At 43.9% G+C, this 69,711-nt stretch overlaps 15 protein-coding genes across 15 annotated transcripts in view; 8 read left to right on the forward strand and 7 right to left on the reverse strand.

Annotated features, from left to right (window-relative positions):
• Positions 1-9,723: 9,723 nt before the first annotated feature.
• Positions 9,724-11,385, forward strand: LRP88_14948 (uncharacterized protein; the record flags this gene model as incomplete). The annotated part of the gene is made up of 1 exon (XM_083251282.1): positions 9,724-11,385. One exon carries the CDS (start codon positions 9,724-9,726, stop codon positions 11,383-11,385), a length of 1,662 nt encoding a protein of 553 aa, XP_083092925.1.
• Positions 11,386-13,308: 1,923 nt separating this feature from the next.
• On the forward strand, positions 13,309-13,940 carry LRP88_14949 (uncharacterized protein; the record flags this gene model as incomplete). The annotated part of the gene is made up of 2 exons (XM_083251283.1): positions 13,309-13,471; positions 13,546-13,940. 2 exons carry the CDS (start codon positions 13,309-13,311, stop codon positions 13,938-13,940), a joined length of 558 nt encoding a protein of 185 aa, XP_083092926.1.
• A 795-nt stretch (positions 13,941-14,735) lies between these two features.
• On the reverse strand, positions 14,736-16,421 carry LRP88_14950 (transcription factor domain-containing protein; the record flags this gene model as incomplete). The annotated part of the gene is made up of 2 exons (XM_083251284.1): positions 14,736-16,222; positions 16,286-16,421. 2 exons carry the CDS (start codon positions 16,419-16,421, stop codon positions 14,736-14,738), a joined length of 1,623 nt encoding a protein of 540 aa, XP_083092927.1.
• A 2,426-nt stretch (positions 16,422-18,847) lies between these two features.
• On the forward strand, positions 18,848-20,361 carry LRP88_14951 (uncharacterized protein; the record flags this gene model as incomplete). The annotated part of the gene is made up of 4 exons (XM_083251285.1): positions 18,848-19,053; positions 19,121-19,287; positions 19,387-19,871; positions 19,915-20,361. The coding sequence occupies 4 exons, from the start codon at positions 18,848-18,850 to the stop codon at positions 20,359-20,361; spliced, it is 1,305 nt and encodes a 434-aa protein (XP_083092928.1).
• A 1,621-nt stretch (positions 20,362-21,982) lies between these two features.
• On the forward strand, positions 21,983-24,018 carry LRP88_14952 (fungal specific transcription factor domain-containing protein; the record flags this gene model as incomplete). The annotated part of the gene is made up of 2 exons (XM_083251286.1): positions 21,983-22,480; positions 22,576-24,018. The coding sequence occupies 2 exons, from the start codon at positions 21,983-21,985 to the stop codon at positions 24,016-24,018; spliced, it is 1,941 nt and encodes a 646-aa protein (XP_083092929.1).
• A 599-nt stretch (positions 24,019-24,617) lies between these two features.
• On the reverse strand, positions 24,618-26,186 carry LRP88_14953 (uncharacterized protein; the record flags this gene model as incomplete). The annotated part of the gene is made up of 3 exons (XM_083251287.1): positions 24,618-24,843; positions 24,916-26,003; positions 26,139-26,186. The coding sequence occupies 3 exons, from the start codon at positions 26,184-26,186 to the stop codon at positions 24,618-24,620; spliced, it is 1,362 nt and encodes a 453-aa protein (XP_083092930.1).
• A 2,222-nt stretch (positions 26,187-28,408) lies between these two features.
• LRP88_14954 (uncharacterized protein) lies at positions 28,409-28,627 on the reverse strand (the record flags this gene model as incomplete). The annotated part of the gene is made up of 1 exon (XM_083251288.1): positions 28,409-28,627. One exon carries the CDS (start codon positions 28,625-28,627, stop codon positions 28,409-28,411), a length of 219 nt encoding a protein of 72 aa, XP_083092931.1.
• A 414-nt stretch (positions 28,628-29,041) lies between these two features.
• On the reverse strand, positions 29,042-29,632 carry LRP88_14955 (uncharacterized protein; the record flags this gene model as incomplete). The annotated part of the gene is made up of 1 exon (XM_083251289.1): positions 29,042-29,632. The coding sequence occupies one exon, from the start codon at positions 29,630-29,632 to the stop codon at positions 29,042-29,044; it is 591 nt and encodes a 196-aa protein (XP_083092932.1).
• A 1,092-nt stretch (positions 29,633-30,724) lies between these two features.
• Positions 30,725-31,798, forward strand: LRP88_14956 (SDR family oxidoreductase; the record flags this gene model as incomplete). Its single annotated transcript, XM_083251290.1, has 1 exon — positions 30,725-31,798. The coding sequence occupies one exon, from the start codon at positions 30,725-30,727 to the stop codon at positions 31,796-31,798; it is 1,074 nt and encodes a 357-aa protein (XP_083092933.1).
• Positions 31,799-32,368: 570 nt separating this feature from the next.
• On the reverse strand, positions 32,369-33,112 carry LRP88_14957 (uncharacterized protein; the record flags this gene model as incomplete). The annotated part of the gene is made up of 1 exon (XM_083251291.1): positions 32,369-33,112. The coding sequence occupies one exon, from the start codon at positions 33,110-33,112 to the stop codon at positions 32,369-32,371; it is 744 nt and encodes a 247-aa protein (XP_083092934.1).
• A 722-nt stretch (positions 33,113-33,834) lies between these two features.
• On the forward strand, positions 33,835-35,820 carry LRP88_14958 (flavin-containing monooxygenase; the record flags this gene model as incomplete). The annotated part of the gene is made up of 4 exons (XM_083251292.1): positions 33,835-34,815; positions 34,896-35,354; positions 35,409-35,634; positions 35,696-35,820. The coding sequence occupies 4 exons, from the start codon at positions 33,835-33,837 to the stop codon at positions 35,818-35,820; spliced, it is 1,791 nt and encodes a 596-aa protein (XP_083092935.1).
• An 11,134-nt stretch (positions 35,821-46,954) lies between these two features.
• LRP88_14959 (6-phosphogluconate dehydrogenase) lies at positions 46,955-48,461 on the reverse strand (the record flags this gene model as incomplete). The annotated part of the gene is made up of 2 exons (XM_083251293.1): positions 46,955-47,749; positions 47,805-48,461. 2 exons carry the CDS (start codon positions 48,459-48,461, stop codon positions 46,955-46,957), a joined length of 1,452 nt encoding a protein of 483 aa, XP_083092936.1.
• A 902-nt stretch (positions 48,462-49,363) lies between these two features.
• LRP88_14960 (major facilitator superfamily domain-containing protein) lies at positions 49,364-51,146 on the forward strand (the record flags this gene model as incomplete). Its single annotated transcript, XM_083251294.1, has 4 exons — positions 49,364-50,048; positions 50,105-50,556; positions 50,620-50,738; positions 50,798-51,146. The coding sequence occupies 4 exons, from the start codon at positions 49,364-49,366 to the stop codon at positions 51,144-51,146; spliced, it is 1,605 nt and encodes a 534-aa protein (XP_083092937.1).
• A 1,116-nt stretch (positions 51,147-52,262) lies between these two features.
• On the forward strand, positions 52,263-54,354 carry LRP88_14961 (transcription factor domain-containing protein; the record flags this gene model as incomplete). Its single annotated transcript, XM_083251295.1, has 3 exons — positions 52,263-53,381; positions 53,447-53,916; positions 54,018-54,354. The coding sequence occupies 3 exons, from the start codon at positions 52,263-52,265 to the stop codon at positions 54,352-54,354; spliced, it is 1,926 nt and encodes a 641-aa protein (XP_083092938.1).
• Positions 54,355-69,465: 15,111 nt separating this feature from the next.
• LRP88_14962 (uncharacterized protein) overlaps positions 69,466-69,711 on the reverse strand; it is a gene marked incomplete at both ends in the record, with an annotated part of 1,473 nt that continues 1,227 nt past the window's right edge. Inside the window, one exon of the mRNA XM_083251296.1 lies at positions 69,466-69,515. Coding sequence (XP_083092939.1) covers positions 69,466-69,515 — 50 coding nt within the window. The remainder of the gene's footprint in view (positions 69,516-69,711) is intronic.

The raw sequence follows: 69,711 nt of genomic DNA on the forward strand, positions 1-69,711 counted from the left end.
AATAGGCATAATTTAGAGCAGAATAGTTATTATAGGCATAGAAAGGCGTAGAAAGCTAAAATCGGTATAGCCTAGAAACCGAGAATAGATTATAGTCATCTAGGCGATTAATGCGGATAGCTAAGCGATCCCGCTATTTATTATTAGTGCGGGCTAATATCACCTCGCTAACTAGTACTAAGAAAGTAACCTCCCGGGCGATTAGGCTATTGCGATAACCTAAAATGGCTAGACTAATAACGAGACCGGTCTTAAGTGGCTTAAGCACTTTGATCGGTGCATAGCTAAGCGATTAAATAGTCGCTATCGTCTTTTAATCCTTAATAGCCATAAAAGTTACTATTTTATTGAATTTAAGAGATATTATAAGGAGAATAAGATTATTAGGCTTTATATATTACCTTATTTATCTTATCTACTTTAGCTACTTAATATTAGGTACTTTAGCATACTTAAGAATACTTATAGTTAAGAAATAGAGCTTTTAATTAGATACTCTATAACTTATATTTTAAAGACTAAGTTCTTTTTAGCCTTCTATGCTATATTTTAGGCTATTATAATAGAAAAAAATATTAAGTTAGCCTTTAGAGGAGCTAGGCTTATTCCTCTTAACCTAGAAAGTATAGTCTTAAAGCTTAATATATAGCTATAGACTTTAATGCCGCCTAAGGAGGTAACTAAATTATTAACCCCTTAGGTCTTAAAGACCTTAAAGACTATGCTTAAGGCTTAATCTTAGTTAGATTACTTTAAGAGATAAATAAAAAGGTATAAAAGTAGCTCCCTAGAGTTAATTCTAGAAGCTATATAGTCTTCTTCTAAGGGAATAAAAATAGTTATATATAAGGTTGCCTTACTTAAGGCTAGGGTTAAAGAACTTAAATAGGTAAATAAGATACTAAGCTAGCGCTAGAGGGCAAAAAGGACCTAACTATAAAAAAGAGAGGTAATAATAATAAAGGAAGGAAGGCAAGTAATTAATTAAATAGATATTAATATATAGGTAATAGCTAAATCATTGAGGAGTAATAATTAAGGGAGGTTAACGCGACTAAGAGTTTGGTATTATAGTATTTATAATAAGCCTAGTTATAATATAAGAATATATTAAGTAGTAATTAAGATATCTAGGGAAGAATATAATAAGTAATTTTAATTAATAAAATAATTTATAGTATTTTTATTATAATTTCTATCTTAAAGGTATAAAAAAAGTATAATATATACTTATATATAATATATACTTATTATATATATTATATATTATATAGGTTTATTTCTTTAATCTCTTTAATAAGCTTTAATAAGCTATTATTAAAGTATTAGTACTTATTAAAGATAATATCTTATATTATAAATACTTTATCTCTTAATAGATTTTAGATCTTATATAAATTACTTAATATATAACTAATAAGAAACCCTAGCTAAGCCCTTAGTATAAGCTTTCTCTTTCGCTAGCGGCCTAATTATATATTACTAGTTATAGCATATACCTTATATCTATAGGATTATAGGTATAAGAGGTTAGGCTAAGCGAGAGGCAAGCACTTACCGAGGCAAAAGCATAAATAAAATAGCTTATATAATAACTTCTACCCCCTAGAGGCAGCTAGTATTTAATTATAAAGGTATATTATATAGGTTATTATTTTAGGCTATAGGATTTCTAAAAAGTTAGCTTTAATTCTTATATATTAAGCTTTAGTCTTAATAACTCTTATTATATGCTTTATACCCTTATTCTAGGCCTAAGTATTTAAGGCTAAAGGCTTAATAATAATCCCGCGGGTACTTAGTAATTAAGTAATATCTAAGTGCCTTAATAGCTTATTATTAGTCTTAATCCTTTTTACTTAGATCTTATACTAGGTTAATAGTATTATTAAGAAGTTATTTAATATTAGCGATAATATATTAGATATTTACTTTATAAGGTAAAAGTCCTAGGTATAGCTTATTACCTAGTATATAATTATTATTATAGAAGAGAACCTTATATAACCTAGCTTAAAGTTATAGAAGTTAATAGCTAGCTAATTACCTAGTGAGGCAAGTATAAAAGACTCCCTTAGCGCTTTTTATATTTATCTTTTTATCTTACCTTAAGTATATAAACTATACTTATATATTAAGATATACTTAGCGAAGGTTAGGTAAGCTCCTCGCGCGGCATTTAATAGCTATAAAATAATATTAGGGCCTAGATAACTAAGGTATTAATACTAATAATCTATATTTCCTTAAATAAATTATCTCTTTATATATATAATATATTTATTTCTTTATAAAGGAATAAGTACTAGGTTATTTTTTAATAGCTTTATAGTTATAGTTATTACTATATCCTCGGCGAGCTATTAGTGCTTAAGGACTTACTAGTTATATATCTCCTTAAGGTAATATAAGAAGCTATGATTTAATTATCTTAGGTAGTTATTCCCGGGGCTTATATCTTACTATAGGCCGCGCTTTCTTAGCCTTATAAAAGAGACTAAGTTACTTATAAACTTCTTATAATATACTATGTTATATAGCTATAACTTCTTTAGCGAGCTATTAGCTCTTTTTATAGTAATATTAACTAATTTATAGCTATTAATAGCTATAGGGATAGTCCCTACCTAAAGGAAATCCCCTAGCGCGGCGGCGGTTAGCTAAGTAAAGCGCGAGAGATTATTAAAGATATATATTATAGCTCTTAAGTTAAGAATAGCTAAGTTCTTTAGCGCATATATTAACTATTATAAGGAGTAAAAGGTAGCTTAAGCCTTTCCTTAATATCTACCTAATAGTTAGTCTAAAGACTTTAATCTCTTTACTTTTTTAATCTAATCTATAAGTAACTTATTAATAAGCACTTAGCTCTTTATAAGCTTAGTAATCTTACTATTAGCCTTCTACTAGTTAGGCCTTATCTCTTTAATTATATAATAATAAGCTAAGAGTAAATAGAAGCTATAATAGGCCTTATACTTATTAGACCTCTCTTTTCCTTTGCTTTATTTATGCTTAATAAGGCAACTATTACTTTAGCTATCTCTTAGCGTGCCCTCGCGGACTAATAGGCTATGCGGGTTTTATCTCTTTTGCGCTCCTTAATAGCCTCTTTTATGCCTTCCTCTTTCGCAGAAGTTATTTCTTTCTTAGTTATTATTTATATCTTTAATACTCTTAGTTATATTAATTAGCGAGTCTTTAGCGGTTATTAAGCTAAAAGCTCTTAGCTTAGTCTTTCTATAAGGTATTATATAATTATTTATAATACTATTTAAGAAGAATTATATATCTTATAATATTTTTATTAATATAAGGGTATTTTTTCTTATTTCTTCTAGGTATAAAAAGTAATAAAAATAAATCTAGGTCTTATAATAGCTTTAGCTAAGGGCCTATATATATTTAATAAACTATAGGCTTACTTCCTTTAGGTCCTTAAATCCTACTTTAAGGAGCTTATAATATACTTAATCCTACTTATTTAGCTAGTCTTTTATTTTTTTTTTATTAATAGTCTCTTTTAATAAGAGATTATAAGGGTTTTAATATATTCTTAGTAAGCTTATATCTTATAATTAAGTAGGTTAATACCTAGGTATAGCTTTAATAAGGCATACTACTTATTAATCTCCTTATCTATAATATAATATTAGCAAAGGTACTCTAAGCTTATAGTCTTATATATCTATTCTTATAGATTATTAATCTTCTTTATAAAGAGCTTATAATCCTTCCTTTTAGATATATATTCCGCGTTTAACGCGGTCTAAAGAGGCATATTATTAATATATAGCTCCGTGATATCTATTACGCGCATACTCGCCGAGCGGTTATTATTAGCGTTTCTCTTATAGAATCGCTTTATTTATGGCCTCGATAGGGCGACTATAGCTTTATTAAGGCTTAGGCCAAGTCTCTGTGATGCCTTAGGGTTGATATAGTCCTAAAGCTGGGCGCGTTTTGCCTTTGATTTAAACTGATTAGCCCAGAGGGTCTAGTCTTCGGTGGTGCATAGGCAAATCCTCGCGGAGGATTTAGCGTTTAAAGACATCTTAAGTAATTAATTAATTAATTAATTAGTTAATTGCGCAAGTGGCTAGTATTCTAACTATTAATTATTAAATATAATAATGTGTTTAATTATTGTTCTTCTTATGTTCCTCGGCGAAGCCTCGCTAAGGGGAAGGAGCGATATCTGCGCCTTCCTAATTGAGCCTAGTGTCATCACGTGACACCCTTCAAGGCATGTGGCAGGCTGTCACATTTGACAGTAGTAGCTATATAGGGTAAGTACCTTAGAAACTTTAATAGGAGTATATTAGCCTATAAGGGCGATATATCGCCGCTTTAATAGCGAAGGTATGCTAGTAAAAAGAAAAGCCAAGAAGAGATAAGACTCTAGGTAAGGGCATTAAGCGCCTCGGTATAAGAAAAGCCCAAGAGAGTAGCTATATGCGCCCCTGAGACCTCGCTGAGAGTAGCTAAAAGGAAGAAAGCTAGCCTAATTAGCACTTACTAGAGGAACCTCTATCCTCTCTTATTTAATAGTTAGCTAGTATAATACCCTTATAGGGATAAGTTTAAAGAAGTAGAAAAGAGTTATCTATAGGGCTATAAGGTAGCTAGCTCCTAAGAGAAGGTCCCTTAAGTATTCGCCGCAGGGCATTAAATCCTCGGATGCTATTAAGTATATACCTATAAACTTAATAAGTATAGAAGGTTAACTAAGTTTAAGGTATAATTAGTTATTTGCGGCGATTAATAAGCAAGGGATCGCCGAGAGACTTATATAGTAATACTTATAGGAATATTATTTAAGATACTTATAGCTATAGCGGTATGCTTTAACCTCGAGCTACTCTAATATAATGCTATAAATGCGTTTATATATGCTAAGATTAATAAAGTTATCTATATATAGATGCCGCCGGGTTACTAAGAGTACGGCTAGGTCCTATAATTAAGGAAGGCATTATATAGCCTTAGAAGATCGCTTTTATTATAGTAATACTACCTAGAGACTAGATTGTAAGTAATTAGCTTCTAAAGAGTCGCCGGTAAGAACTATTACTAGCAGAAGAGAAGTATTATATTCTTCTTCTATATTAATAACTATATATTAGTATTTTACTAAGAGCTCTATAAAGCTATAATAATAGCTATCTAAGCACTATAATAATAATATTACCTTAAAGGCAGCTAGGACCTTTAATAATTCCTAGGCATTAAAGTTATAAGGGATCGCAGCTAATATAAGATCTAGCTCTCGCAAGTAGTCTACTATGAGAAGGCAGCACGAGGAATTAAGAGGTCGAGCTAAGAGCTTAGTAAAGGGCTACTAACCCTAATAATAAAGGAAGAGCTTCTCCCATATAATAGCACGGCATTAATATATAAAGTTTATAACTACTAGGTGAAGGTTAATAAGATTCTCTACGCCGCGGTAATAACTTAGCTAGATATCGCCTTTATAGTAAGCCAGCTAGCTAGATTTAATTAGAATCTAGGTCCCTTATATCAGAAGGCTATAAACCGCATACTTAGATACCTTAATAGCTTAAAGCACCTTTGCCTAGAGTTTAGCGTAGTCCCCGGTGGATTAGATAATACCCTTGAAGTTGCCTCTAATGCGAGCTTCGCTGATAACTTGCTAGACCGCCGGAGCTCCTAAGCGTTCGCAATAAAGCTATTTAAAGGGATAATCGCGTAGAGAGCCAATAAGTAGATAATAGTAATTATATTAATAATAGAAGTAGAGCTCCTAGCCCTCTTAAGCGCGGCAAAGGAAGCTATATTTGCGAGCTAACTTATCTCTTCTCTTTAAATCTCCCTTCCCGACGAGCCTATATCCGCCGTAAGCTATATGAGTGCCCGCCGAAGTATTCTAATAATTTAAATCTAATGCGATAATACTTAGACCGTACGACTTATAACCATAGAGCTCGTGTAGCTATAGACGAAGCTCCGGCATGTAGATATGTATAATTACTAGCTTTAATAAGCCATCGCTAAAGGAAAGGTCTTAATTGACTATACTCTATCTATAGAGATGATGGCCGATGGATTAATAAAGAGCCTGGCCAATGAGCCCTTTAGGATCTTTAGGAGGTAATTAAATATGGTGAATAAGAAGGAGTTGCTTAAGAAGAGTCGTCGCTGAGAGCTCGCCGAAGACGAGCAGCGACTAGAGAAGCTACTAATAAAGGAGGATCTATGGGACCAATTGAATCATATATCAGAGAGCTAGTTGGAGGCATCATAGGGTTAGGTCAGCCTATTGGGTAGACCTAAGGGGGTGTGTTAAATGTGATAGCCTACAATATGCCTTGAAGGGTGTTATGTGATGACACTAGGCTTAATTGGGAAGTCGCAGAAATGCGCCTTCCCCTTTGCGAGGCTTCGCCGAGAAACATACAGAGAATAATAAGATAATACATCATTACATTTGACAATAATACTTTCTAGGTCTAAAGGAATAAGCCTGGCTCCTCTAAAACCTCCCTTGATATTACTTATTATTATAATAGCTTAGTAGGCGGCGTAAAAAGCTAGGAAGAACTTAGTCTTTAAAATATAAGTAATAAAGCATCTTATTAAATACTTAACCTCTTAACTATATGCCTTTTTTAGCGGCTTAAAGCACCTAATATTAAGAGGCTAAAGTAAATAAGATAAATAAGGTAGTATATAAAGCGTAATAATCTTATTTTTCTTATAATATTTCTTAAAGTTAATTAAATAATAACTTTTATACCTATTAAGGATTAAAAGATAATACTAATTATTTAATTAGATACTTATATGCTAATTAAAATACTTTAGCTACTTAAGACTCATCTTATTATTAATCTAGCTATTATAATTTATAGTAATAGCCTAATCGCTTAAGAGGTTACTTTCTTAGTACTAATTAGCGAGGTAATATTAGCCTATAACTATAATAAATAGCTAGATCGCCTAGCCTTCTGTATTAATCGCCTAAATAACTATAACCTATTCTTAGTTTCTAGGCTAAATTAATTTTAGTCTTTTATATCTATCTATGCCTATAATAACTATTCCGCTTATGATTATACCTATTATAAAGCTAATCTTATTAAAGTTATAAATATCAGCGAGGGTAATATTATACTTTATAATTATATTTATTATAAGCGCGAACTAAGCGCGAATAATAATTAAGTCTTTATATTTAGCCCTCTAATAATTATACTTATAAAAGAAATATATCTTAAGCTTTATATATTACTTAATAAAGTTTAAAGCTTAGTTCTTATTAATAAGTAATATATTATAGTTAATAAGTAATTAATTAGCTATTTTTTTAATACTATATAGTTATAAGAGAAACCCTTACAAATCTAAGTTAAGGATAAATTAAATAATAATCTATTCCTCTAGATTAGATAGCTTGCGTGATTTAGGGATAATATCGCGTTAAGACTATATGCCTTTCTGCCGGCGACCTAGCTTCTTAGGATAGACTTAATAGATTAATGCGGCGCATTAGATGCATAATTTTAGGTTATTTTAAAGGGCATAAAGTATAAGAAGAATATTTGCCTCACTATTTAATTAGGATATCTTTAGTGGTTAATGTCAAATGTGACAGCCTGCAACATGCCTTGAAGGGTGTCATGTGATGACACTAGGCTCAATTGGGAAGTCGCAGAAATGCGCCTTCCCCTTTGCGAGGCTTCGCCGAGAAACACACAGAGAACAACAAGATAATACATCGTTACATTTGACAGTTAAGAATCAATTAATTAATTAAAAAGAAGAGAGGTTGAGGAATTTTTGGGACACTCGCTTGTATGGGATACTCGCTTGTGGAGCACGTTAACAATTAATTCAACAATTTTGCGCTGACCTTTTGCTTTGTGGTGCTACATAGCGTATGCGTTGTCCTTGACTTTGCGTTGCAGGGCCATTTGAGGCTATCGCCGGATGGGCTGTTACGTCCCGCGTTCGGCTTGGTTGTGTTTTGCCAAGGTTGGCGCTCAGGTTGGGGGTGCCATGGCCCGGCCGAAGTAAAGTGGGCAAAGTCCCCATTCAGAATCCTGGGAACAGTGTCATGCGTCGTACCCTTGCTGGTGGCGGTGAAATGGTGCTTTGCCAGCACCGGGACAGCACTTTCTCATGACCTAGCCTTGTTCGAGACCCTTGATTGGGTTCAGCGCTGTGCACAGGGTAGTATATTCCTACCTTGTCCTAACCAGGCAATCCAGGGCCTCAAACCGTCTCCTAGAACGTCCGGAAAGGGGAGACGTCGGAATTCACTGAGTCTGAGTCTCAATTAGACGCTCAAAGACCATTAGAATCAGTAGCTGGATTCGAAGTTGAAGCATTTGTGTGCAACTCTCGACTTGTCAAGACGGCCTTGACGTATTTCAGTCTGGGGCCGTGATGGGTTGTTGGGAGGTTTTCGAACAATAGCGAAGTCGGTTATTACCCAGTTCCAGGCCTGAAAAAGTCTGCAGCAACCTCAGTGCAGGGGAGGCCATCAGTCAATGTGCAGTGTAACTGGTCGGACTGTTAACCCGATCCCCCTTGTGTTTCAACTGATGGGTTCAATACGTCTCGCCGGACTGTCGGCCTGTTACCTCTGGGGAGTCTTCGAACCAGAAATGCGTGACGTGTAACCCTGAAGCCCGATCCGGTGTATAGTATTTCGGTATTTCTTCGTGGTTGTGTACTGGCTTGAAGCCAACCGACCTTGCTGCCCTAGAGTGTCCTTTCCACAGCTCCTTGAACGGCTGGTAGATACACATAGTTCGTGTGAGAAGTATCCAGAATGGCTCCATACCCGTTGCGAAGACTGTTGGTATGTAGTTTTCAAGGAGCTGCAGGACTTCAAAGGACTCTGTTGGGCGTTGCAGACCTGATGTCTCGTTAGTCGTGTGGCTTTCAGTTCCTTAATATCAAGCTACTGACCGTGTTCCCTCCATTCTAGAAATATTAAGCTATTTAGAGATTTTTAAGATTTTCAAGATTTTTTTTTTAAAAAAGGGGAATATTAAGAACCGCAATTAATCAGCTTAGAGGCGGCATTGCTATCAGCAGGTCTGATTAGTTAGCAAGCTATAAGTATTAGGGGTGAGTTTATTTACTAGCTCTATAGAGTCGCGTCACTTACAAACAGTGGCCTTTATTCTTATAAAATATAGCATAGCACTAGCTTACAGGGTGCTTAGGAATCCCAAGCTCCGAAGGTCGGTCCTTAACGGCATTGGGGCCGGAACCACGGATGCCGTGTTTGACCGGGCCCGCTTGACCTTGCAGACGGACCGAGATGGAGCGGGTTGGCGGGGTTGCTTTCATCTGCTGGGAGGGTGCTGGCGGGGCCGAGCTTGGACGGCGGAGATAGATAACTCCCGAAGATATGTTGTCTGGAGAGAGGGGTATTACACGTTTCTAGGAGAAACGCCGTAGTAAGCCCGGCATATCCATCTTCTGCCTACCCTAGCGGCAAGGCCCCCCTGTCCTGGTCGCTACTACTCCGTACCCCTTCGCGTATAAGACGTAGAATGACCAAGACTCGGTTCAAGTCTGAGGAACTATCACGCAGGGACAAAGACAACTGTTGACGTCTCTGTAAATCCCGGCTTGAGTGTTCACCAAGCATATCCCGTTTTATTTTTATATCCAAACCCGAAAATATACGTTCCCCTTGTTCTCTCGCTTTTATTATTTCCCAAAGCTCTCACTCAGCTACGCGACATGGTCCTGTCCAGAAAGCTGTACACGGCCCTCCTGGCTGGCACCGCGGCCGCGACAGATGACGGCCCCTGTTCTATGGGCCGCTTTGCCAAGGTCTTGCCCGAGGGCGCGACGGTCACATCGGCCACATATGTTGCCGCCGGCGGCTCGTACGGAGAGGGGACCGCCAACCTCCCGTACCCTATCGGCCCCGCAAACCTCCCGGCCACATGCGCGCTCATCGTTAACGTCACCAGCTCGGCTACCTCGTTCTACCGCTTCGGTCTCTTCCTGCCGATAACGACATGGAATGAACGGTACCTCGCGGTAGGCAACGGCGGCGCCGCCGGTGGCATCAACTGGCTGGACATGGGCACCGGCCTCCAGTACGGCTTCGCCGTGGCTGGATCCGATATGGGCCACAACTCGACGTCACAAGACATCAGCTGGGCCCTGAATGAGCCCGAGCGGAAGCTCGACTTCGGTTTCCGCGCGACGCACGGCACAACGGTGCTCGCCAAACAGCTCACCGAGGCCTTCTACGCCTCGCCGATCAAGTACTCGTACTACTCTGGCTGCTCGACCGGCGGCCGCCAGGGCCTTAAGGAGGTCCAGGTCTATCCGGACGACTTCGACGGTGTCATGGTTGGCGCCGCCGCCTGGTGGACGTCGCACCTCCAGACGTGGGCGACCCAGCTTGGTGCTCTCAACCTACCCAAGAACGCGTCTCACAGCATCGGCCCCGCCATGGCCGAGGTCATCGCCGCTGAGGTCATCGCGCAGTGCGACGGCGTTGACGGCTTTGTCGATGGCATCGTCAGCGCCCCCGACCTGTGCAATTTTGACGCCGACGCCCTCCTCTGCCAGGAAGGCGCCAACGCCACCCGCTGCCTGACAGCCAGCCAGGTCCAGACGGTGAAAAAGATCCACGGGGACTACATCATCAACGGCCGCTTCGCCTTCCCCGGCCTCGAGCTAGGATCCGAGCACCAGTGGATTGCCCTATTTGCCGCCTTGGAGCCACCGGCGCTCGGGCTTCAGTACATTAGGAACGTGCTGCTTGACGACCCGAACTGGAACTGGAGGGAGTACGTGGACCCCCTCGTTGCGCTGGCGGACTGCAGCGACCCGGGCGACTGGACGGCCAACGATTATGCCTCTATGGCCGCCTACAAGGCCCGCGGCGGTAAGCTGCTGATGTACCACGGCACAGCCGACGCCGGCATCCCTACCGGCAGCTCGACCTACTTCTACAAGGCCGTGGCCGACGCTCTCGGCGAGACAGGCGAGAGCATGGCTGACTGGTTCCGTTACTTCGTCGTGCCCGGAATGCTGCACTGCTCCGGCACCCTCGTCGATGCGCCCTGGTACTTCGCTGGCGGTGGCCAGGCCGGCGAAGTCGGTACCGACGTCCACTCCGTTCCTGGCTTCTCTGACCCGGCCCACGACGCCCTGATGGCCCTCATGGACTGGGTCGAGAAAGACGAGCCCGTAAAGAGCATTATCGCCACTACCTGGGTCAACATGACCGACCCCGACTCCGGCGTGCTCCGCCAACGGCCCATCTGCCCCTTCCCCTCCCGCCCAGTCTATAACGGCGCCGGCGACCCAGACCTAGCCGACAGCTGGGCCTGCGCGGAGCTGTGCCCACAGCTGTTTCGTCCGTTTTTGTATGGCAATTGATAGCATCCTCTGATTCGGCAATCTCTTTTTTAGTGCAGACAGAATTCTGCCAAAGCTCCCAGAGCACCAGGAGCTTGGCTCTCCTTTAACCTCGACAGCTGGGGCGTCGCGATTAAGCTCTCCATTAGCAACTTATCCACCACCAGTCTCTGAACTGTCGACAATTAGGACCTTTGTCATCCTCCAGCTTGGGTCACGTCCTGGCTCAGTGAGCAATTCAAGATGTCGAACCTGAAGCCCCAGTCCTAACGGCCAATTACTTTTTTCGAAAACCACAGCAGCAGAGCCGATAAGGCAGCAATAGCTAGGCCAGTACCTTAAATCAGCGCTAGATGCAGCCAGTAGGATATCCTTGGAGCGGGGAGAAAGGTGCCATCGAACGGAAGACGCAACCCATAGTCGGAGACGAAGGAGTCAATAGGAACTGCTTAATTGCGACGAAGGCGGACGACCTGGACCTTGTCGGACGACGCCATCATGAGAAATCTAATGGACGAAGACGTGAAAGAAAAGAGTCAGTTTGGTTAGCGCATCCCGATTTCAGGGACGACGCGCCTCCAATAATAGGGCCCTCAACCATATTTCAACTCTAGTTTGCGTAGACTTTAACAGCATTTAGCCAGTTAAGCCGTAAAGCTCGTAGCCAACAGGCAAGCTCCACAGTGGTGCCATTAATATGAATCTTCTTACCCCAAGCTCCACGTCCGGTCATGTTTGGCTTCTCTTTAATTTCCCTTGACTAAATGATGATTCTTGCTCCATAAATCGAAATGACGTTCAAGCAGCTTGTTCGCTTTGAAGCGCACGGCACGGCCCAGTATGGCGAGCTCCTGGAGACCCACGATGGCAGCCACAAGACTGAAAGGCTCTCTAGAAACCCATGGGGTGGGCTCAGCTCGACGGGCGAGACCATTACGGCCTCGGAGGTGAGGACTGCTGGAAACACAGCACAAGTTGGCTTCTCCTTTGCTGACCCCAGCTGGCAGCTTCTGTGTCCCCTTGAGTCTTGTCCAATCTTGATTTGCGTGGGGTTGAACGACAAGAAACATGCAGCAGAGGCCAGTGTGAGTGATGAATCCCCTTTAGCTCCCATCAAGCGCCGAGAAGTCTATTTTTTTTTTTATTTTTTTTTTTTTATTTTATTTTTCAAATCCATGACTAACAAAGTCTCGGCTCAAGGTTCCCATATATCCTACCATATTCACTAAGCCCAGCGTCGCGCTGGCTGGTCCTCACTAGGAGGTCTGCGTATATCCCGACGCCTAGCCCTAGCTAGATTACGAGGGCGAGCTATGCGTCGTTATCAGCCGGGACGCTAAGAACATATCTAAGAGAGACGCGCTATAGTACGTGATAGGCTATTGTCTCTCACGAGAATTCACAGCCTGGCAGCAATACGCCCATCTCGACTGTTCCGGCTGAAGCAACACAAGGGCGACAGCGGCTAGTGGCACCTAACGTGGGTACAGCTCTGGTGCCAGGTCGCGTTATATGCGAGCGCCCTCCGAGCCTCTAGGGTGGTGACCGGGGACCGTATCGCAGGTTGGTACCATCTGAGCTGCTTTTCTATGGGGAACCTGGTGTTTTACTAATGCGATGATTCTCAGATGTTTTCAGCCGTCGTCAGCAACTCGGTCGAAGCCGTCATCATACTTCTCGCGGCGGGAAGCATTTGCGCCATCTTCTCCTCTATGGCGCCAGACATAAGCGCAGAAGGCATTATTAACAGATACTCGCAGATCCGGCCCAAGATCCTCCTCATCGACACCGAGGTCCTATACGCTTCATAAAGCAACGGGTTCTAAAAGAAAAGATGATGGCCTCGGTGGCCAGGCTAAGGGAGAGTGTCCCGGAGTTAAGCGAGGTTGTCATCGTCACAGGCGCGCCGTGGTCCGACGAGTCATCTCGACGCCCTTCTTCAGCATGCCCACCAGCTTCTACGGGGAGGAGGGCCAGGAGAAGTACCACAAGGCATACTTTGATAAGTTCCGGGGTGTCTCGTGCCACGGCCACTTTATCAGGAGGAACCCGCTCACGGGAGGATACACGATCCTCGGACGCAGCGACGGAGTTCTCAACCCTGGAGGTGTGCCCCCCCCCTACTCGGTCGTACCTGATCCTCGCACTTTCTCGCCCCTGGCCACTGACAATTTTGAGTAGGCATTCGCTTCGGAACCGCGGAGATCTACGGCGTAGTGGACAAGTTTCCGGACGTCGAGGACTGCATAGCAGTTGGTCAGCGCCGTCAAGGAGAGGCAGACGAGCAGGTGCTCCTCTTCTTGAAGACCAAGAAGGCTACCGGCTTCGCCAGCGTCGAAGAGGAGATCCGAGACGCGATCAGGGAGCAGCTGAGCCCCCGGCACATTCCCGCACACGCCTTCGAGGTCAGGGACATTCCGCACACGCTCAACGGCAAGAAGATGGAGACGGTTGTCAGGGACATCGTCTGCAAGTCCAAGGTCGGTAACCTCAGCTCGGTAGCTAACCCTGAATGCCTGCGTGACTATGAGAGGTTCGCGGATCTTTCGGCGACTACGGCGGTTTCCAGGCTATGAAGTACTTGACACGGGACGGGCAAAAGTGGGTGACTTGGAGGATGGATAGGCGCCTGTGGTGATGGCAGAAGTTGGTGGGGACCAGAGCAGAAGGAAATCGCCCGGGAATTGGTAAAGAACGCATAACCTCTCTCACGATACGGGTTCATCAAAAATCTGCGCAAGACAGGGACCATCGGGAGACGGTAGCTGAGATTTCAGTATATGTAGGTATGAAACTGATGTGCCGCCACCTCTCCATACTACACTATCTCGTGATCCCTGATCATCACACGTGGCCGTGAGATCACAGATAACCTCCTATTTGCTTTCATCGCAAACGGGTTCCCAGACTCTGGGCGTCAGAGTTGCAGATAGTTAAAATGCTGGTTGTCGTCGCACAGATAGTCGAGCTGAAGTCGCGAACTCCAGTCGTCTTGGATATCCAGGTCAAACTCTGCTCCTCCATCGAGCAAAACCGCATCCAGATCATCCGTAAACACTACTGGATGCTCTGGATCACTGGGGTGCTCGGAGAACTCCAAAAGCTCGGGAGGTCGTTTGGATGGCGGTTCATCAGTGGTTCCATCAGTTCCACCGGTCGCGTCCTCCTGGCTCGCTGGCAGCAGGGCTACAGAAGAACCCGGCCTGCGACGTCGAGGTGTGGTCTGGGCCGGAAATAAGACGGCGAAACGCTTGGCCAAGGCCATCTCCTCGGAGGAGAATGTGTGGGGGCCGCGATCCAACAGGCGCGTCACATCTGTATCCAAGTTATGAACATGAGTTGTTTTCAGCGGGGGAGGGGAGGGGCTGCAGCTAACCAGTCAACACGGAGCCGAGTTTCCAGACTGAGCTGTACTGCGAGAGCATGAGGAGCGTCATGTCTGTGTTAGCGTGGAGGGAATTGCCGGCTCGCAGGGTCGAGTCCGTAACGCCCATATGAGGCACCAGCAAGATGCACGCCAGGAACGGGTGACTCAGGACGATCGTTTCGGGATGCCAGTGGTGAATGATGCGAGAAAACTCCCGCGTGCACATCAGAGAGCCATTTCTCTGTGTCTCGTCGAGGGCCGACAGGCGGACACGGGCTGCAGTCAGCATCAGATGCATGCCCATGATCCAGTTGTGCTTGGTGCAATTCTCTCGGTCGAAGAGATCCGCATGGGTCTCTAGGCTGAAGCGCTGAGACACGGCCAGGTGGAAGCATGTGAGCGCGTCCACGAGCTCGTCCCGTTCACTCTGGCAAGTCCGCCCGCTGGAAGCCATCTCGTAAGCCATATACATAAGATAGTTTGCCAGGAGAAACCAGGCCCGCTCGTCCTGGTTCGGAGACTCGAGCAGGCTCTTCCAAGCTTCGCGGGGTCTCGGGCTCAGCAGCGCAGACCCGACAGGCTCCTGGGCAAACCAGGCCGCATTGTTGACGGGGAGGAGCACCGCCATCCTGTGGTGGTTTATGGCACTCGGGCGCCCTGTGAGGGTCGAGCCAAAGCTATCGAGCTCCCAGATGACCCAGAACAGCCTGCGTCGCTCCTCCATCGCCGTCCACTCGGCCGGGTCCTGCGGCGCCTCGTCCATGTTGCACAGGTCCAGATCGTAAGCCATGCGTACACAGATGCCCGTGAGGATCCAGGTGCTGTGGCCGGGGCCCGAGGTGCAGAGGTATACAGCCAGCAGGACGCAGCCCTGAAGGCATTTCAGAGTCGGCGGCTCCTCGGCCGCTCGCAGCCTGCGGTACAAGAGTGTGGCCTCGTCTGCGAACTGTTTGCCCCGGTCAGGCGCCGGGATACCCCGGAAGTGTACATTCGACGAGTGGCGCGCGGCGAGGGCAAGGATCCCGTAAATCAGGAGCGCGTCCTCGTCGGAATAGGTGGCGGGGCTGAGAAAGCTTGAGTTGCTGCCCAGGTAGCGCGCAAAGAAGTTGGGACGATGGAGCAGCGGGAGCCAAGGTTGGATTTTGTCAAAGTACAGGTAAATTAGCTCGATGGCGATGTGCTCCGGGACGGTGAGCCAGGGGGCCTCTTGGATCGAGCACGGAGAGCAGCCTGGGTCGTCCAGCTGATCGTCGGAAACGCGAGTCGGTGCTCTTGCGGGAAACCCGCTATAGTCGTCGGCAGGCAGTGGATCTGACCCGCTTGAGGTTGACCCGTGCGAGGCTGGGGCATCCAGGAGTACATGGTCGTGATGGCTGTCGGGCTCGCTCCTGTCCAGAGACCTCGGGGAGGGGTCAGACTGCGGCGATAGATCAAAGTCCTGGCCGCCGTCCTGCAGCCTTGACGCGAGCAGGTCGACAAGGCGCTCTAGGTCTCGGGATCAGTATCCACGGAACTGTCCTGGGCTGAGCACCTTGACGGGGGCAATTGACCTACCAAGCTGGTGTGGATCAATACTCTGCTTCCTGCCATCCTTCTTGTGGGATCGCTTGAATTCGGGAGTCTTCCTCTTGGTGGGAAAGATGCATGAACTGCCAGTTCTCTGGCAAAGTCCACATATCGGCTGGCGCATGTCGCCTGGATGATTACTCGATCAGTAAGCGGATACCAAAAGACCAAGCTGCGTCTCGGGTCTGTCTCGTACACTTTGTCTTCTTTCTGCCGTGTGGTCAGAAGTCGAGAGTCAGCGCAATCTACGCAATGCATTACAGCCTACCACCCAGCAAAAGAAGCCTGTGATGTCGCAATCCCTGGCTGAAGGGGTGCGCAGATGCAGTACAGGACATACCGTCGGCACTCAAGGCAGGCACGGTGACCCTTCCATGGGACGTCTGATCGACCGCGCTCATATTGCCCGGCCTCATGCCGCTCAAGCATGGCTTCCAGGCCGCCGGATCCAAAATCCATCAGATGCGGCGGGGAAACACCAAGTCGCGTCCAGGCCCAAACGCCAAATCGCGGGTGGAGCAAGGAGGTTCCTTGAGAATTGGGAATACTGACTTGAAGCAATTGAGACGAGACGTTAGAAGAGCGTCGATGTAGCCAGGAAGACTCAAGACGGAGACAGAGAAAGATGGTTGTCGCTCAGTTTGGAAGAGTTTGACGTGGGGTACGGGGTAGTCACCTCGGGGTCGGAGTAGACCCTGGGGATGCTGAAATGCGGGGTTGATGACGCTGTGCCCTTCTGGGGTTGGCTCGTCATTGCTGCTTCTAGAACTAGATCTTGGATTGATATTAAGGTCTCTGTGCTGAGGATGTATGAGGTCCCCCTCGGCAGTCCATTGGTGGTTATTGGTACGGAGTATCAGTACTTCAGCTTGTATTCTTGCTCCAGGTCTAACGTGACGCACTGAGGCCGAGATTAGCGGCATCTACTGACAGTCCTCTGGTGGCGACGTCATTGGGCTCGAATCCATATGTATCACAACCATCATCACCAGTTCTACAAGGTGCCTGGAACCATTCCCCCACCGCCTGGTCAAGAATACGCGTACGCGGAGGGGGCAGAGAGGGTTAAATTCTGAATGTCAAGGGGCAGACGCGGTGAGTTCAAAAAGAACCTGGTAGCCGTGACCCAGCGTGGTTGTGAAACCACCGGAGCAAGCAAAATCTGGGGGGATCCACGTACAGTCTATCAGTCCTAATGGCCACCAGTACGGGGAGAGGAACTCGGCTTGGGGTGGGGTGGGGACTTGGGGGTGGGGACTTGGGTTAGGGACGGTCAAACACGGCGTTCCGATGCCCCGGGGGGCCAGCCATGGACAGCGCCGCCACCCTTGGGGAACTGAGGGTGGTCACGTGCCTTCAATGGCCGGCCGGGTGATCTCCGGATAGCCGGTAGACTAGGCCCAATTAGGAAGGCCACATCGTGGCCCAAAAGGGAAAGAGGGGATTCCCTCAAGAACAACACCACAAGGAATACAAAATAGGTTAAAGGGTCAGCCTACTTTGCAACACATACCTTTCACGCGCTCGCCTAAGGCTCCTAATTCGCTTTATATCTAGGGACCCAACGTGCGGCTTGGTTTCATTACCGGAAAGCCTGAAGAGTCGGCGACTTAATAGTTGCTGATGCGGAAAGGAATAAGCAATTAGATATTGAAAGACTGAAATGTTCCTACCGGGGTTCTAAGGCTAGAAGCTCAACAGTCTGACCAAACTACGCCGCTCTATAGCATAAATTCCACTTTCTAGTCGCATATTTTAGAAACATTCAGGCTCAGTATGCCTGAGAACCGCAAAACAAAACGTCAAATAGGGGAGCCGTAGTGAGGGAGCTGGTTCCTTTATTTAACAGAAGACTTGACGGAATAGCCAAAGGCGAAGGCGATGACATGAAGAACCTCCCCTGCTGCCAGGATCCCAATCACTCGCTTTTATTTTCCATGGCCTTGTAAGCAAGAGAGACTGTCATAATTACAGACACTACGGCTACCTACGCAGTAGAGGTGTGTAAATCGACCAACCCTAGATGCAGCTGCAAGCCCCATCCTGCCGGCTTCGACTCGACCCAGTTCCCTTTGTAAGATAGCCATCTCCATTTAAGCCGGACACGGAAAAAGGCGGCAAAAGCAGAGTGCCGGTGCCGTGGTTTTGACGGTACGGCTTCCGCATAATGGCGGCCCTCTTGTTGGGGGGGGGGGGAAACTCGTCGCTGTTTCCCATCGGCCATGAGCCGTCCCGGCATAAGAGGCCCTCTGTTTTCACGGTGATGGCAGAGAGCATGTCATGTCGAGCACTACTCTTCCCGATCTAGCTCCAGAATCTAGCTCGTATAACCTAGACCCATAACTCAGAGTACAGCAGCACCAGATCCGAAGTTACCCAACAATGAAGGTTGTCATCATCGGAGCCGGACTCGGCGGCCTGATCTGTGCCATTGCCTGCCGACGCGAGAACCTCGACGTCGTCGTCGTCGAGCGCACGCCGGCCCTCGCTCCGGTAAGCAAGCACACACTACAAGGAATGCAAGCTTCGAAGCAAAAGTTCAGTAGCTAAATGTTTGGCAAAAAAAAGGTTGGCGCAGGCATCCAGATCCCACCCAACGCTGGAAGGGTCGCCCGCCAGCTGGGTCTTTTGCCTCGACTCACCCAGAAGAGTGTTGTTCTCGATTCCATCGACTATGTCCGCTACTCCAATGGCAAGCTTCTCTACAGACTTGGAGGAGGTGGCCAAATGGTGAAGGATTTCGGCGAAAGCTGGATGTAAGACTAAAAGACAACTTGTCGTCGCGCCCCTACTCAACGGATGCTGATAACTCGTGCACGGCAGGGTCATCTCTCGGCCCGGTTACCACGACACATTATGGAACGCTGCCAAAGATGCTGGTGTCGAGTTACGCCTTGGCTGCGAGGTGGAAGCCGTTGACCCTGACCGTTCGACGGTTCAGCTGGTAGGCGGGGAAAGTATCGGGGCGGACGTGATTGTTGGTGCGGACGGTACGCCTACATCCCCCAAACTATGCGACATGTTGCTCTCGCCTTCGGCTTCTTTGCAGTCCAATTTGTGCCTCGTGACCTAGCTGACTTGGGTTGTAGGCCTGTGGTCTCTTTCACGCAACTACCTGCTCGGCAATGACTCTCAGCCAGTCGAAACTGGCGACTTGGCATACCGAGCCACCGTATCCTCGGAGCAGCTGAGGGGTCTCCATGATGCTGCAATCGACGAGTTGATTGAGAGAAGAACCGCCACATGCTGGATGGGTCCAGGGAGACACTGTGTCCTGTATCCGTTGGACAGCGGAGAAAAGTTTAATCTTGTGCTGATCCGGCCTGACAACCTCGAGACGCGCGTCCGACAAGCACCTGGAGATTTAGACGAGATGAAGGCGAGCTTTCAAGGCTGGGATGAGAGGTTCGTTTCTTTCGTGGTCCAGTGGAGGCCAGGTCTAACCAAGTACGCAAACAGGATAACCCGAATCATCTCTTGCATCCCGTCGGTATTGAAATGGAAACTGTGCCATCATGATGAGCTCGAGTCGTGGACAAAGGTAGGACTTTGGACAAAACATCGCTGCATCATCGTGAGCCATTCCATCTTGGGCTTGCTGACACCCCAAAAAACAGAACACTGTCGCGCTGCTAGGAGATGCGTGCCACCCGACCCTGCCGTACCAAGCACAGGGCGCCGCTATGGCTGCCGAAGACGGGGCTGTGCTGGGAAAGCTGCTCGGCCTCCTGAGCAGATCCAAGCTCTACGCCGCCGGCCGAAACACCGGCTTAGTCCCAGAGATCTTGAAGCTCTATGAGACGCTGCGCAAGGTTCGCACCACACTCAACGTGCAGGGAGCCACATCGAATCAAGACGCGTTTCACCTGCCGGATGGGCCACTCCAGGAAGCTCGGGACGCTTGGCTGTTGTCCTCGGGGCAAGGTCCGGCCGCCTCGGGGTTTACGTTTGCAAACTGGGATTACATGTGGGCCATGCTGGCATTCGATCCGGTTGCCGAGAGTGTTGAAGCCTTTGGGGCATGGGAGAGTGCGCATGCACAGGATGCAGCTGTGAAACTGTAGTCGGCAATGCCATGGACATGGATTCATTCGCGGAACACACCTGGATTAGTGACCGAGGTTTTGTTTTGGAAGACTCCAAGAAGAGAAGTTTTACCTGTGTGGGCGACGTGGCGGCCTAGTAGCTCTACTGGTAGTTAAAATAGCTCTCTGATGAGACATAAGGGGTGCAGGCGATATTAAGAGGACCATGTGATAATGTGATAATGTGATAATGTGTCAAGCATGGTATCCGGATCAGGTGGCAGCAGATTGCAGGGAACATCTTAACCACATAACTCTCAGCAGCCTCGTACGCCACGGCAATAAATATGAATATTATATGGTGCGCTCAAGCGGTAGGCCAGTCTAGTTAGACCACGTCCCCTTGGCAGTTAGATTCCATCTACTGTTCTATCAGCTGAATCTTAGCTCATCTAAGGATCAATAACGGCTTGAAATCCCTCAGCTCAGCAGCTATTCGCCGGGCGAAAGGCGAGGACCGACTGGGTTCCCAAGTTGAACCTCTGGCATTATGCTCTAGAAGGATAATCTTTCCCATGGCAAAGACTCCCTGCACTGCTTCAACTTGAATATGTCGATAGTCACGCCGGTATGCCCGGTACCGTAACCATCACGTGCCGGTAGAGATGGGATACTGGAGTTAGTAGGAGCGTTAGTGGGGACGGTAAACCGTCTTTCCCCGCCCTGATCCGTGACTCTATCGTCACAAACGGGTCCTTTTTTTTCTCGGCTTGGCATCTCGGTCTTCCACCCCCTACCGTCTGCTTGTCTATTCCTTGGTATGGGCAATGGTGGGATATGGAGCGTGGTCTCCTTATCAACCACCACGCGCAGTTAGCCCACCAAGGACCCTCGAGTCGTTGAAGAGGATGGCCGACCAGGCCGCCGTGCCTACGTCCACGCCCGAGGCCGGTGAAACAAAATGTCTTTGTTCAAGAATCGCACAATCCCGGGCCCCCAGGGGATTGTTTTGCTTCAGGGCCATATCCAGGATTCGTCACCATAATGGATCGTGTCGGGGCCCCTACGACCAGAAGAAAGATCGCGGCGTCTCGCGACGGTCATCCGCCTCGGTCGCCTGGCCCCAGCCCCCAGCAAACCCTGAGGCCTTCCAAGTCCAGACGCAGGGCGCCCCGGGCATGTCTGTCCTGCTGCCGCCGCAAGGTCCGGTGTGATGTTGCCGAGAGGTGGCCCTGTGGCAACTGCAGATGGTCGGGCTGCGATTGCACAGTCACTGCCAGAGACGGCCTCAGCAGGCATGCTGAACATCCCTCGTGCATAAGCATTCAAGGGCTTTCGGGTGCTTCCACCGGGGCCTTCTTTATCAACGGGTTGCTAGTCATTGTTTACCAGATCTTCTTAGCAGGTACTTTCGGATCGAGCCGCCAGGGCGATCCCACGTTGAAGCATCCCGCGCTCGACCTGGGCGGCGATGCTGGGCCAAAGAATACAAGGAAGAGGAGGATCCACCGGGTTTCCGCCCCGATCGGTTTGCCTTTGGCAAGTTTCGCTACGCCAATGCAGAGGGCCAAGCGCAGTCACTTCCCGTTCCCGCCTACGCCCAGCCAAGTCCGGGTTGTCCTTGTGTGTACCATGGAGATGCCATCATGGATAGCTGGAGATGCTGACGCCGAGTCTCTTAGCACAAGCCGCACCCTGTTTACCTGAAACATACTACACCGCTTCATCTCTCCAGAGCTTGTCAGCGTATGCATACATGCTCGCTGGACCAGCCACGCCGTCTCCGGCGAGCGACAAACCCGGAGACGCGTCCCCCGTGCTTCCCCTAGACAGGTTTGTCAAGCCAGTACTGGAACGAGTGCAGACCGACGACATGGCGTATTTGAGATCCAAAGATGCTCTGACGTTGCCGGGCGTTGAATGCCAGATTGCCCTCTTTCGATCATACCTCGAGTATGTGCATCCTCTCATGCCGATTCTCGACATCGACCACTGTCTGCAGGTCATGATAACAAATGGGCAGCACGGCCAGCTCAGCTTGATTCTCTACCAGGCCATCATGTTTGCTGGGGCTGCGTACGTCCACATGGACTACCTGACGGGAGCGGGCTTTGACTCACGCAGCCATGCCCGTAAAGTGTTGTTCCAACAGGCACGAGTTAGTTTTTTTTTCTTTTTTCTTTTTTAATTTCCTTCTTTTTCTTTCTTTACTCTATATATGTACGCCCTCCGTTTCTTGTACAAGCTTCTAAGACCAAGCTACAGCTGCTCTACGACTTTGATTGCGAATCTGAGCGTCTCGTCCTGGTCCAGTCGCTCTTGCTTCTCACTTTATGGCATGACTCGCCCGAGGAGGAGCGCCGAGACGCCCGGCTCTGGATGGATGCGGCAGCCTCGCAAGCCATTGCCGCCGGCCTTCACCTGGACTCAGACGGTGACACCCTCCAAGTCTCGAAGAGGCAGCGCAGGCTGCGCCGAAGAGTCTGGTGGTCGTGCTACGTAACTGACCGGATCTTGTCGCTAGGGACAAGACGACCGCCAAGAATCAGGAGCGACGACTTCCAAGTCTCCATGTTGGAGGAGAGCGACTTCGGCATGGAGCCACTGCCACAAGGGTGCAGGAAGCCCGCTGAAGCACTGTGCCGCTACGTCACGGATGAGGGCGAAAGGAAAACTCTGGGCACATTGTTTGTCGAACTGATTCGTCTGTGCCAACGCCTGGATTCCTTCATCGTCGCCCGACGACGCTCGGTCAGCCCTGAGAACAACAGCATCTTCTTGGACCCCGATATGCATGGGTCAACCGAGGCCGAGATGGTGATGACCAGCCACCCTCCGTATGCAGCTCTGAAGCAGAGTCTTGGAGCTTGGGAAAGCACCCTACCGGAGCAATGCTCGTACCCGGCCACCTCTGCCCTGGACTCGAGTCTAGCAGTCACGGTGCATCACACCACCCTCCACATGCTCTTCCAAGCCTTGATGCTGTCCGTTCATCGGTCCACTCTGGCCCGGACTCGGTACTCTCTCGGCTCCCCCGCCCTCGAAGAGGCAGCCAGGTTCGGGCTACTCGAAACCGCGTGGCAGATATCCCGCATGGCTAGCGAGATCCACGACGCCGGGCTGGATGGGTTCCTCCCGACCACGGTGCTGCTGGCGCTGACACCGGCTGCGGCTGTCCTCCTGCAAGAGATGGGGAATGGCGCTGCAGACGATGACTGCATCATTAAGGATGGTTTCCTCCGCTGCCTCAAGTCCACAGACTCCATGCAAGACATGTACGAGCCTGCGAAGATGGCGAGGGAGGCCATCGCCCAGGCTGTTTCTCGGCCTTTGGACAGCAATGGCTTGCTCGAAACACAATTCGCATGTACAAGGTGCGGAGAAACAGGCTGCTCGACAGATGAGAGCATCGTGAATTACCCGTGCGAGCACTACGACAATGGATCGAGTGCCAATACCTGCTCGACCGCTGTGGGTTCTGTAGACGCTACGCCATTTGGGATAACCTCTCCAGATATCTTGACATTGGACAAGCTTCTAATAAGCGAAGGACTGCTGGGTACCTCCATTACTGACCGGTCGTACGAAGGCCATCAGTTCTTGATGGAAGGACTGGGTGCCTTGAACGACTTGCTGGCATCAGGTGAATCAGGTGAATGCGGAAGACTACTTTCAACGTTTCTAGACATTAATTAAACGGGACGGCGCCCTAGCATGCCTTTTTCTTCGTTTTCTTCTTAGTGCCCCGGGAATCCTTGCAAGAAGGGACAAGTAACTTGCGCCCCATACTTGACCTTCTTTTGACGCTGTCCGGCCACAATGCTCATGCAGACAGACATGCCCCCTTGTCCTGCATGGCAAAGCTTGCTCGCTTTAGGCGGCAGACTCACTCGTTGAGGCAATGCTATAGTTTTGATTCTCGGGCAAAAGGCTCAACATCATCGCACCAACACAGAGCCACGCGTGACCGAGTTGATTGTACAATGTGCCATTGGGCAGGATGCCTCATACCGTGTGGCAATTATTGTGGTTATTTCGCACTGGCATGATCTATCCTTTGGAGGAAGCAGGGGTGAGAAGAAAACGATGATTCACGCGCGACTAGACTTGCCGGCTAGCATACAGTCTATTGGATTATTTGCCAGGGTAGACGCGATCCGTTAGCTCTTGGCTTCGTGTATCTCAATTGTGCATTATCGACTGTCGAAACAACGCCTCTGGCCTTTTCTCTGGTCATGAGGTCGAAATGCCCACCTTTCCGTGCCGTAGGGGGGGAAAAAGACTCAAGGGTATCCCTACATCATGTACCGGAAGGAAGGATGATCGTGCCCAAGCTTGGCCTGTTCCGCCTCGCTCAAGTTGGCCAGCCTGTAGTCTCTCTTCCCAGCTGCCCTTGCCTTGTTCTCCCAGACACAGTAGAGAATGCCGAGAAGGGCTAAGCAGACGACTGCAATCTGACCACCAAAGTTGATCATGTGCCCGACATGATACGCTGGGGCGTCGCGGGCGAGGTAAGTCCAGCTAAGATGAGAGCAAGTCAGTTCGCGCAAGCCCAGGACACCACAAGCAATCCACCGCAGGGAGAAAACTCACGTAGCCACCAAGCCGCCAAAGGTCCCTAGAGTAACGACGTAGGCGCTGGTGACGGCTCGCACCGAGGGCCCGGCCGCGTTGTTGATGCCCCAGCTCAGGAACGCAGGCCCCCCCGGCCCAGCGCCGCACATGACGAGGAAGACACCCATGTATCTGACGTACGGCTGCGACTGCCAACGCAGGACCGCCAGGCCGATCGCCGCGACGGTGGATAGCGCCATGATGAAGGGCCCGCGCTTGCGGGCTCTGTCGCTGAGGTGCGCCATCAAGACGGTGACCATGGACGACGCGAGGTTCGGGGGCACCGTCATCAGCTGGGCCTTTGTGGCGCTCCACTGGAGGTCGGCCAGGATGGTGGGAAGGAACATGGCGAGCCCCTGGATAGTGACGTTGATGAAGAAGCTGCCCAGGCCGCAGGTGTAGTTGTGTACGGACATCATGGCCCGCCTTACGTCCTGCCGGGTCACCCGATTCTCAGGCTTCTCCTGCTCCTCCAGGGCCAGCCTCTGAACCGCGATCTGCCTCTCCCTGGCGGTCAGGAAGCTCGCCTCGGCCGGGGAGTTGGGCAGCCAGATGGGGGCTGCGAGACCGATGAACACGGTGAGGAGGCCCTCGAAAAAGAAGATGTTGCGCCAGGTGTGAATCTTCACGGAGGCGGCGCCCCATTCGGGGATCCGCGACAGGGCCGCGGCGAGCAGGCCCCCAAAGGCTCCGGCGAGCCCCGCGGCCGCGATGAAGAATCCGACCCGCAGCATCAGCTCGTTCCGCTTGTAGAAGCAGCTGAACAGGAAGGCCAGCCCCGGCATAGTACCGCCCTCGAAGACGCCGAGGACAGACCTCGCGACGAGCAGGCCCGCGAAGGAGTCGACAAAGGCGGTGCACAGCGAGACCAGCCCAAAGGCCCAGACGAGGAAGGGTAGGTAGAATCGCGGGCCGAACCGCTTCAACAGGATGTTGCTGGGCACCTCGAAGAGGAGGTAGGTGATGTAGAAAACTGAGAGGGCCCAGTTGAACTTTAGGCCATCAAGCTTGAGGTCCTGCCCCAGACCCTGGATGCGCGCGTTGCCAATGTTGGCTCGGTCAAGGAACTGTGGTTCGAGAGCCAAAATCCGTCAGCACTTCTGGGACATGATTCCGAAGAGGCTCTTAGTTAGGCTATTCCTCATCCCTTGTCCAATGTAGGCCTTGGAAGCCCTTCCACTGCACGAGATCGCTGCACTCACGCAAAGTAGGTATAGCAGGGTGGCTAGGGGCACAATGCGCCAGTCCATCTTGCGCCGGACGGCGGCCTCTTCGGCCTCTGTCCACTCGATTGAAGGCTCGTTGATGTTGGAGATATGGGAGACGACGGGCTCGCCGCCTGCCTCGAGCACCTGGTCTGTCGCGATTCACATCCAGTTAGCTACGCTTCCGTGAAATCTGACCATTGGTGAGGAGCGGCAGGATACCGATTGGCTTCTCCATGGAGGAGGTCATTTGCCGCGGTGACTGAAGTGCTTCCTAGTAAGAGGATATCCTGAGCAAGACTTTTGAGAATTCAGGATGTGGTACGTGGGATGGGTGAACGGAAGTGTAGGCAGTTCCTGGAGGCGACTATTTTAATCCTGACTTTTCGATGAAAGACTATTTTATCCGCTTGCAGATTCGTCCCTGGAGCAGGGCCATCTGGGCGTCTCCTCCTCACGGCGAGGGCGGTTCAAGTTCACGGCCGCCTTTGACCCCCGGTAATCCGCCCCATCAGTCTTAGTTAGTTGGCTGCAAGACAATGGTCTTGGCCTTGGAAAAGGCGGGGGATTATCTATCGTTAGATCAGACTAGTCATTTTTCGTGCAAGCACATGGCTTACCCCAGCTTTACTGTTGTTCTCGATAATTGAGGTAGGGAGGTTTGGAAATGTGGGAAACAAAGGGCGGAATTCCGTCCTTTGCCGTTGCCACGCAGACACATTCATACCCGCCCTCCGTCTCTATCTGCGCCGTATCAAGAAGCTGAGCTGCCAAGGAGATATCTTGAGGTATCCGGTTTGATCGTTCCTAACTGTAGATAATTTCTAGCGATAGACAACGTGCTGGGAATATTATCGCAACGCTCCTTGCTGTACGAGAATCGTTGATGTATCCCTCGAGGATCCCCCTCCCCCGGGCCATGTTATCCGCCCCGAGCCGATCTAAAGGCCCATTCTCCCAAGGTATTAGCGTGAGAGAAAGGATTCAGTCAGCCGGAGCGAGGGACGTTGATCAGACAACTGTTCCGCCTGTCTTTGGTACCACCCGATCTCTGGGGCGGCGATCCTGGAACCGGCGACCCCCGACAACGACCGTCCACCTCTTCCGCCGGGGAATACGACATGCCCATCAACTTGGATACCAATTGATGGCCAACAGCCGCCCTCTCAGTGCCAAGCCCTCCACCCATCTGGAGAGGGGGGAGGGGGGGTGGGCAGGCAAATCTTTCGCATACTTGGAGATAGAGCGCCTTCTGGATGCTCTGCAGGACAGCTTTTGAATGTCAATAATATATGGAGCATTCTTTGAAACTAGAAATCTCACGGTTATTGCTGACGCTTCTTTTGCTTGTGAGTTTGTGAGCTTGTCGAATAGGGGTTGATATGGCTGCTGCTCGCCTCCTTGACCGATCTCAACCGACCATATGCCTCGAAGGGCTAGGGTGAGAGGGCTATTGCAGGTGTTGTTACCAAGCGCTTGAGGCTTCATCTCATCTGGAGCGGGCGCCTTGCCAGACGTGAATCACCAACTAATTACGTGTGAAACCAGCCGTAACCTCACGCCAAGCTCCACCGTTTTGGGTGGCCAAACGTAGATGGGGCTGCCGACGGTGGACAGGTGTACCCCGGCGATCAAGATTACCGCGAGTCAGTCCAAAATACGATGAATTAAACCGCGAGTAGGAAATACGACCTTAAGACATGACAACAAGTTGCGGTATATGGTGTATTGTTGAATGGACCTTGCGGCACCAACGAGGTGAGCGGCAGGCAGAGGGGCGGCTGGATTCCTACTCTAAGCTTTGCGGGTCATACAGACATGATTCTGGTAACGCGACAGGTAGTATCTAATGATTTAGGGTGTGGTTTGTAGGTACGATGGATAACGTCGCTATCTATAACCGCGAACCGAGATACCTTCATTCTGCGTCTAAGAATACACTCCTCAGCCGGGTGCAGCCTAAGCCCGTAATATTGGGCCGTAGGTTTACCAACGCTGAGCAATAAAACCCCGGCAAGATAGAGTCATGTGAATAAGGCAGCAGTAGGTAATAGGTTAATATCAACAACATGGCATGAAGACATCGTGAAGACTTTACATAATGGTGTATTGTTATAAATAATGCCAACAAAAGAATATAAACTATTTCTATTTTCTTAGCGTATAGCTTTATAGTAACTTGAATCAGGGATCGGAGTAACTTAGCAAGATGCGTAAGGCAACAAGAGCATTCCAAGATTTGATATAGGAGCGACGATAGGAACTCTTCACTCCCAACTCTCCAACTTGCCCTCTTTGGCAGTCTCAACAAATTCTCTCTCCAGCAACTGGCGGATGCGATCGCTCCTGATGGTGAACTTGGCCTCAAAGTCCGGCGGCAAGAGAACCACGCCGTACGTGTAATCCTCCAGCTTTGGAATGTCGGGCTTGCCAGTGGCATCGAGAGCAGGTTCGATGTCAAACGTGTGGATTAGCCGGGACACCATATTCCACAGGTTCCTCTCAGCAAGGTGCATCCCGACACAGATCCTCTTTCCGCTGCCGTATGCGAAATGGTCCCGGGCCGTCACGTTGCTGGAGTTTGCGTATGCCGAGGCGGTCAGGGGGTGATCCAAGAAGCGCTCGGGAATAAATTGCTCTGGATTCGGGTATCGGTTTGCATCGTGATGTACGGCCCTTCATATTTTTTCCCTATCGTTAGAGGTTCTATGCTCTACAAAAAGCGTGCAACTTAGCAAGGGGAGGGGGCAGGTTGCCTACCAAATATTCATCCTGACAACCGTGTTTTTTGGAATCCTATAGCCATTGTACTCGTCGTCCTCCCGGGTGTAATGCGCAAAAGCTGTCAGCCGTCAGTAAAGCCCTGTTATTTTTCGGCGACGGACTAGAGGCAGGCAGCCTTAGGGAGGTTTCTTACTAAAGGGGCTTATGGGCCGCCAGCGATGCTGCTCCTTTATCAAGGCTCGCAGATACGGCAGCTTGTCCTGTTCCTCCCACGAAGGGTATCTGTCCTGGCCGACGACGCGGTCCAGCTCTTCGTGAGCCTTCCGGAGACACTCGGGGTAGAGAAGAAGGGCGTTGACCAGAATCAGGACCGATGCGGCGGTGGTGTCGGTGCCCACGCCTACAATCTCCATGGCGGTGGCCGCACACTGTCTATCCGTCAGTTCCTCCTTCAGCTCCTTGTCTTGATGTAGCTTCTGGATCTCGGAGATGATGGTGTGCCTCTCCGGGTGCTTCTTGGCGATCTCTGTCGTCTCGTGCCACTGGTCCATGTTGAACCTGTCTTCCAGCTCGCGGTATCTCTCCAGCTCCTTGATCCCGGGCTGCAGGAAACGGGGAAGCTTGAGGAGCCACGGCATGTACTCTATGACGAACGCTCCTGGGCGGAAGGCCTCGATGAAGTTGCAGGCGGCCTCCTCGCTGTCCATCATTAGCGGATCTCTGTGGTATGCTCGCCGCCCGTAGGTAATGCTGCGGACGACGCTCATGGAAAATCGATTCATGACCCTCCTGAGGTCGTTCGGGTATTTGGTAATATCCATGCATGTCACAACGGCCTCGGCTTCGCTCCACTGGTTGTAGATGGTGTCGCATTTCGCCGGGGTCAAAAGACTTGCGAAGAGCTTGCGTACACCCTATCATCACCCATCCATCGTTTCAGTAACGTGGTTTTCTCTGCTCTTTTGGGAATTGCCACTCAACTTACCCTCCAACGTTTGCCGTACGGCATCAAAAGGCTACGAGCTCCGCGGCTAACAATGTCCCCTACGACAGAGGGCGGGCGATCCGAATACGTGTTGGACCTGAGCCAGACATTTTTTTAGCATGAGTTGCCCTAGGATGCCCCAATTCGCTTCTCACCGCTTGACAAATAGATCCGAGGCAACCTGGCCGTCATTGATGACGATGTTGCCCTGAAATCCGATCCTTGCATAATAAATCGGTCCATACTCCCTGTAGAGGTACCATCAGACTTTTGTCGACTGGGCCAGAACCGAATCGCCCTGCGCGGGGGGAGAGCGTGTTGAAGCTTACCTTGCCCACTCCGTGAACTTGAGGAATGCAAGAGTTTTGGGTATTTCATCAATCACCCCAGTGAATAGAGAGCCTTTGGGGCCCGGGGGCAGCGGGAGACTGCTGCGAGAGAGTAGCTTTCGATACAACAGAACCACCAACGCCACAAGGGCAACAGCCACGGCTAGGCGAGGAGGCGACGCCGAGAAGAGTTGATTCTGCATTGTGTATGGTTTTGCAGCAGGATTCTCGCTGCGCTGCTTTTCTAGGTAAGGAGCAGGAGCGTTGTTGGTGTGTGTTCTCAATCCAGGATGGTCTTATAACTGCGGCGGGTTGGCTCTGCTCCGCGGACACCTAAATGATGCCCCCCCAAACGCCGCACACTACTTGACCGGGTACGGTAGGACTTACATATAAGTGATAGTAGAGAGGTTGAAGATCCCGGGCCGGACGAGGACGGCTATCGAGATGCCGCCAGGTGCATCGGCGTTGAGCGGCATTGCCGGATTTGCCGACGTAGGTCTCCGGCCTATCGGACCCCACTTTCTTGCGACCGCCCGGATGCTATGCTCATCCACAGACGCCATAAGTTACAGGCCATTGTCACCCGCAACGTCCGTCTCCTCATCACGGCATCGGCCGGCCACCAGTCTGTCTTAAATCCTTTCCCCCAATGTCTCTCCCGTACCCGACAGTCACTCCCGATGAAGGTCAGTCTGCAAAGCCCCCCGCCCATTGGACCAAGATCAGATGCTCAGAACCCTCCTCCGGCAGGTGGTGCCGATTTCATATCGAAGAGACACCATGAGCCGTACCCGTTCATTTCACAGGCCGATCACAGTGGACACTCGGTCTTCATAACGGGAGGTTCACGTGGGATCGGAAGATCGATCGCCATCTCGTTTGCCAAAGCCGGCGCGTCCCATATCGCCATGGGCGACCTGGCTTTGTTTGGCGACCTCGAAGAGGAACTGCAGCGCGCAGCGGCTGGGATCGGAAAGCCCTCGCCTCGAATTCTTTTGCTCTCTCTGGACGTCACTGACGGAACCAACGTTGCCTCTGCGGCCGCCAGGGTGAAGCAAGAGTTTGGCGGCAGGCTGGACATTGTCATCCAGAACGCCGGATATAGTTCCGCCCAGATCCCCGTTCTCGAGTTTGACGAAAAGGACTGGTGGACAAGTTTCCAGGTCAATATCCAAGGCGTCTTCCTGGTCAGCAAGCACTTCATCCCGCTCCTCCTGGAGGACTCGGCCGGCCTCAAGACCATGATAAACATCAACTCGGTCGCCTCCATCGGAGTTCGCCCGTTCTCGAGCAACTACGCAGCATCCAAGTGCGCGGTTCTCAAGTTCACCGAGGCACTGCTCGCCGAGGAGGCCTCCAATGGACTGCTGGCGTATTCTGTGCACCCCGGAGCCGTCATGTCGGAAATGACCAAGATCGCGATGCCCGAGCAGCTCTTCCATCTTTTTGAGGACCCCCCAGCTCTTGCTGGAGAGGCTATTGCCTGGTTAACCGAGGAAAGGAGGGGTTGGTTGCAGGGCCGCTGGCTGAGTTGCAACTGGGACATGGAGGAGCTCGTCGGCAGGAGGAAGGAGATTGAAGATGGCGACAAGCTGAAGATTCGGCTGCGGTGCTGAGTCTATATTTACCAATCTCGATCGTGTTGTCTATAATCAGGGTCCTGGTTCTAGCTACTGAGGGACTTCTTGAATAGCTAAGCCATCTAGCTTAGTTCTGTCAATAAACCTCCCTCCTTCCTGGTGTGGGGTGTAATGACTGAGCAGTTATCTCTGACCAAGTACTCACAAGGTGTATGTGGCTCTTAAGACCAGTACGTGATACTTCAAGTATCCAAATTCGTCCATCCAACTGCGCGCGTGGATGCCATTGTCCCGAGGCTTAAGCTTCTCTTACCTTCTCAACGAATGGCCCCGGCTTCATTCAACACCCTCCACTGGTATCGTAGCTCATTTGCCACCAATGATTCTCGCTTATGGCATGTCTCTCAGACTGCTAGGATAACTGCGAACAGACACTCTTTGCTCGAGGCAATTTATGGTATAGGCAAATTGAGGTGGCTAGGCTTTCAGAAAGGAACTAGTGAATGGGGACGGTCCCCGCCGCTCTTGAATCTCTCATCTAAGGATTGCAATCTGAGCATAGTGACGTAACCCACGAAGTAAACACAGGATAGATGGCCTCCCGTGTCAGGCAATCGTCTCGGTAGCTTTTTCTATCCCATCTATATCCAGTGGCGCCCTATTCAAAAGCCATGAAAACGCTTTGACCTGATCTTGCCGAAACTTCCGACTCTGTGACAGCATGGGCAGGAGTGCCCAGTGAGCATGCGGCACGCCGGGGTATATATCGAGGTTGGTTTTGATCCCGTATTCCTCTCGCAGCACACGTTCATATATCAAACCATGGTCGCGTAAGGGATCCAGGTCCGAGACGGCAATATGCACAGGTGGAATGCCAGCGTGGCCTCTGGGGTGAGCCAGGATGGCAAACTGCTCTCCGTCCTGGTCGTCAGGCAGGTAGCCAGCCATGAACATGTCCACGGCCTCAACGGGCATGACCGGAGCGTCCGCATTTTGAGACCAGGATCGGTATTGATCCTGGTACCTCTCCGGCATTCCTCTTCCACCGCAGAGCATTGGCGCTGCGAGGAACAGGCCCGTCACGGGCGGCTGAAGCCGGGCGTCTCGTGCGAGATGGGTAACGACGGCGGCTAGGTTGGCGCCGGCGGAAGATCCGCCAACAACGAAACCGAGAGCAGGGTTTGCGCCCAGGCTGACGGCATTCGACGACGCCCATTTCAGCGCATCCCATGCATCGTGTGCGGCGTACGGGAAGGGAAATTCAGGCGCCAGGCGGTAGCTGGCAGAGACGCAGACTGCCGAAAAGGCCCTTGTCAGGTTGCGGGCAGTTTGTGACTCCCCCTCAGGCATTCCTGTGCAGAAGCCGCCACCGTGAAACAGGAGAACTAGCGGACTCCCTTCGGTGGCTTGGACGGTGGGCTGGTAGATCCTAGCCCGTAGTTTGGTCGAATCCCGCGTAGGGTATAAGACATCGCTCTCCTTTACTCCCTCCACCGGATGTTCAAGATCTTCTAGAACCCTTGCCTGCCGGGTTCTTGCAGATCTAAGGAATTGGTGCAGGTCGGACCAGTCTGGAGGGGGGTTTGGGTTCGATTGCAGGATCTGGAGGGATTTAGCATGTTTGAATAATCTGCCGTGCGGTCGAGGCCAGTCACACCTGCTCCAGGTCAGGATCCATGTTGCCACTCTGCTCAAAGTCTTCTCTGGATGGCCTCGACGGTGTGGCGAGAGGGTTGGTAGGGCTATGCAGGGCGAAGCTCCCACTTAAGCGGCGGGCCGTGGGGCACCAGCGACGGATCGCGGTATACCGGGCGGAGGCCGGGCGCCGTTGTGGGCCTTACGGAGCCGGCAAAGAACGGACACCTAGCCGATGGGCCGGCGAAAAACGGATATGCGGTGATGCGGGGTATCAATAGCCCTCCCCGGGGATAATCGCCAGACACCAACTTTGACTATCCAGATGACCAGGTCTAGTGTATATAGTCAAAGTTTCGCATCAGTGACTTGCCATGTGGGACAAGGCCATACAGCATCGCCCATCTCCTCGCTGGTTCGTGAGCCACTTCAAAAATATGTCCCGCCTAGCGACCCTCCCTGTATCCCTACCTTCCACGTCTCTTCCAGCCGGGATTGACTTGGAAGAGCTGGGCAGACAATATTCAGCTACTCTGGAGAATTCGATCAACCGAGGCAGCTTTGTGTCCGACGCGGTCTGGCGAGACAACTTTGCACTCACCGGTAGTCTGCGGACTTTCTACGGCGCTGATGCCGTGTCGGTAGCGTGGAATGAGACAACCACGGCACTGGAGGCTCACTCGTTCCGATACGTTCCCGAGTTGACGCGCGAATTCAAACTTCCAGATGGGTCGAGCTGGCTGGACATCTACTTCGAGTTTGAGACCTCTACAGAGCCCCAGCTCCAATGTACCGCAGGGCTATCCATCGTCCACGTCGAGCCCAGCGGCAACTCGACCTCTGGGTCTTGGAGGATCTGGGTGATCAAAACAGTCCTAGACCGGCTCAAGAAGGCGCCAAGTGTCGATATGCTGCAGCCAAGAGAAGTGCGGAACGGGGCCGAGGTTTCGGCGCCGGAGATCAAGTCGGTCGAATGTGTCATCGTCGGCGCTGGCCAGGCGGGGTTGAACACGGCCGGTCGGTGCGAGTCTCTAGGCATCACCTACGTGGTCATCGACCAGAACAAGCGCATCGGGGACAACTGGCGCTTAAGATATAAATCCACCAAGCTGCACACCGTCCGGGAGTACGCACACCTGCCGTTCGACAGGACTTTTGGGGAAGACTATCCCGAGTTCCTCACCAAGGATGACCTCGCCAACGGTTATGCCAAGTGGACCGCCAAGTACGGCATCCAAGTGTGGCTTGAGACGTGCCTGAAATCCGGCACCTGGGATGAGAACAAGGAGAGGTGGACGCTGGACTTGGAGAGGGTCCAGAACGGGGAGAAGTGCAAGCAGGCTATAGACTGCGCCTTTGTCATCATGTGCGTTGGGGCTGGAGGACAAGTACCTGTCCTTCCGCAACTGCCGGGCCGGGTAAGATCTCACCAAGCCGTGATTAATGGATCCCCGCATTTTTGCTAATGACAATCTTCTGACTTGAAAATGCGCCACAGGAGAAGTTTGAGGGAACGATTCTCCATTCGGCAGAATACATTTCACCAGAAGCATGGGCTGGGAAACACGGGGTCGTCGTTGGGTCGGCGAACACGGCCCACGACGTCGCAGAAGACATGGTGGCAGCCGGGCTAGCCTCCACGACGATGGTGCAGAGGAACCCAACGTTTGTTTTGCCGGTGGAATGGTACACGGCCACGCAGGGCAAGATCTACAATGCAGACGTGCCCACAGCGGTGGCGGATAAGTTGTCCTTCATCGGCCCCCACGCTGTCCAGCGCCTGGTTAGCCAGAGCCTCATACACAATCTCGTTCGGCTGAACTGGGATCGCTTTGAAGCACTGGAGAGCGCCGGCTTCAAGGTCGACGCCTTTGGGGATCCTCACTGGCACCTCATTGAGCGCCTGGGTGGGCATTATATGGACGTTGGGGCAAGTACCAAGATCAGCAAAGGCTTCGTGAGTTCACCACTATGGCTTGAGGGCATACGGCGCCGTGCTGATTTTCCACAGATAAAAGTCAAGTCGGATGCCTCGCTGACGCACTACACCCCATCGGGTCTCGGCTTCTCAGATGGCACAAAACTCCCGGCCGACCTGGTCGTGTTTGCCACCGGCTTCGATCTGAACATCCAGGGCCGTATCCGGGAGATATTCGGAGACCGAATCGCAGAGCAGGCAGGGCCATTTTCCTATATGAACGACGAAGGGGAGCTTGAGGGCGCCTGGAAGTTTAACCGTAAGTATTCTCTGATGAGAATGAATGCAAGACAAAAAAAACTAACCCGCCCGGGATTCAGAGCCCGGCCTGGCCTGCAACGGAGGTGCCATTGGCCCCAGCCGCTGGTATTCCAGATTTATCGGGCTACATATGAAGGCAAAGCTGATGGGTACTCCGCTCATTGTGTATAAGGGCAATTCCTAAGCCAGGGTACGATGGTAGGGAGGAGACTCCTTTTCGTGCCTGTGCCCTAATTAGTGATAAGAACTTTAAGCATAAATGGGAACTGGGAGACTTTTAGTGGTATGTTTCGGGCTCGGATTAGCACGTATATATACGTGCGGCCGCGGGTCTTGGTAAAATTTTCTTTACTTTAAAAAATTAGCTTTAAAGAATTTTAAAATAATTAGCTTTATAATATATAAGACCTAACTTATATTATTAAATAGCCTTATTACTTATAAAAATTATTAATTAACTTATTAATAGTTTTTTTTTAATATAATATATAATAAGCATAACATATATATATAGCGAGCCAGACAGCAAGCAAACCAGACAAAAAATCCCTCAACCTACACCTTCTCTATTTAATCCATTAATTCTCAACCACCCAGCATATCATAGTCTAATAAAGAGGCTAGAATCCTTCTTACACTTTAAGCCTATTAAAATACCCCAAAATTAAGTCTTAGAGGTGCCGCAAAGCTCTACCAAGTCAAGCATTCAACACTCTTTAACCGATATAATAGCATCCAAGCCCGAGTTAATACTATTCCTAATTCACGCCGACTATCTGATCTAGAGGAACAGATCCTTATTCACTTTATTCTCGACCTAGATTCACGAGGATTTCCCCCCCGGCTTCGTGGTATAAAGGAAATAGCTAATTAATTACTTGCCGACCGCGACGCACCACTAGTTAGCGCGCATTAGGCTTTAAACTTCGTTAGGCGATACCTAGACCTTAAGACGTATTTCTTTTAGAAATATAACTACTAAAGAGCTAAGTGCGAAGATCTAGCTATTATCTGCAAGTGGTTTATGCTTATGGCGAATATAATCACGAAGTATAGCATCTAATTAGATAATATCTATAATATTAATAAGACTAGCTTTATAATAGGCATAATTTAAAGCGGAATAGTCGTTATAGGCATAGATAGGCATAGAAAGCTAAAATTAGTATAGCCTAGAAACTAGGAATGGATTATAGTTATTTAGGCGATTAATGCGGATAGCTAAGCGATCTTGCTATTTATCATCGGTGCGGGCTAATATCACCTCGCTAACTAATACCGAGATAGCAACCTCCCGGGCAATTAGGCTATTATAATAACCTAAAATAGCTAGACTAATAATGAGATTAGTCTCGAGTGGCTTAAGCACTTTAATCGGTGCATAGCTAAGTAAATAAATAATCGCTATTATCTTTTAATCCTTAATAGCTATAAAAGTTACTACTTAATTAAATTTAAGAGATATTACGAGGAGAATAAAATCATCTAGCTTTATATACCACCTTATTTATCTTATATACTTTAGCCCCTTAACATTAGGTACTTTAGCGTGCTTAAGAACGCTTATAGCTAAGAAATAGAACATCTAATTAAATACTTTATAACCTATATTTCAAAGACCGAGTTCTTCCTGGCCTTCTACGCCGCATTTTAGGCCACTATGACGGAAAAGAATATCAAGTTAGCCTTTAGAAGGGCCGGGCTTATTCCTCTTGACCCGGAAAGTATAGTCTCGAAGCTTAATATATAACTATAGACTCTAACGCCTACCGAGGAGGAGGCTAAACTATTAACCCCTTGGGTCTCAAAGACCTTAAAGACTATACTTAAGGCTTAATCTTAGTTAGATTACCTCGAGAGGCAAGTGAAGAGGCATAAAAGTAGCTCCCTAGAGTTAATTCTAGAAGCTATATGGTCTTCTTCTAAGGGAATAAAGATAGTTATATATAAGGTTGCCTTACTTAAGGCTAGGGTTAAAGAACTTAAATAGGCAAATGAGATACTAAGTCGGCGCCGGAGGGCAAAAAGGACTAGATTATAGAAAAGAGGGGTAATAATAATAGAGGAAGGAAGATAAGTAATTAATTAGATAGATATTTTAACTGTGGAGGAACAATAACATAACACACAGACCACCCACAGCCAATTGAGGCTGCGAGGGCTGCTTAATAAGCAGTTGAAAAAGAGGTAAATTAGAAGGTAAAGATGAAAAGGATGGCTAGCTAAGAGCTGCGGCGGAAGATGCCTCTTTTGATCAAGTGGTCACGTGTTCAAGCACGTGACTAACAGGCTCGCCCGAGCCCCAATTCAATATTAATACGTAGGTAGTGGCCGAATCGTCGAGAAGTAGTAGTTAAGGAAGGTCGGCGCGACTAGGTATTTAGCGTTATAGTATCTGCGGTAAGCTTAGCTATAATATAAGGACCTATTAGGTAGTGATTAAGATATCTAGGGAAGAGTATAGCGAGTAGTTTTAATTAATTAAATAATATATAATATTTTTATAGTAATTTCTATAACGGGCTAAGCCCATAGGGGTCTTAGCTTGCACTCTCGACTAAAACTTATATAAGCACTAAGGCCTATATAAGCTTAATAGCTAAAAGGGGTTTTTTTTTACTTTTTTTTTTTTTATTTTCTTTTTTTTTTCTTAGCTTTAGGATACTTATTAGAGTTATTTAGCTAGTTATTAATATACTTAGCTAGACTATTATATTATCTTAAAGCTTTATCTTTTAATAAAAAGATTAATTAATTAGATTAATTAGTCTAGTCCTTGCTTAGCTTTTTATATAACTAAGCCCGGAAGAGTAAAAAGCTTTTACTTATATAGCGGGTAAGCTATATATATCTCTATAAAGACCTTATATTAATTACAAGTAGTAGAAGGCTCCTACCTATATAGCGGTTAAGCTAAGTATATCCCTGCGAAGACCTTATATAAATTACGAGTAGTAGAAGTTCCCCCCCTGTAACGGGCTGAGCCCGTGGGGGTCTCGGCTTGCACTCTCGACCAAGACCCATATAAGCTCAATAGCTAAAAGGGGCTCTTTTTGCTTCTCCTTTTTTACTTTCTTTTTCTTTCTTCCTTAGCTTTAGGATACTTATTAGAGTTATTTAGCTAGTTATTAATATACTTAGCTAGATTATTATATTATCTTAAAGCTCTATCTTTTAATAAAAAGACTAATTAATTAGGTTAATTAGTTTAGTCCCTACTTAGCTTTCTATATAATTAAGCCTAGAAGAGTAAAAGGCTCCTATCTATATAGCGATTAAGCTATATATATATCTTTATAAAGACCTCATGCTAATTATAAGTAATAAAAGGCTCTTACCTATATAGCGGTCGAGCTAAGTATATCCCTGCGAAGACCTTATATAAATTATAAGTAATAGAAGTTCCCCCCCTAAGACCTTACTACTAGAGCAACTAGTAGAAGATCCCTTAAAGGGATAAGTATTTAATTAATTAACCTTGCCTAATAAGATAAACTAATATAAATAATTAATATAAGTAGCTTTTATAATAAAAGCTTTTAATTAAGATAGGGGCTCCCTTAGCTAAGCCTCCTAGATAATAATATAAATAATAATATAAATATTAGAGGAACTATAAGCCCTATGTATTAAATAAGAAACTAACCGCGAGGAGATAAGAAATTAGATTTACGCTATTTAGTCAGCGATTACAATACTAGCTCTAATACTATAACTATTAGAGCCCTTAAATATAGCTAAACCTAAACCTTAATAAAGCTCCTCGCTAGAATAACTATTAATAAAGAGGAAATTAATCCTCTTAAACCCTTTATAATTTAATAAAACTTAATAAAAGTTTTAAGCCTAGTAACTTAAAATATAAAGTAAATTATATATTAATAACCTTACCCTTAATAAATTATTAGATTAATTTACTTATATCTACTCTAGATTAGCTAAAATGCTATAAGTAATAGTAATAGCCTTTTTTAAAAAAGGAGGCTTAAATTAGTAATTTAAGCTAAGTAAATTTATAATATACTTAGCTAGCTATTATAAGAACTTAAATATTAAGTAGTAAGCTCTTAGCTAGCTAGAAATAATAAAATAAAGAGATAAAAAGAGCTTTATATTTTTTCTCTCTAAGTTTAAGAAAAAGCTTATAAATAATAAAGAAGCTAGCTAGGTAGACTTAGTATAAATTAATACCCTTAAGCATATAATTAACTAAGAGCTCTATTCCTACCTTATAAGCTAGCTTAGTTTGCCAAAGATATATCCCTTCTTTATTAACGCGCTATAGAGCCTTAGGGCTAACTTAAAAGAGCTCTGCTTCTATAACTAGAAGCTAGGCAACTAGTAGGAGCAGCGACGAGGCCTAAGCCCTAACTAGGAATAACCTAGATAGAGGTCACCGCCGTCAAAGGAGGCATCTAATTAAATAGATTAAGAACCTATAAAGGTTAAGAGATATAAATTAAAGCTCTTAGATAGGTAGAAATGCTACTAATGCGGCGAGGTTAGCTATATTATTGCTTATTGCACTTAATACCAAAGAAGCTAGTAAGACTTAGAAGAGGTAAGAAAGCCTAAGCGCAAAACCAGGGCTATAGGGAGCAAGCTAAGGAAGAAAAGGGACTAAGACCTAAGCGATAAAGATAAAGCTAGTAGCCTAAGCGAGGTAGCCTCGGCGGAGGAATTAGAAAATAAGTAGCTCTTAACTAAAATCGCTATTAAGAGTATTAATAGGCTTAAGCTAAGTGGGAGGAGCTAGAGGATTAAATAAATAATTAACCTTTTTATATTAATATAAGAATTAATTAAGAATATTACTTAATAGCCCTTATTAATAATATATATCTATGCTATAAAATAATTATTAATGCCCTTACTTATAAGCTATGCCTATTATATATTTTTATTATTTTATAAATACTTAAATAAGTAAATATATTCTTACTAGGTATTATTAAGTATATAATATATATAAATATAAATATTAATAGCTACTATAAGAAATAAGTCTTTTTTTTATATTATAATAAGCTAAGGAAATAAAATTATTCTTAGATAAACCTAGATAGATAAAAAGGATATTATTATTTAGCCTATAAGAGGATAATTATATATAGGCTTATATAACTACTAGGTAAATAAGCGAGACCCTAAGAGCTTTTAATAACCTAATTTACTAGGCCTAACTAGTATAATCTTTATAGGTCTAATTTAATACGCTAAGAAATAAAAAAGAAAATATAATAGCCTAAGGGTATTTTTTGCGAGCCTCTTAGATATTAAAAAGGCCCTTGCATTAAAAAAGAGATTAAATCTAAGAAAAAAGCTCTCTAAGTATTACTATAAGTTCTTAAGAGTATTTAATTAAAAGCTTATTAATTAATTACTACTATATTAACCTAGTACTAATTATAAGATCTTATTAAAATAAGAGCCTAATAGAAAAGAAAAAAAGCCCCCTTAGGGCCCCCTATATAAAATATCTCGCGAGGAATTAATTATTCTTAGAAAAAACCCTAATAGAGTTACTTAATAAGGGATTTATATATATTAGTAGCTCCCTTGCCTTAGCCCTTATCCTCTTTATATAAAAGCTAGGGGGTAGCTTATAGTTTTATATAGATTACTAAGGTCTTAATGCGATTACTAAGAAAGACTAATACCTATTATTACTTATTAAAGAGACTTTAAGGTCCTTATTTAAGGCAAAGTAATTAACTAAGCTAGATATAATTACTGCCTTCTATAAGGTATAAGTATAAGAGGGAAATAAGTAAAAAACGGCGTTTTATACCTAGTATAGCCTTTATAAATAGCTAGTTATACTATTTAGTCTTATAGGCGCCCTAGTAACCTTCTAATAATATATTAATTATATATTATAAGACTACTTAGATAAGTTTTACTTAGCTTATATTAATAATATTCTTATTTACTTAAATAGGTCTTTAGCTAATTATAAGAAGAAGGTAAAGCTAGTCTTTTAGAGGTTATAAGAGGTAGGCCTATAAATTAATATTAATAAATATAAATTTAAGACTATAAGTATTAAATACCTTAGATTTATTATTAAAGCTAGTTAAGGAATTTAAATTAACTTAGAGAAGGTAAAGGTAATTTAATTATAAGAGTAGCCTTATTTAGTTAAGGAAGTTAAAAGGTTTTTAAGCTTTATAAACTATTATTAATAATTTATCTTAAGGTTTTCCTTTATTATATTACCTTTTATAGCCTTAATAAAAAAAAAACTATATTTATTTAATTAAATAATTACTAAATAGCCTTTAAGGAGCTTAAAGCACTTCTTATTAATATACCTATATTAGCCTAATAAGACCCTAACTAAGAGATAATCCTTAAGACTAACTCTTTTAAATATATTACTAAGAGTGCCTTTTTATAAGTAAGAGAAAATAAAGTCCTTTAATTAATAATTTTTTTTTTAAAAAAAAACTTACTTATTAAATATAATTATTTAATTTATAATAAAAAGCTATTTATAATTATTTACTATTTAAAATACTAAGATATAAAATTAAGAAGTATAGCCTTCTTCTTAATCCTTATAGATTACTTTAACTTTTAATATTTTATAAAAAAGGAATAGCTTAGTAAAAGATAGATCTACTAAGTAGAGATATTATTATAGTTTAATTTTATAATCTAATTCTAACTTAGTAAAGAGGCTATTATCTTAGATGCCCTCTTATAATAAGAGTAAGATATACTAGAGGATTATAAAGATAATTAAATTAGAGGCTAATACTTATAGCTCTTATAGCTAAGTAAAAGGAAAGATAAGAAATATCTAATTATAAGGGGAAAAATAAGTTATATTTTAAAAGGTAATATAAATTAACCTAGAGATTAAGAAATAAACTAAGATAAATAAATTAAAAACCCTTTTGCTAATAATTAATTATAATAACTATAGGACTAAGAATTATATTAATATAATTAATACTAGCTAATCTATAAAGCTATATAATAAGGCGAAAGGCAGCTACCTTTATAGTAGGGACTTCTTATTATATTATCTAAATACTTAATTAATAAGAGAAAATAGCTTTATTAATATAAGCAAATACAAGTCCTAAGCTATAAGCCGCTCTATATAAGAATTATCTAAGATATATATAATTTAGCGCTTATTAATTACCTAGGATAAGATATATTAAAATCTCTTATTAGTAAATAGTTTTATTAGCTAAGGCTTAACTTAGATATATAGTAATTTATATAGAATTATAATATTTATAGCTAGAGTATTATCTAGAGAGAGAAATACTATAGCCTCTTAAAGCTACTCTTAATCCTAGACTAAATATAATTAGAAATATCTATTAACTTTATTATAGACCTCTTATTAACTTAATTAAATAGTTCTATAAACCTTATAGTTATTATAAATTATCTCTTAAAGAGTATTATCTTTAAACCTATAAAGAAGATTATAATTAATACTATTACTAAGACCTTATTACAGTGCTTTATCTAATACCATAGTATCCCTAGGGGAATTATAATAAATAGAGAGACCTAATTTATAAGCTAAATATAGAAGAGGCTATATAAGCTACTTTGTATCTAATAGAGGCTATTAATAGCCTGGCACCCTAAGACTAATAAAGCTATAAAGAGGGCTAATTAGGAGGTTAAGAGATATATTTATATCTTTGCTACCTACGCATAGGATAACTAGGATAAACTCCTGCCTATAGTAGTAATAGCTATTAATAACCATCTAGTAATATCTATAAGACTAAGTCTGTTCTTCCTTATGCATAGCTATAACCTAGAACCTATCGAGATTAATAAATAGCTCTAACTAGATAGGAAGTTACTAGTAGCTCGTGCTAAGTCTATTATCTAAAGACTAAAAAAAGCTACTAAATAGGCATAGGCTATAATAGCCTTAGCATAAGAGCAATAAGAGAAAAATATAAATACCTAATAGTAACTATTTAATTAGTTTAAACTAAGAGATAAGATATAATTATAACTCTATTATATATATTTAGACTAACCCTCTAAGAAGTTTAACTAGCTCTTAGCTAAGTATACTATCCTTAAGACTATTAGATTATATACTTACCGCCTTAATACCCCCCCAGGGATTTATAATATATTCTATATTTCCCTCTTACGGCTAGCTATAGATAACCCATTGCCTTTCTAGCGGTCTAATAACTATTAGCCGCCTGCTATACTAATAGATAAGGGCGAGGAATATAAAGTTAAGGAGATCTTATAAGTTAAGAAAGTATATAAGTAATAAAAAGCCCTAGTAAAATAGATAGGCTACGTGAAGCTAATATAGGAACCACTTAATTAAATAGTTAATATAGTAGCCTTAGCACGCTATGAGGCTCAGCATAGCAGGATGGGATCTAAACCTCCCCCTGGAAGAGGGAAGGAGGGGGGTATTATAACGGGCTAAGCCCGTGGGGGTCTCGGCTTACACTCTCGACTAAGACCCACATAAGCACCAAGGCCCACATAAGCTTAATAGCTAAAAGGGGGTTCTTTTCGCTTCTTCTCCTTTACTTTCTTTTCCTTTCTTTCTTAGCTTTAGGATACTCGTTAGAGTCGTTCAGCTAGTTGTTAATATACTCAGCTGGACCGTTACAATTTCTATCTTAGAGGTTAAGAAAAGTGTCCGGTTCGCTTGCTGTCCGGCTCGCTATACATGTACGTTATAACGCATCTAAGTATATAACGCACTTTTCCCTTTTATACCTAACCTTCTACTTAATCAATTAATTCTATAACCACAACTATATTAGACCTAAATATAGAGGCTAGAACCCTTCTCGCCCTTTAGGCCCTTTAAAATGACCTAAAGCTAAGCATCTAACGTGCTATAAAGATCTATAAGGTCTCTGAGCTAAGGCTATATTGTTAAAGACTTTTATGAGAAAGGCCTTTTATTTAAATAACTCTAGGAAATTTAGCTTATAGAATATAAGTCTAATAACTTGCTATCCTATAGTATATTATTAGCACTATTTAATAGTATGCTTACCTAAGCTATAACTACTTAGATTAGTGAGATATTACAGAGTTATATAAACTTCCCTCCTAGGTAATTCTAGATATATATAGTAAGTCACGTGACCCGGACTTAGGGCTTTATTCAAAGCCCGATAACTCCATTAAAGCCGGTCTTTTTATATAGGTATTTTCTATCCGGTTTCTAATACCTCGAATATAAAACCCTATAGGTTTTATCCTCCTTATGCAATAGCCCGGCTATTAGCTATCCGATTAATATATACTATATATGGTTAGAAGGCCTTGGAAAGGAGCTATCCGACGGTATAACTTTTATCCGAATCGGGCTAATAAATTCCAAGCAATTAGATATATAAGCTATAAACTCTCTCTTTAAGATAACTCCTTAGATCTTCAACCAATTCAGATAATAAGAACACTAATAAGAAGCTAGTCTTCTTTATTTTAACCCTACTATTTATTTAGTTTACTTTTATTACTCTATAATTTCTTACCTAGCTAATTAGCTTTTTATAAGGACTAATTTTACTACTTATTTACCTCCTATCTCTATTACCTACCCTATAGGCTTTAAAGACTATATTTCCTCTATTTTACAGTCTTTTATATAATTAAATGCTTTATAACTCATGTTTTAAAGACTGAGTTCTTCCTAGCCTTTTATACCACATATTAGGCCATTATAATAAAAAGAAATATTAAGTTAGCCTTTAGATAGGCTAGGCTTATTTCTCTTAACCTAGAAAGTATAGTCTTAAAGCTTAATATGCAGCTATAGACGCCAATGCCTACCGAGGAGGTAGCTAGCCCCTTAACCCCTTAGGTCTTAAAGACCCTAAAGATTATCCTCGAGGCCTAATCTTAGTCTAAATACCTTAATAGATAAATTAAAAGGCATTAAAGTAACTCCCTAGAGTTAATTCTAAGAGCTCTTAAGTCACTTACTAAGGGAACTATAGCAATAATATATAAGAATACCTTATTAAGGGCTAAGGTCTAAGACCTTTAATAGGCAAATAAGATATTAAGCCGGCGCTAGAGGGCAAAAAGGACCTAACTATAAAAAGGAGGGGTAATAACAGTAGAGGAAGGAAGGCAAGCAATTAATCAGAGGGATATTAATGCGCAGGTAGTGGCGGAATCGTCGAGAAGTGGTGGTCGAGGAAGGTCAGTCGGACCGGGGGTTCGGCGCTATGGAGTGTGCGGCAAGCCCGGGCATAATATAAGAACGTGCCAGGTAGTGATTGAGACTTCTGGGGAAGAGTATAGTGGGTAGTTTTAATTAATTAATTAATTTATTGCGATTTTATAGTGATTTCTAGTTAAGAGCGTAGTAAAAGCGCGTCGCTCGCTTATCATGTACGTTATATATCTTAGTTATTAATGTCACAAACCAGACCACGCCGGTCACGTGCCAGAACATCACCCCCACAGCTTCCACCAATCACCCATGACTCACGCCCGGAGGAGTGAGTCGGCGCACACCACTCACCCTAGAGACTGTGAGCAGCTTCGGCTTGCCCACTCTAACCCCAGCGACTTGCCCAATATATAGAACACACTCATTGCACCTTCCCATGTACCAGCTACCTCAGCTATCAATACGACTTGGTTACACTCAATACCCTTGAGCCCATTACTAGTTTATTCCTTGGGAAATACCCTCTCATCACAATTAACGTACTTGATAAGCGAGTTGAACAGACAAGCGAATTGAACACTTGGATTTTATACTAGTTTACACTAAATAGAAAAGAATTCTTTAAAAATTCAAATTAAGGTAAAAATAACTTAAACTTTTAAATTAGGTGGATTAAGTGAAATCCTATATCGTAAAATTTTCTTAGTTTTTCTTTAATAAAAGATTTATATCTATTATTAAAAAAAAACCTATTTATACTATCTTTTTATAGTTTTTTAAGATTTAATAGCTAAATAGATTTTCTTAAAATCTAGAAAAAAGCCTATCTTATGACTTTTTTAAATATAGTTTAAAATTTATTTTTTTAATATTTTTATAAATTATATAGCGCGTTTTAAAAAATTTAAAGTTTAGCCTTTTAGCTGTACAGTGCAAGTGTTCAATTCACTTGTCTGTTCAACTCGCTTATCAAGTACGTTAATATAATTTAATTATACTTAATATTATTAAGTATATTACTAGATATTACTTATACCCTAATCAAAATAATACTAGTATCCGCTTTATTAATATAAACCTAGTATAACTAGTTTATCCCTTATAAACCCTCATGATTGTTATACTTAGACGCCGGACCAAGTTTCGTGATAATTTCCTAAAAGGATTACATTAGCATCCAAAGAGACTTATGCCATTGGGAGTATATTTTACCCTTCAACAGATGCCTGAGAGGCTCTGTTTTAAGATCAAACCCGTGCGCTCCAAAGCTGTCAAGCTGAGCCTCCGAGAAGCAGGTTGGAAGGTCGGTGCCGCCAATGTACTTGAGGTATTCCAATGTAGCGCTTAGGCAAGGCACATGCGCATCGGCCTTGAGACCTTCAAGCACAATAGCCTTTAGCGAAGGCCAGAACTTCTTGATCTCATCCGCTATTTCTTGCCTGCACAGAGGGTGCGCGCTGGAATTCTGAGCGTAAGCCGCGTCTAGGAGGTCGAACAAGTAATCAGACTTGATGATGCAGCCGGCTCTCCAGATGGCCAACACGCACGTCATGTCAACACCCCAATCCTCTTGTCGGTTCTTGCGTTCCAGCACGTCGAATCCTTGGATAAAGCAGACAAGACTTGTGACGTAGACAGCCTGTCGTAGTTGTTCAAGAATGCTGGCTCGTTGATCAGGCGCAACCTCAAACGGCTGGGGAGAGAAGCTGCCTATCGAAGCATTGACAGCACTTCTCTGATGTACATCGGCTGAGGCAAGTCGTAGATAATGGGCCGTGGTCAAACTCGGTGCAGGTACATGGGACGCCACAGCTTCGACGTTGGCCCAAACGCCAGTACCCTCAGAGTCGTTGGCATCTTGGACAACAGCGTCCCTGATTTGGTGTAGAAGGGAACCGCCATCGATACGGCTTTTGGTCCTGCAGATAGGCCCGCTGATTGACACGAGAAAGTTGCCCCTCTGTTACCCGAGTCAGCTCAAACCTCTGGATCAAGTCTTTTCCGAGGACTCATACTAGCTCTCCCTCAGCGTGCCAAGAGTCGAAGACCTGGCCAATTTCATCACCAGTCATCTTCAGGCACTTGTCCATCAACTCCCATGCCTCGCAGAGGCTAGACATTATACCGTGCTCGATACCGTTGTGAATCATCTTGACGAAATGGCCGCTTCCCCCGGGGCCAATGTTGGTCACACAAGGACGGCCATGATCGTCCTTAGCCGCAATTCTTGCCAGGAGGGGCAGAACCTGCTCCACAGCCCACTTCTCGCCGCCGGGCATAAGCGAAGGGCCATATCGTGCACCGAAGCTGCCCCCAGATATCCCCAGACCGATGTATGCGACGCCGAGGGGGCGGAGAATATCCTGCCTCGATTGGGTGCGTTCGTAGTTTTCGTTCGAGGCGTCAATCAAGATATCTCCTTTTGTCAGATGAGGCTGGAGCTGTTTGACTACAGCATCTCCTGGACGGCCGTTGGGTAGGCTGATCATGAAGACCTTGGGTGTACCGAGTCCTTGGCATAAGACATCGTAGTCCTTGCAAATGTGAACTTGCTCCGATAGGCCGGCCGCTTGTGCATTGCTGGCCACCTTCTCGAGACTCGAGTGTGAGGTGTCGTGGACGAATACATCTAGGCCGTTGTCTGCGAAGAGAAGGGCCACGGCGCCGCCCATGGTACCCGCACCAATGATGCCGACCTTGTAATTGACGCGGGTCAGTAACTGCCAATGCAAGTTGGAGGGGCCGCAACTTGACTAACTTACTTTCGTAATCTCCATTGCCGAGTAAGGCTTCTGCAGAAGATGTGTTGGGTAAAGAGAATGAGGTTCTAAGCAGCATCAACTTGTGGCCGTTGAAGTTCCTTTGCATAAAATACTGCTTACATTGGATTCATACTGAAGATAAATACTCCCACTCTCCTGAAGTACATCTCGATGTCTCTGAACTCTGGTGGGCCGTTTCTCAGCCTGCCATCCCCCGTCCTCCCACGAGTTGAGGTTGACAGTCTACCCTCGGCTGGCCTGCTCGGCATCAGCCGGTGTGCTTCAGCAGCGTGCAACGGGGAATGATGCGAGTCATGCAGACTGCTTGCGAGACTCCACAAACAGATCACCTTGGTGCTTCCCAGAGCCTCAAGAGACCCGCACTAGTAACGGGCTCAGCCAACTGCGTCCCGTGTACTATCCCCACACATTTAGCTTGGCTGACTGTCAGCCCCCCACAGAAGCGCCGAGCGCCGTGCTGGAACATGGCCATGGGGGATTCTGCGTTCCGATTGGTGGTGGACAATCACCCTTCTCCACGATCGACGGCACTCTCCTAGGCCCAATGAAGCATTTCGCCGACAAAGTCATTGAAACCAGGTCTTCAAGACTACTACGTAGTGGGAGCACGTGAACACCATGTCCTTTCAGATAAATGTCTTCGTTCATTCCCCATACCCCGGATTTTAGAGCTCATCTACCCCAGATAACAACCCCGGAGTCTCCAGACTTTCTATCATAATCTTTGCTCCAAAGGTGCCAACCGTCGTGGTGACTCTCAGCTGTGCAAGACCTATCCGGGACACACCACCATGGCCGACAACATAAACACGTCGGGCACCACAGGTGCACCTCCACCTGATAAGCCGACCATCGAGACAATGGAAAACTCGGATAAGATGTTGCCGCTCAGTGAGCGCATCAATGCTGCTTCGCCAATGGATCCAGCAACTCGTGCGCGCGTCAAGAAGCGCCTGAAGCTCAAGCTCGATGCTCGCTGCGGCCTCTTCGTTCTCATTTACATCATGAACTATCTCGATCGCAACAACATCGCCGCTGCCCGCCTCAGAGGTCTGCAGGAGGATTTGAAGCTGGATGATAACGAATATGCGACCTGCCTCAGTATTCTCTACGTGGGCTATATCCTTATGCAAGTCCCTTCGAATATCTTCATCAACCGGATCCAACGACCCTCGCTATACCTGGCAACCATTATGCTCATCTGGGGCCTGATTTCGACTCTTTCAGGCAATACCTATAATTTCACGGGAATGGTCACTGTCCGCTTCTTCTTGGGCTTTACTGAGGCCGCTTTCCTCCCTGGCGCGTTACTTATTCTCTCTAAGTGGTATACGCGTCGGGAACTTACCAAGAGGAACGCAATCCTATTTTGCGGTAACCTTATTTCCAACGCATTCTCAGCTCTCATTGCAGCTGGAGTGCTGTCGAAAATGGACGGGGTTCTGGGGCATGCTTCTTGGCGCTGGCTCTTCTGGAGTAAGCTTTCTACCTTCTTATCGGCGAATGCGACACGGCTGACAATTTTGTTCTAGTTGAGGGTGCCATAACCATGGCTATTGCTATCGCTGCAGCTTTTATTCTTCCTGATCTTCCACACAACACCAAGGGCTTCTCCAGGGAAGAGCTTGAAGTGGCCCAACTCCGAATAATCGAGGATGTTGGCGAGGCTGATGTGGATGCTGAAGGTCAGGGGCCTTTTGACGGCTTGTACATGGCTCTCACGGACCCCAAGATCTATGTCATGATGATAACTTTCGCCGCATACGTGGTTGGTCTGTCGTTCAACGCTTTCTTCGTAAGGATTCCTCGCCATCCCATCCCTCCCATACTAGCCGACACATGCTTACCTTTGACGCAGCCCACTCTCACCGGCACGCTTGGTCTCGACTACGTTCCAACCCTGCTCATGAGCTCGCCGCCGTGGCTGTTCTCGTGTATCGTTTCTCTCATCGTTGCATGGAGCTCCGATCGATCCCAGGAGAAGGTACGTCTCCGATTCTGACATAAATCCAATGCCTTCTGCCACTTGGCTGACACTCTTTACCAGTTTTGGCATATTGTATGCCCAATTTGTATCGGCTTAGTTGGCTTCATTATTAGCATGTGTACAGGGAACGTCGCTGCTCGATACGTTGCTCTCTTTCTACAAGCAGCTTCTTATGCCGGGTGAGTTCACAAACACTCGCGATGCCGCCCAACCTCTACTAACTGGCCCTGACCCTCAGTTACATCGTCTTCTACTCTTGGATCAGCTCAACTTTTCCCCGGCCACCAGCCAAACGTGCCGTCGCTATCGCATTGATCAACGCGTTCGCCCAGCTGGGCAACATCGCCGGCTCGTACGTCTGGGGCCTAAAGGACAATGGGTTCCGCGGGAGCTACGGCATTGTCACAGCCATGTTCGGCGCCACCGTCGTCGGAGCACTGGCCCTCCGCATGATGCTTGTGAGGATGAACAAGCAGCTCGAGGACCAGGAGGAAGCCTGGGAGACGCAACGTGATGTTGCCCAGCAGATGAGAGACGAGGCAGATGAGGCGCTAAGGATGCAGAAGGGCTTCAGATATCTTCTATAAGCCCGTCGTAGAGATCATAGGCAGCCATCACTCCCCTTTCACGTTGACCCAAGGCTTCACTATCCGAGGTGATTAGATGTGAGGATTTCCGGGAACAGGCGTGTTACCCCCATCTGAGATAGTACATGATGCAGAATTGCCTGCAAGGCGTTGGAGAAGCCCCATAGTATCATGTGCTCTCCAATGTTCCAACCATTAGGTCAAATCCAGAACAATCACGCGCGGAACATCATGAAACATGACAAATTTCCCAGGCATGGGAGCGGGTGGCGAAGTGTACATCATAACCCACTTGCTCTATTAGCCTTTGCGCTAGACCGTCAATAGTCATGCTCGGTCAATCTGTACGAACCTCCGTACTGTTAATTGGACGTTGTGATCTCTTGTCAGAGCCAGCCCAGACCACAGTCGTACCAAGACAGAGTATCTTCATTTTAAAGGCGTTGTATAAAGATCAAGCGCCGTACACATTGCTGGATTCAAGACAACCAAAAAAGAATAGAGGTTAGAATTATCCCACTCAACTACGTCAAGCCTTCAACATCCCCACAATGAAAGGGGCTTACGACCTAACTAGCGAACGTTACCCCGTGCGCTAGCAGAGGCGCCCCGCTTAAATCGTCACCCCAAATTATCCGGCCGTGGGGGCACACCTCCAATCTCCAGGGTTCCATCGAGTTGAAATTCTTTCATTGTTCATCATCCTCCCAAGACCTGGTGCTCAAATATTCCGACCGGGTATCCTGCATCCAGTCTGAGACATGGAAGGTAAGCTCCCCGAGGCTTCTCTTCTGCATGCAGGCCCGCCTAGTGGATCCACGGCGGAGGAGCCAACCCCGTGTCGTGAATGTCGCCGGCGAAGGATGAAGTGCGACGGCGTCATGCCCGTGTGCTCCATTTGTCGGAAGTATAGACGCCACTGCCTATATGACAAGCACAGCAGGACTCGCTTGACACGAAGGTAGGTCTCTATTGGCACCTTTGCCCGCGAGAAGCGTTCAGGTGCCGGCTAGTGACTGAGACGGCTGCAGGCATGTCACCATCTTGGAGGAACGTCTTGAAAGGGCCGAGGCCCTCTTGAGATGCCACTACACCGACAGCCAGATTGCGGAGCTGATGGACGGAGGTGAGGGTGCAGTACCGGGGTCAGCTAGCTTGCCTACTGTAACTCCGAGTTGTTCTGCCACGTCGCCACCCCAAAGCCTCGCCCAACCACCAGCCCCGGCACCAGACGCTCGGCCTTCCATTTCAACAACAGCGAACCTGGTGACTCTTGCCTCTGACATCTCGCAGCTAGCACCATGCACCAACTTGGGAGCCAACGCAGGCCCTTTGCCCGGATCTCAGGCCACCTCATATGAGATTGCCCCGACTCTAGCCGACAGCTTTGAGTGGAACGAGCAAGAGGTATCATGGGGCACGTACGATCCATCTCGTTGGTCGGGTATGGATTCCCTCAATGGGGACTCTACTCAAACCATCATGGATGGCATGGCTGCCCTGACTGTGGGCGACCACAACAGAGGTTACCTGGGTGCGGTTTCCGGGGCCGCTTTGCTGCGTCAAATCCTCTCAGCCCACCCAGACGGAGAAGAAGTTGATGTGGAAGTTGCACTGCATCAGATCGAGTCTCTGTTTCAACAGCACTCAGATCACTCCCGCTGGTTTCGCACCCAGGCCATGCTGACCCGGGTGGCAGTAGAGAATCTCATTGACGCCTTTTTCGCCCTCTATCATTCCACGTTCCCAATCGTACACGAGCCCACCTTCCGGGCGCAGTACGCGGGCACCTTGCCTTGCACAAACAAGGACCACTGGAATATTCTCGCAAACATTCTTGCGGCGCTCGGGTCGTTTGCAAGCAGCAACGCCGCCGACGCCACCGATTTGCCCATCTTCCAGGCGGCGCAGAAGAGCCTGCTATCAGACAACCTCGAGGTTGGGAACTTGACTCTTGTCCAGGCATTTGGCCTATCAGCAAACTATCTGCAAAAGAGGAACAAGCCCAACAGCGGGTATAACTATGGCGGCCTGGCACTCCGGCTTGCCATTGGATTGGGCCTTCACAAGGAGTTTGAAGGGGACAGCATCTCGCCTCTGCAGAGGGAATTCCGGCGCAGAGCATGGTGGTGCCTCTGCGTCCTCGATGTGGGTGCCACCATCACCTATGGTAGACCACTGAGCTGGCCGCAGGCCGGTGTTGAGGCAGCCCTCCCTCAGAATATCCACGAGAAGGTCAGTGGGTGGCTACACCGTCGGCGACTTTTTATATTTTTATATTTTTCACTGATTTCTGTTAGGATCTTACATCGGCTTCAACTTGTTGCCCACCAGAGGTGGATGGCGTGACGGAATACACCTACATTCGGGTTCAATCCGCCTATCACCTCAGCACAATGAGCGTCTACAATCGCCTCATCACTAGTCCTTTCCCGTCAGCTGCGGAGCTGATTGCTCTGGACGACGTATGCATCGGCTCTTGGCTCGCTCAAGTGCCCCACTACTACTTTGCCTCGCCTCCGCCCAAATCTGAACACGCGCTCGGCATTGGCATCTCGAAATGGCGGTACAGAAACCTCAGAATCGTCATGTACCGCCCCTTTCTTGTCCGATGGGCGCGAGCCTCATTCTCAAACACCCAGCAGAGCTCATTAAGTATCGAAAACCTAGCGGTCTTTAGGTGTCTTGACGCCGCCAAGGAAACCATTACGTCGATCCAAGGCTATTGGGCGTCTCGGTCCCACTCCAGGCTCGCGGCGTGGTATATCTTGTAAGTTGCCGCTCTCTCGTGACTCACGTGCGCTGTTTGCTTAGACAATACGTCAGGTACTTTCTATTCCACGCAACTTTGATTCCTGTCCATTGCCTAAGGCAAAACCCTCGTCACTCACTCGCGCCTGACTGGCGCTCACAAATCACGACGTCGTCGGCCATCATGGGCGCCATGGCGGAACTGAACCCCAACAGCTCCAAATGCCGCGATATCAGCCTCAAGCTCTGCTGGCCACACCTTGACGAGGAAGGCGCGCACACCTACTGTGACAGCGCGCCGTTTCTGTCTGGTACGGCAGATAGTGAGGCGGCGTCCATCATCAGCGGTTATGATACGTGGTGTGAGTTAATGAGCAACACAAGCACGGGAGCACCGATGTATCAGTGGGCGGACTTGCATGATCCGGCTTTAAATTTCCTTAATAACGTCTACTAAGTTTTAATTAATATTAGTACGGTCTATTAAGCTAGCTGGTTTAATTATATTTATATATTAAATAACTATTAATTATATAATAACGTGCTCCACAATCAAGTATCCCATATAAGCGAGTGTTCTAAAAATCTTAGTCTTTAAGACTAGATTAAAGATTAAAATATAACAAAGTATTTAATTAATTAATCTTAATTACTATCCTCTTCCCCGGATATATAAATAATAATTTGATATATTCTTTTATTATAACTGGCCTTGCCGTATATTCCATAGCGGCTTTCCTTTAGTCGCGCTAACCCGCCTCAATCGCTACTTCTCGATAATTCTGTTGAATAAGAGGAGCAATTGCGATCGTGCCAAAAACTATGTGGCGCGCCTTGTTTTTGGCACAGTTGAATTGTTCAACAATTAAGAGTCTCAGAGGTAACCGCACTCTGTGTTGAAGCCTGAAACTGCCGAAAATGGCTAGCCTCGCGCCGCTAAGACCCAGCGTTTGATCCCCAGTGTGAGCAGAAAGTATCGCGTAAGTGCTACGGCCAGCGTAACTCCCTGGAAGGTAGCTACGCTGAAGGGGCGTGTTGAATAAGAGGAGCAATTGCGATCGTGCCAAAAACTATGTGGCGCGCCTTGTTTTTAGCACAGTTGAATTGTTCAACAAATTCAGCCACTCCCTGCGTATTAATATCCATTTAACTAATAGCTTCCCTACCCTTATCTATAGTTATTTTCCCTTTATTATATAGGTAGGTCTTTTTTGCTCTGCGCTGCTTACTAAGGGTCTTATTTAACTATCAAATGCTAGGGTCGGACCGGAGCTTATGCAGCTAAGGTGAACTGGTTGATTGAATATCTAAGACTAAGGAAGGGAGAGAAAAGGAAAAGAACTAGCTGTGACTTCGCTGCGGGTTTTGTGCAGGGCTCGCAGCGGGGCTACGGAGAAGGATTTCTCCGGTCTTGGTTTTTCCAGGGGGAAACAACCTTCCTCACGGGTTCGCCCGTAAGATCAAAGAATTTAGTTCTTAGACCTTAATAATGCTATTTAATATATTATTGCCTTTATTCCCTTAGAAAATAACTTAAGTGCCTCTAGAATGGAGGCTAGAGAGCTGCTCTGATGCCTTCTGATTTGTCTCTTGTAAAATACCTTATTTATAAGAAGGTCTTTTATAAATAAAATTCTAGAAAAATAAGCTTATAGGATATAAGCCTAGGATTTTATTACCCTTTTAGGAAGGTCATGTAATCTCGGACTTAGGGCTTTATTATAAGCCCGATAACGCCGTTAAACCCGTCTCCTTCTATAGGGTATTTCCTATCCGGTTTTAAATATCCTAGTTTAAAACCCGATAGGTTTTAACTTCTATTATGCTATAACTCGGCTTCTAGTCATCCGTTACTAGCAAAACTAATAGGGTTTTAAAGCCCGGAATTAGGGCTATCCGACGGTATAACTTCTATCCGAATCGGGCTAATAGATTCCGAGCCATTTACTATATAAGCTATAAACCCTCTCTTAGAAATAGCTCCTAAGATCTTCAATCAATTCAGACAATAAGAACACTAATTAGAAGCTGGTCTTCTCTATTTTAACCCTATCTTCTATTTGCCCCACTCTTATTACTCTATGATTCCTTACCTAGCCAATCAGCTTTATATAAGGACTGATTCCACTGCCTATTCACCTCCTATCTCTATTACCTACCCTATAGTCTTTGAAGACTATATTTCCTCTATTTTTCAGTCTTTTACATCTCTTAAGGTATTTAGTCTAAGAAGTGGCCTCGAGAATAGTCTTTAGGGTCCTAGAAACCTAAGGCCTAGGTAGGCTAACCTCTTCCTTAACCGGCGTTGGAGTCCGTAGCTACTTATTAAGTTTTAATATAATACTTTCTAGGGCTAAAGGAATAAGCCTGGCTCCTCTAAAACCTCCCTTGATATTACTTGTCGTTATAGTAGCTTAGTAGGCGGCGTAAAAGGATAGGAAGAACTTAGTGTTTAAAATATAGGTGTAAAAGACTGAAAAATATAGACTATAAGGTCTGAATAAGGTGTAGGGTAGGTAATAGAGATAGGAGGTGAATAAGTAGTGAAATTAGTCTTTATAAAAAGCTAATTAGCTAGGTAAGGAATTATAGAGTAATAAAAGTAAATTAAATAAATAGTAGGGTTAAAATAAAGAAGACTAGCTTCTTATTAATGTTCTTATTGTCTGAATTGGTTGAAGATCTATGGAGTTATCTTAAAAAGAGAATTTATAGCTTATATATCTAATTGCTTGGAATTTATTAGCCCGATTTAGATAAAAGTTATACTGTCGGATAGCCCTAATTCCGGGCTTTAAAACCCTATTAGTTTTGCTAATTGCAGATGACTAAAAGCCGAGTTATAGCATAATAGAAGTTAAAACCTATAGGATTTTAAACTAGGATATTTAAAACCAGATAGGACATACTCTTTGAAAGGAAATAGCTTTAATAGAGTTATCGGGTTTATGATAAAGCCCTAAGTCCGAAGTCACGTGACCTTCCTAAAAGGGAAATAAGCCTAGAAGGGGCAGTATTGACACTCCCTTATATCTTGCTTATCTAAGCAGATATTACTTAGGTAAGCAGTTCATAGAAAAGCGCATAGGCTATAATATAGGGTAATAAAATCCTAGGCATATATCTTATAAGCTTATTTTTCTAGAGTTTTATTTTATACAAGACCTTCTTAAAAATAAGGTATTTTACAAATTAGATACTTAATTTCCCGACTATAAGCCTGCTTAAGCAGGTTAAAGTACCTGATATTAAGGAGCTAAAGCAGATAAGACAAATGAGGTGGTATATAAAGCGTGATAATCTTATTTTTCTCGCAATATCTCTCAAAGTCAACAGAGTAGTAACTTTTATAGCTATCTAGGATTAAAAGATAATAAGAACTAATTAATTAATTATTTATATACCGGTTAAAGTGCTTTAGCCACTTAAGACTAATCTCATTATTAATCTAGCTATTTTAAGTCATTGCAATAGCCTAATCGCCCGGGAGGTTACTATCTTAGTACTAATTAGCGAGGTAATATTAGCCCGCATTAATAATAAATAACTAGATCGCCTAGTGTGACGATCGTGTATTTCCCAAGGGATAAACCAGTCGTGTAGGGTTTATATTAGCAAAGAGTGCTAGGCATAGTCTAAGTAATAGGTTATAAGTCATATCTAGTAATATACTTAAAGGTATTAAGTATAACTAAGTTATATTAATAGCTAAGGTAGCTAGTATATAAGAAAGTGCAATAAGTATATTTTATATACTTATAATTAATCTTTAAATTAATATTCTCTGGGTTTAGTCTATTAGTAGGGCTAATATTTTTAATATTTAGTCCTAGGACCAAGGGAAGTAATATTTAGTTTTCTTAGTCTTGCTTAGTTAGGGTATTTTCTACTATGCTTCCCCGCCTGGCTTATATTATAGCTATGACACGAGGTTCCCTCCCTATTAGTCTTGCCCTTAAGACTAGTTTTAGTAGCTAAGTATTATTAATAAGTAACTCTAACTTATAAAAATTCTTTTTTATTAATATAATATTAGGCTAAGTTTCTAAGTATATTTTTTTATAAAAGCTTTTTAAAGCATAAAGTCTTTTTATTTATATTAAGGCTTTTAGTTTTAAAATTATACCTTATACTTATTATTTCTACTAGGGCCTATCCTATAAGGTGGTTTTTAATTACTTTAATTATTACTTTAATTATATTAATATAAAGGTTATATATAATAGGGCTGGTATGGCTTTTTTTTATAAGTAAATATTAGTGCTTTTTATAGCAATTTAGTTAATCTTTTATAGTTATAAAAAATATCTAGGAGCATAAATATTTAAAAGGTAAGGAGGCTAAAGTAGAGGCTACTTTAGAGGAGGTAATAGCTAAGCTTACTTATATTTAGAAGTAGAAGAGGTTACTTAAAGCGCGTAGTAATAAGGCTTTTAAGCGCGGCTTATATGCCTTAGAGGAGTTAGGCGAGCTCTATAAGGAGTTATCTATTATTATAGAGGTATATTCTTTTAGGGCTATTAACTTAATTAATTAAAACGCTATTAGTCTTAATAAGCCTATACTTAGCGTTATTAATAAAAGTTTTTTAAAAGGTATTATATATTAATAAGGTATTTTAGGGGTTTTTATATATTTTCTAAGTTAAGGTAGTTTTTTTATTTAATAAAATATATTATTTTATTATTAATCTTATTTATATTAAGAATAGTTTTTATAATATATTCTTTTAGTTTATTAATTTTTATCCCTAGTTTATTATTAATTTTAACTTAAATAGTATTTTATATTAATTTAAGTAAGGAAATATAAAAATTAAATAAAGCTTAACCTTAGGTAATAAGTTTAATTTATAATTATATTTTAAGATTTTTTATTTAATCTTATATAGTTTAATATATTTATAGTTAAGTTTTTTATTTTATTATTTAGTTTTAATATTTTTTATTGCGAGGTAAATTATATCTCTCTCTAAGAGGATTAGTCCCTTGATTTTTTTCTTATTAATATATATTATTATTTTATTTCTAATAAATTTAAGTTTTAATCTTATTTCTTTATATAGGTTTTATAGTTAGTCGCTAGTAAGGATCGCCTTAGGGTTAATAATAATATCTCGGGATTATTAATAAGTATCTAGTATAAATCTAAAATTAATATATACTAGTATGACCTTAGTGCTTTTATTAGTTACTATATTATAAGCTAGCTAGGCGGCTAGTAGCTTTTTAACTTAATTAGTTTATTTATAGTTAATATAGTAATAAAGGTATTATTTTAGTATTTAGTTTATGCGTTTTATTTATTTATTTATCTCCTTATAATATATAATAAAGAGTTTATAATTAATTCCTAAGTATCCCGTGAGGCTCTGCTAGAATTTTAATACGAATAATAGTCCTTAGTCTATAATGATTTTAAGTAGTAGTTTATATGTTTTTATAATATAAAAATAAAAGAGATAAGTGAATTTTTTTGCTATTATTAATTCTCTATAGGGTATAAAATAAGAAAATTTCATAAGTCTATCTATAATAATAAGAATGCTATTATAGAAGTTTCTAATAGCTAATTCTTCTAATAGGGGTAGTTTAGTAATAAAATCTATAGTGATTAAGTCCTATAGTTATTATATAACTAGGAGTGGTTGTAGTTTTCTATATGGTTTATAGCGTCGTGCCTTGGTTTTTATATAGAGGTCGCATTAATTAGTAATAATTAAAATAATTTTCTTTATATTAAGAAAAGTAAATATTATTTTAACTTATTTTAGGGTTTTATTAATTCCTTAGTATTTATATAATAGGTATTTATATATTTTATATATAAGATTATATTATAATTCTTATAATATTTATTATTTATTTATTTTTTTATTATCTAAGAGGTATTTATTATATTCTAAGATTCTTATAAGTAGTAAATTGCCTTATTTTATTATATAAGTTATTATAATAATTTATTATATAAGGTATCTTTCTTATATAAATTATAAGAGTTATTTCTTTATCTTAGTTTTTTTTATATTTAAGTTAGGGTATTAGCTAATAGTATTAGCTCTATTATTTTTTATTTCTTTAATATAGATAATAATATAATTAAATTCTAAGAGGTATTTAGCATATTAGAGTTATTATCCGCTAAGTTTTTATATTTTTGCGAAGTAGGTAATATTCTTATAGTCTATATATACCTTAATTTAATATTAGCTTCCTAGGAGGTAATACCTAAATTCTTTAAAGGTATTAATAATTACGAGGAATTCTTTATTATAGATAGGGTAGTTTAGTTCTACCTTATATAACTTATAGGAGTAGAATGCAATTAGGTATAGGAGTCCTTTATTATCTTATTATTTAATTTGGGCGCCTAGGGCGAAGTCTAAGGTATTAGTTTTAAGTTTAATTAGTTAAGATAGGTTAAATATCTTAAGCACTGGTTTACTTAGGATAAGTTCCTTAATTTTATTAAAGGCGTCCTTAGCTTTATTCTTAAATATAAAGGTTTTATCTTTCCTCGTGAGTTTTATTAATAATATAGCTATTTATTTAAAAGCTTTAAGGAATTTATAGTAGTAATTAGTAAATCTAAGAAAGGCTTATACTTCCTTAATATTTACTAGTTCTTTTTATTCCTTAACTATTAAGACCTTCTTAGGGTTTATTTATATCTCGTTATAGGAGATAATATATCTAAGGAATTTTACTTCTAAGGTATGGAATTTGCTTTTCTTAGGTTCTATTAATAACTTAGCGTCTTATAGTATTTATAATACCTTATAGATATATTTTATATATTTTTTCTCTATTTTAGAGAAAATAAGGATATTATCTAGGTAATATATAATAAATATATCTAGATATTCTTATAGTATATTATTAATTATTTATTAGAATATAATAGGTATATTAATAAGTCTAAAGGGTATAATAAGGTACTTAAATAGTTTATACTTAGTATAAAAAGCGGTTTTTTATTTATATCCTTCTTTAATTTAAATAAGGTTATAGGCTCTTTTAAGGTTAAGTACTATGAAATACTTTATGCTAAAAAGTTAATCCTTTAACTTATTAATAAGAGGTAGTGGTATATAATCCTTAATTATAATAGCATTAAGTATCCTAAAGTTAATATAAAGCTAGAGCTTTTTATTTTTCTTTAGAATAAATATAATAAGGTATCTAATAAATAACTTACTTTCCCTAATATATCCTTTCTATATTATATCTTTAATATATTCTTTTAATATTAGTAGTTATGCTTTATTAAGTAGGTAGAATTTATTAAAGCTAGGTTATTTCTTATTAATAAATTTAATTTCTAGGTTATAATATATATACTCGGGTAGGCCTATTTTAAGTTCTTCCGCGAAGAGTTTCTTATAGATATAATATTACTATAAGATATTCTTAAGTCGCTTTTCTTCTTTTAGGTTATCTTATAGTTTTTTTTATAGAGCTAGGTCCTTTTTAAGTTTATAGAATTATTATATAACTTATGCGATTATTCTTTATTACTATTATTTTTATCCTTTTTAATATTTATATCTTATCCCTATAGGTAGAGAGGTATTTTATATTTGTTTTTGCCTAACTTTTTTAGTTCCTTTAGTAAAAGTTTAAGATCTCGTATCGTGTTTTAAGTTGTTATTTACTATAAAAGGTGCCTTATTATTAAAAGAGAGCACTTAGCTAGTCTTTTAGTTAAAATATAGGTTAAATTATTATAACTATAAGTACCTAAGTATAAGATTATATTACTTATTTAGTATAATATTAAATAAAATACCTTAGTTTTTTCTTTTAATAAAAACTTTAAGGTAATTAATCTCGCTATTAATAATATTATTATTATAGTTAAAAGGGGTTTCTTCTAGGTTAATAACTAAGTAAGGTATCTATTTATATCTCTATAATAGCTTAAATCTATTTGCCGTTATTAGGTCAAAGTAGTTCTACTTAGCTTTACTATTTACTAAAGTATTTAATTATTTTCCTTTAATTTATATTATTAGTTTTAGGTATTATTACTTATATACTCCGGTGGTAGAGTAAAGGGCCTTCTGGGGTAATATATTCCCTTATTTATCTACTTATCGCCTTATATTAGATAGGGTATTTAGTTTTTTAATATTACTAAAGCATAGCTAGTATAGTTAAATTTATACTTATTATTTACATAGGCGTCATAGTTATATATATTATCCTAGCTATGCAGCTAGTTTTAATATTAATATTTTTATTTAGCTCTTAGGTTTTCTTTATTTTCTTAGCTAATTATTTTCTATTAGTCCTTAATCTTATAAGTAATTTATTTTTTCTCTTAAGTAATATAATAGAGTTTTAAAAAATATTATATATTTACGACGCTAATAAATTTATATTAATATATTACTTTATACCCTTTTATTTTATACTATAAGTAAGGTTTATTATTTAGTTAATATAATAGTAAGATAGGGAAGTAATCTTATTCTTATTTTTCCTCTTAGTAAGTTTTATACTAATAGTATTAATATAATATCTAAGAGATACTAATATACTCCTAGTATATTAGGTATATCTTTATATCATCTTATAGATTAAAAGGTGCTTTTAAATATTAAGGGTTTTTAGCTAATTCCCGGTAATAGGCTTAAATATAGATTTCTTATTTATTTAATATTTCTATATATTCTTATGCGGTCTAGATATACCTTTCCCTTAGGTTATTCTAATACCTATTATTATTTTTATTATATAGTTAGGGGTAGTCTTCCTCCTCTTATAGTTTTTTATTACTCTTCTAGGGCTTCTTAGAGCGCTCTTAGTATAGTTCTTTTTATAGTTTTTAAGCTATATACTTAAACTTAGTTTAATTAATATTACTATTACTTATCTTAATAATTTAATTATTATATAATAATTTATTATATTAGTTTATTTTTTATTATTTATAGATTTTATTATATTCCCGTGATGCCTTAATCTAGTATCGAGGGCATAGGGTATAGTTATACCGCGCGGGGTTATCTTATTAGTAGTCCCTTTAGTAGACTATAGCGGGCACTAGTAGTTATTTCTTCTCTTTGTATTTTATAATCTATTTTTTATGATTAAATCCTTTTATAGTGGCTTCTTAGAAGTCAGTTTATTTATTTAAGGTTTATTGCGCTAAAGGGGATATTATAGATTCTTTAGTTTTAGATTCAGCGTATCTAGTCACGGCGATAATATATTATAGCATTAGGTTACCTAGTTACTATCTTTTTTTATTAGGTTCTAGGAGTGGTTTTTATCCTATGTATTTTATAATATGCGAGTGGTTAGTTTTTTAGGGTTTAATTGGTTTATAGAGTTATTCCTTTGTAATATTATTAATTATATAATTACCTTCCGCTTATTTCTCTAAGAGGTATACTTAGCTATATAGTATATCTAGCTTATCTAGTTAGATATTAGTTTTATTATATCCTTATTGAGCTATTCTAAGTATTTTAATAGTATAGATAGCTATCTAGGGTTTAGTATTTGCCTAGGTGGACCTTACTTATTTCTTACCTTTTAAGAAGGGCTATTATGGCTTTAGTTAATAGCGCCTTTCCTTTATTTCTCGCTATTTCCTTTAATATTTATTAGCCTTATAGCCCTTCTTATAGTAGTAATAATATTTAATATCTTTGCTATCTTTCTAGGCTACTCTAAGTTCTATAGGTCCCGCGTAGGTTTTATAAGAAGTATTACCCTTAGTTTATTCTCGCCTTTAAGATTAATTAGTATTATTTTTATTACCCTAAATTTATCTTTTATTAGATTTTTTTATATATTATTTAAATTATTAGTTATTAATTTTAATAATTATATTAATATAGTCCTAGAGGTTATTAGGTTTTTTTATTTTATAGAGTTTATCCTTAACCTTATCTTTAAGTCCTTTATAGAAAATAATCTAGAGGGTACTTATTCCTTAGTTAAGAAATAAGGTAATTTATATAAACTCAGCTATATAAGTTAAGGCGGCTTTTATTTATTATAGGTTTTTAAGTTTCTATATAGCCTATTATTCTTTATTAATAATCCTAAAGTTATATTTAATTGCTTTTTTAAAGTTTTTATACTTAGTAAAAAGGAATTATATTTCCTTAATAGGTTTATTCCCGAGAAAGTCATATAGCTTAGGTTTAAACTAAGTAAGTATATTACCTATAAGGCATTTACTAGTATATAAGACCTTACTTTTAGCACTAGCCATTCTAGTAGGAAAATACTATTAGTATACTCTAAGGGATATAAGGAATATCCTAATATATATAGCTTATCTATTAAATGGTTCTAGGTCCTTAGGTTTAATAATCTCGCTGATGTCTTTATAGGTAGTATTAGCGGCGGTATGCTTAAACGTCAGATTACCGAGATCATAGACCTATTATTATACTAGGTCGTTTTACTAAGCTTAGAGCGTGGTGAGTCAGTCGATCCGGTTCTATTATTCGTTGATTATCTGCTAGTATTGCTGCTATTGCTATTCTATGGCTTAGCGGAAACGTTCCTGTATATCGTTTATTAATGCCTCTATGCTAGCCAATCGTTCCTAAGTGATCCTGGCGTTATTGCGTGCGCCGTCTAGGAGGTTATTATGCTGGATGCTTAGGTGGTTATATTTATTCCTAAGTTTGCGGATTTCGTCTTCGTATAAGGCCGGGACGATATATTCTTCGCTATCGTCATTAGTGTCTATCAGGATATTAGGTTCCTCTGGTTTAGTCGCGGGCTGTCCCTGTTGGGGGGTAACAGGCAGCTTGCTGCGAGGGGTAGAAGGAGATCCAGTATTAGGTGCTATAGTAATAGTATTACTTAGAGTATATAGTACATTACTAAATAAGAGCTATTAATATATAACGATTATATATTTCCTAAGGGATAAACCGGTTATATAAGGTTTATATTAGTAGAGAGTGCTAGGCATAGTCTAAGTAATAAGTTATAAGTTATGTCTAGTAATATGCTTAAAGGTATTAAGTATAACTAAGTTATATTAATAGCTGAGGTAGCTAGTATATAAGAAAGTATAATAAGTATGTTTTATATACTTATGATTGATCTTTGGACCGATGTTCTCTGGGTTTGGTCTATCGGTAGGGCTGATATTTTTAACGTTTGGTCCCAGGACCGAGGGAAGTGACATTCGGTTTTCTCGGTCCTGCTTAGTTAGGGTGTTTTCTGCCATGCTTCCCCGCCTGGCCCATGTCATGGCCGTGACACCTAGTTAGCTGCGTTAACCGCCTAAATAACTATAATCCATTCCCAGCTCCTAGGCTGCACTGATTTTAGTCATCTATGCCTTTTTATACCTATAATAACTATTCTGCTTATAATTATGCCTATAAGAAAGCTAATCTTATTAAAGTTTTAGATATTATCTAATTAGATGCTATACTTCGCGATTATATTTGCTATAAGCTAAAACTAATTATAAATAATAGTTAGATCTTTGCATTTAGCTCTTTAGTAGTTATATTTATAAAAAAAACACATCTTAACCTCTTTATATTACTTAATAAAGTTATAAGCCTAGTGCTTGCTAATAAGTAATGCATTGCGGTCGGCAAGTAGTTAGTTAGCTATTTCTTCTATAGCACGTAATCGGGGAGGAAATCCTCGTGAATCTAGGTTAAGAATAAACTAAACTATAATCTATTTCTCTAGATCAGATAGTCGGCGTGAGTTAGGGATAATATCTGTTGAACCGAAGCGGTCCTATTCATATGAGAATGTGCAGGGGATCCCGCAATGGGTTTTGACCAGACGAGCCTCGGAACCAGTTGAAGCAAAGTCACGTGACAAGACACATCTCAAATAGGAATAGCGCATAGCATCAGCCCAAAAGAGGGGCAAGAGTCAGTCAGAGACAATCAATCAAGCAATTCACTCAAGATCGGGTTCAACAATATCGCCTCGAGATTAAATGCTATCCTGCCGGCGACGTAATCTTGCCTGTCACGACCTGACAAAGCACCCGTCACGTGAGCAGGAAGGATACCCACTAAACCCACCAATCAAGTAGTAATCACCCACGACACCATGAGCGATCACAGTGATCACCTTGCGATCACAAGTGATCGCGTCTATGATCACAATGACTGCACCACCGAACACGGTGATCACCTAGGACGCCCCAAAGTATATAGCACACGCTCATTAGCACTTTCTGATGCAATAGCTACCTCAGCTATCAATACAACTTGGTTACACTCAATACCTTTGAGCACATTACCAGACGTGACCTACACCCTCGTTCAAGACAACGCCAATAACCCTCTGCCAACATAAACCTAGCACGACCGGTTTATCCCTTGGGAACATACGATCGTCACACTGCCTTAGAGATCTTATAGATCCTTGTAGTAGGTTTAATACATAGGTTTGGGTTATTTTAAAGGGCCTGAAGGGCAAGAAGGGTTCTAGCCTTAATATTTGGGTCTGATATGTTTTATGGTTAACAAATCAATTAATTAAGTGAAGGCTAGGTATAAGGAGGAAAAGCGCGTCGCTCGCTTATTATGTATGTTATTATATTTATTATATTATATAAGCCTTCTAAGTTATAAAATAAAAAGGCCTAGAGAAACAAGCTTAAATAGCTTTAAAAGGTCTTTTAGCTTTAAAAAAAAACTAAGCTTAATAGCTTACTTTAAAATACGCTTATAGAAGATCGTAAGGACGTACGTTTAGATAGGATAGAAAAGCAATACCAGCAACCAAGACTGCTACTAGTGCGCCACCAGTGAGCCGTCTTAGAATCCAAGGTTTAATAGGCCTATAGTATGGCTTTGGTCGCTTAGTACGGTGGAGCTCTTTGGGTTGTCCCGCGCCTGCCTGCCTCACAATGAGGTGGTTGCCCATAGGTGGGCGACCAAAAGCCAACTGGAGACCAGTCGCTCCGAGAGTATCTAACAAAAGCTCCTCATCGGCTGTATCCATATTCTCGAGTAGTTTGACAATTTCGGGACTATGGTGAGCGATGTCGATTAAGTCAGCAATTGACGAAGGTGCACAGGCGGAGGAACTCGTGAAATGATAAATGAAACCCAGAGAGAATGCAGCCAGCAGTAGTAACATCTTGGAAATAATCGAGAATGTCCTATTGACAGTGATACTCGTCTGGAACACGGCTGATTCTGCCGAGCCTTGGATCGGATTTTTTTGGTCTGTGAGATGATCCGAGACGGTAAGGCTGAAAGACCGTTGCTAATACGACTCGGCGAGCTCTTTGAGTACAGACGGGCCCCAGAGCGATTCAGCGTCAACCTCCTAACCACGACCCATGGCATATTTACAGAAGTTTATGCACAAGCCGCCTGCGTTGGCGACTCCCCAATCCCCGTTTTCATTCAGCGGAGTGACGAATTCTGAGCTGGAGTAGAAGTACGATGTAAAGTTGAACTCCTCTAAACCAAGCGTCTCTGGGTCTTGCAAGTTCGTTGTGCCGTTGCCAATAGATTGCAAATTGAGTGCAAATTGAAAGAATCAAGTGTTACACGGACATGTTGTTTATAGAAGGACAAATCGCATAGCAGTGTTGTGAGGTTGACGTCCTTTGATTTTTCGAGTGAGGGGTCAACGAGTGCAGCTCAGTAGGCTAGAAACAGGTTCTGGTTGTCCGAGGACTTTGAGGATTTTGGACAATCCCCGATGTAGCGAATTTTGTTGTACTCCAGTAGAGGGAAACCTTGGCGCAGATCGAGGTAAAGCGCAAAAGAACAGCCTCCAGTCGTTTTGAAGATAAAGTAAAGTATCCTTTCCGCGCTGCCCCCCTTGATCCTTCCCTCCTCGATGACTTTTACCGGCGAACAACCGACCTCAGCCCATATCTTTGTTGTTTCGGCGGTCCAGTTTCTATCCGCGCTAGATGCTCTCATGCTGTCGTCCAGATAGAACGGGAGAAGCGCATACTCGCTCGTTGTAAACGCAGGATACGTCATATCGAACCTCCCAATCGCGTCGAGTAAGGCCGACGGCCGAGAGTTCGGGGGCTGTTGATCCACGGGAAGAAGCTGAGATCGCCATGCTGGCACGATGTTTTACGACCTTAGCGGTTACGATACCATAGGATACGCGAATTGGGCTCCCCCTAGGGCTTAAGTCCGCGCGGTCTTAGTTGTGACAGTTTAGTTTCCTCAGGTAATAAACCTAGCCGTGCTAGTTTATGTTAGCAGGGGATCAAGGCGATCTGCTGAGCTGTGACGATCATGGAGGGTCCCGAGGGATAAATCAGTCGTGTCGGATTTATGTTGGCAGAGGGGATGCTGGCATTGTCTTGAACAGGGTGTAGTCACGTCTGGTAATATGCTCAAGGTACCGAGTATAACTAGGTTGTATTAGTAGCCGGGGCATTAAACTTAAGGAATATTAAGGCTTCGCTGGTTGCTGGTTACCATGCTTCCATCATTCAGCTAGTCAAGCTCGTGAGATGTTATTTGACATGCCTGTAATTCGAAATCACGACAAATTCACATACATCCTCGGATCCACCCTGAGGAGAGGCAGCGAGTGCTAGGGGCAAGTCGAATTAAGTATATATAGGAAATCGACAGTTATGTTAGGACACTCGATAATGAAGTGGAAAGCTTGGCTAGGTACCTGGGCCGGTCCAAATCGGACTTCGGCTGACGGTATATCCTCTTTTCACACGACGGACAGGAATGGCCCTCGGCCGGTTTGGCTGAGACAGCCGCCGGGCTGAGACTGCTATTCGCGACCGCTATCGAACAGCAGTGCCGTCTAACCAACCGTCCGGTTTCAGACGAACCAGGCTAGCCAGCTCAGGCCGTCCGGTTGAAATCTCCTCGCGGTCTGAAGAACCGGGTCAACATCTCTACTGTGAGCTATCCGATATGACATCCGGCGTGAAACGATCTCAAAGCAGCTTCAGGATAGCTGGCGACAAGGGTTTCCAGAGAGATCTAAGTGACTGAAGGCCATAGGTACTGTTTTCTTAATTGATGTCGCCCTGTCCCTGGGAACAGGTTGTCCCTGGGAACAGGTCAATGCTGTTTTCTCAATCGACGCCGCCTTGTTCCGAGGAACAAGGCAATACTGTTTTCATTACTGGTGTAGCAACCAGAAAGCAGTGTTGAACATCACCACTGTTGTGGACCCAGTAGTTGCCTCAGGCCGTCAGGGGACAGCAAAACACTTGTCGCTCACCTTCACACAAGCCTTGTTTTATTCCTGTAACTTCCTGATACAAGCATGTACATGGGAGATCGCCATGTCGTATTATGTCTGTACTATGATCCCAATCTGGGCACCAACAGGACTGAAGGGTAGTCATTTTGTGGGATAGATGAAGAGCCTCAAGATTCCCAGCTTCCTTTGGCTGGGGCGTGGACTGTGCTGTTCTATGGTATTTTGAGTCATGTTGATATGGTGATTCTGAACTGAACTGCCCTGATCGCATGTAGGGCACGGCCAAGTAGAAGACTCTAAGTGACCGAATTCTCCTCGATTTTATAGCCAGTCATAGGCAGGTGATCCGAGACTTCAAGCACCGTAGGGTCTACCTGTGCACTATGGCGCTTCAAAAAGCCTCATAGGTCTTCACCAGCTTCCTCGTGCACATCCCGCACTTTGCTTCCCCCTGCGCTACGGCAAGTCAGTAGGCAACCTGCCTGAGCCCAATGAGAAGCCGGCGCGGAACACCGCCAACCCAATCCTTCACCATCTGCGCAGATGTCCTGACCTGATGCGACAGCCCCGTGCAAACAGACATTGAGTCACGTGGTACAATAGGAGGGTAACCGATGTCTGGTTGCAGCAAAGAGTGACCCTGATGT

The sequence above is a fragment of the Fusarium phalaenopsidis genome (genome assembly GCF_050370095.1).
Source record: "Fusarium phalaenopsidis strain FUZ10S chromosome Unknown contig_32436, whole genome shotgun sequence".
NCBI lineage: Eukaryota > Fungi > Ascomycota > Sordariomycetes > Hypocreales > Nectriaceae > Fusarium > Fusarium phalaenopsidis.